Source organism: Myotis yumanensis, unplaced genomic scaffold (genome assembly GCF_028538775.1).
Source record: "Myotis yumanensis isolate MYYU_CA2020_CCGP unplaced genomic scaffold, mMyoYum1.0.hap1 SCAF_17, whole genome shotgun sequence".
Classification (NCBI taxonomy): Eukaryota; Metazoa; Chordata; class Mammalia; order Chiroptera; family Vespertilionidae; genus Myotis; species Myotis yumanensis.
Window position 1 is genome coordinate 12,174,345 of NW_027223768.1, and position 71,619 is coordinate 12,245,963.

The following is a 71,619-nucleotide window of genomic DNA, read 5'->3' on the forward strand; positions in this document are numbered from 1 at the left end:
TAAGAAAGTTGAGAACATAGACAAGATGGCCCAACCAGAATGTGAATTACTGAATCCTAATAGCTGTTTCTCTCCCACTCATCTCTTGATAGAATATGCACTTCTTGAAGGAGGAATCTCTATCTTATTCATCTTGGTATCTCCAGACTCCTGACTTAATATGAATCTGTTGATTGATGGATAGATAGATGAGTGGAAGGATGCTAGAAATTGGGCTTAGTTCACACATCTTAAACCACTGGACAATGCGTTATTATTGTTCAATTCAAAGACCAAAGACCACTACAACTCTTGTTACTTCTTGCTTCTTACAAAGATAAGTGGGACAAGGACGGGGATAGGTAAATTCTGCAGTTGACAATGAGGCCAGGTAATAGAATTTTCAACCATATAATTTTAGAGCCCAGTCACCAAGCAAAAAAATAAAACATCCAACCCCTGACATTCTTCCTTCTTTGATATGAAAGGTCCTAGAATTAGAAAATTGTCATTGGTTAAAAATGGAATTAGTACTGAGATTGTCTAAAGGTGGGGGTAGATATAGCGCATTCCTTTGTTCTCCAGGGAGGTTTAAAACTCTTAGAAAAGACATTCTTTATTTGGAGATGTCTTAAAACTAAATTGTCTCTTTGGATAAAACTTTAGTGTGGCCTTCGAATCTCTGAGCCTACTATATGTTTTATCACTGTCCCTGCTTTATCACAAGTTTTCATAATCCCCTATATGGACTGGTGGAATAGAGTCCTCACAGTTTTCTCTGCCCTTTGTCTTTCCTTCTTCCATGTAACTTTTAAAATAGCCTCAAGACTGATCTTAAAAAAATGACCCCAATCTTCAACACCCCACACAACATCAAAAAAATATATATCAAATAAAGCCATATATGGTGGTTTTCATTCTCTATGTATATCTTGATGTTCACTATGGCAGACCTTTGCAAATGTTATTTCCTCTTTCTGGAACGTCCTTTCATCTTTCCTTTATATAGAACTATTGCTCATCATTTGAAACAATTCCAATGTCATTTCTTTTGTAAAGTTCCTTGACTCCCCAAAGCCATGACTCAATACTCTATGTTCTGGCAGCACTTTAGACACACCCATCATCAGAGCTATCATGTGTTCTCTGATTATTTACATTCTTGTCTTCCACACAACCTATGAGTCCCTCCAGGAAAAGAAGTCTGTCTGTATCCCAGAAACAGGCACTGTATCCAGTGCATAGTTTTCATTTCACCTTGTTGATTAAGTAATTTAATTCCATGCATGCAAACATACACACACTCATGCATATTCATGCATACATATAAGTCTAACATATGTATATATTTACACTGCATTTTATAAATTGATTGGTTTCATTATCTACTGAAATATAATAAATAGATATATGATAATATAAAGGCCAGATTAAAAGTCACAATAAGTAGCAAAAGACATAGAGGATTATAGATAAATAGATAGATAGATAGATAGATAGATAGATAAAAAATATGTGTTATGGTTGTCTCCAGAGAGAGGTCATTACTTTTAGGGAGAAATATAAAGGCTATTTAGATAGAGGGGGCTGTTAGAAATAGGAGTGTAGGGTGAAATATAAATGGCTAGAAATATAATGATATAAACCTAGGAATATGTGATAATGTGGTGATTTACAAACGTGATATAAGATATCAAGAGAGCTAAATATATAGTTATCTACAAAATTATAAAATACATATAATTATAATAAAATATAGAGCAAAAGATAAATATTAAGTTATAGATTTTTTTAAATACATAATGTAAATGGTACAAATTGGGGGTGGGATGGGTGGTGTGAAAGACACATAAAGGTGCAGGGGTAGCAACGCATGTGGACACATGAAAAAAAAAAAGGTGGAGGCAATTTGAAAGCACACATAAATCTAGAGATGACTCATTGAGCCCTGATATCTCATTGTCTCTTGGCTAAGAATTTGACAGGTTAACTTTCTTAGTCTTTACAATAGTCCTGTGGGGGTACAAATTATTATCATTATGTTATAACTGAAAAAAACAAAAGTTCAAAAAGGAAGTAAGTTTGTTGTAGGTCACAAGCTTAGAAATGGCAGAACCAGCATTCACAGCCAGGGTATCTAGAAGAAGAGGCCTTGGGGAGTAAATATAAAATGAGATAGTTCCTTGAGTCACGGATACACAGAGGTGCACTCTACGCTTCATCATACTCTGAGATCTTTTTCAGGCATTATGAGCCTTTGGGGCCCTGGCTTGCTGAGTCTTAAAAGAATGTACTGGTGTCTTAGTGATGCCTTGATCCCGAGAGCTAGGACATGAACATTTACCCTCTGTTTGCAAAGATGCATGTTTTCAATAGATGCAATACGACTCTTCTTCCTTTGGATCTTTTCACAATCTGCTTTTCAGTTTAGTCCCCCTCATATCACTATAATAGCTGGAGGTACTAAAACTTGTCCCTGAAATGGAGGTGATATTTGTTATCTGAGGTTTTTTTAATCTTTCCATATAAATTCTTTTATATATATTTTATATATATTTTTTACTGATTTTAGAGAGAGAGGGGAGAAGGGAGAGGAATAGAGAGATAGAAACATTGATAAGAGGGAAACATCATCAATCGGCTGCCTCCTGCATGCCCCCAACAGACGATCAAGCCAGCAACCTGGGCATGTGCCCTGACCGGGAATTGAACCAGTGGCCTCTTGGTTCCTGGCTCAATGCTCAACCACTGAGCTACACCAGCTGGGCAAAATTCTTAGTATCTTATGACCTCCACCCTCAAACTTTGAAGTAGTCAGGGTTTTTTTCTTGGCACAGAGTACCATTTTGTGTTTTTCCCTAAGCCCAATTTCAATAGACCTGATGTGTATTTAAACCACAGAGTACCTATGTGTCAACTAGGGTAAAGGTAATGGCATGAAATAGTATCACAGATTGTCACCATGTGGCTGTTTAAAAATGAAGAAACAAGAACACCTAAAGGCTGTGTCAGGGAGAACAAAGAAATGTTCATACTAAACATATCACACAATGGCACAAAATAGAGCTATGTATCTATTTAATTGTTTTAGACATTTTGCAAATTTGATAATGTTGCCTCAGTTAAATAGAACTATATGTATGTTTCATTGCTAGGATAAAAACTAGGCTAGGCAAGTGGTACTCAGTTGTACAGAGAATTTGGGGTTTCTGAAAGGCTTCCTGACTATCTCGCAACACTCGTAACATCAAGCAATAATATTTTAAGTCAGCACTAAATCAGCTACTTTTTAAATCATAGTAAACTCTCAGTCATCACAGTGGCAAACGGAAAGTCCTGCTTAATCAGATCCTCAGCCTCATCGAATGTGACCAATATAGCATCACTGGGTTATCAATATCCATAATCGAGAGCACAGTAAAGGGGACTCATTGGCAAAGATACATCAAACACTAATCTTCTTTGGTTGCTGAGAGGCCTTCAGCTACATCTTAGCTCCTCACAATTGCTCCCCAAGTAGAATGGTGTTTCATTTCACTGCCTTTTCTCAGAATTCTTTCCTCTGCTCAGAACACTCTCTCCTGTCCCTCTCTCCCCACCCACCTCTATTCCCATGGATGCCAAACATCTACTAATATTTCCCATATTAATAGTGAGCTAACTCTGACATTTAGCTCAAACACCATTGTCTCCATCAGTCTTACCTGGCTCTAATCGCACCACTGTCCCAGGTAAAATGAGTCATTTTGGGTCCCCAAAAGTCTTCTTTTATAGGACCTACAAATGCTGCACTTCTTTGCTGATGTGTCTGGTTTCTTCACTAAATGACGAGCATCTTGGTGGCAGAAGACTGTGCCTAGCAAAAAGCCAGAGTCCTAGAAAGTGCATGTTAAATGTTTATTGAATGCATTATGTAAATCAAAATAGCAATAAGCCCTAAGGGCCAATTTAAAAACTTGGTTGTCTGATAAGATACAAGGAAAGACTTCAGTGGACATAAGTTGCCCCCCCCAAAAAAGATAAGATTCATTTGTTAAATTCAAAGTAAAGATATAGGTTAAACTTTTATGTTTGAATTATTTGTTTGTTATGGATTTCAAAGATATATGATGTTACAGTTTAGAGATTTTAATATATCTCATTAAATGTATATTTTTCCTAAATTTAATCTTGAGGTTTACTTATTAATTTACTTATTACAAATCTCTTTTATTAACATAAAGAAGATTAAGAGTTGTGTGGCCTCCATTAAAATCATTTAAATTCTCTGGGTCTTAGTTGGAAATTCTGAACTTATAGTATTTCTGTTTCTAATGTTAGATTCAAGTTATAGAAATAGAGATAGAATTAGAAAAAGAGAGAGACAAAGAGATAAAAATATAGACTGAGGCAGAACAATGAAATAAATAGATAAATAAAGCTATGACAATAGACAGTGTCAGCATTAGATATGTATATAGAAAAATGAGAGGAGAAATTTGTACAATAAGATTATATACATTGGTCATAAAATATGGGTGAAATTAAGATAAGAATATATGATTCTTCATACCACACACAAAAATTAATTCAAAATGGATCAAGACATTGAAACTATAAAATATTAGGGGAAAACATAGGAGTAAATTTTTATGGTGTTGGTTTAAGCCATGGCTTCTTAGATACAACACCAAAAGCACATGCAACAAAAGAAAAAAGATAAATTGGACTTCAGAAAAATTAAAAACTTTTGAGTTGCAAATGATACCACTTAGAAAGTGAAAAGATGACCTACAGAATGGGAGAAAGTATTTGCAAATCATATATCTGAAAAGGGATTTGTATCTATAATATATAAAGAACAAAGATATCACAATTTTAAAATGGATCATGGATTTGGATAGGCATTTTTTTAAAGAAGATATTTATATGGCCAATAAGCACATGAAAAGATGATCAACATCATTCGTCACTAAGAAAAGGCAAGCTGCCAGAACCGGTTTGGCTCAGTGGATAGAGCGTCGGCCTGCGGACTCGGGGGTCCCGGGTTCGATTCCGGTCAAGGGCATGTACCTTGGTTGTGGGCACATACCCAGTGGGGGGGCGTGCAGGAAGCAGCTGATCGGTGTTTCTCTCTCATCGATGTTTCTAGCTTTCTATCCCTCTCCTTTCCTCTCTGTAGAAAATCAATAAAACATATTTTTTTTTAAAAAAAGGCAAGTAAAAACCACAATTATATATCACTTCATGCCTACTAGCATGCCTATAGTAAACAAAGACAGGTAGTAACAAGTATTGGGGAGGATATGGAGAAATAGGAACCCTCAATACATTGCTGGTGGGAATGAACATGGCACAGCCACTGTAGAAAACAGTTTGGCAGTTCTTCAAAAGTTAAACTACATGACCCACCAATTCCCCTCCTAGCAAAATGAAAATCCTACCAAGAAAAATGAAAATATCCACTCAAAAATGTGTACATGACCCAGTAACGTGTATGGAGCTAGCAGGTAATAAAGATAAACTTGCACTCTAGAAACACTTGACTCCACAACCTGTGCTCTTTCCACTCTACCACACTGAGGGAAACTTGCTATGTAAACTTCACCCAATGCACTTTATATTATAAAGGGATTGGTAATCAGATTGTTGGAATTGGGAGGAGGACGCCCATCAGTTGCCTTTTGTAGGGAATTTTGATTAATTATGATTGAGTTCAAATAATGGGAAAACAGCCAGCCAATGCCCAGCACATCATAGATACTCACTGTTTTTCCCCCCTGCATCTATGATAAACATCAACAAATATTTCATAGCTGTGTCATGAACATCTATTAAACATCCAATGGCCCAGAAACAGCCCACGTATGTGAAACTGTGTGATAATTTTAAGGTCATGAGCATTGGAAATATGTAGATCCTTTCTCTGATCTCTATTGAAAAAGTAGCTCAGATCTTTAAAGGTGCAGCACTTTCTGAGGCCACATTCGTTAATGGTGTGATGTGAAGGATGCCACTGTTGGAAATAGATATCCTCTTTGGGAAACTATCGCATTGTCCATGTTTAATGCAGCATTTCTATAAGGGCACAACACACTGTTACACAGTGATACGCATGGAGTTCCTTAGAGTGTGATGTTTCAAACAATTCATTGTTTCCTGATGCATTTAAACATGGGAACCTTTCTTTATACTGAATTTTATGGGAATGGAATTTAGGAGACTGATCTAACCTTTCAGTTTCAATAATGGTGGACCCTATTATTCTAATAACCTGTCCTAATAAAAATGATGAATAAAATCTACTTATTTATATTGATACATATGCATATGCATATGCATTCCTTACTCTCACATGTGTAGATATGTATACACCTACACACAAAATAGGAATATAAATTACCAGGCAAAAACTAAAGGAAAATGAAACAAAATAAAAACGTAGAAAGGTGATAGCAGAGTAAGGAAGCTGCTTTTGCCCTGAGGGTAAAATCAAACTAATTGACTTTTTCTGTTTTACTTTGTTTGGTGAAGGAGGCAAGCATCAGAGCCCAGGCTCCCCACAAGGTAGGAGCTCTAATAGGGGACCCTCCAGAATTAGCAGGGCTCACTCAGGGTAGGGGTGAACCAGAGGAAACCAGCTGTGCAGACTCACTGCTGTGCTCGAGGCCCCTCCACCTGAACCTTGTAAAGGTGGTCCTAGAACAGGGACTCCTTCAGTTCCCTGGCAAAAGCCATCACAGATCATCTCTAGAGAGAGGCACTTGCATCCTAGGCTTTCAATTATTCCTAAAAGTACATGTTCAGGCCACTGACCCTTCACTGTCCCCTCCTTGGCTGAAGTATTGCTCATCTGCGGCCTACACTTCATAATAGGCTTTTCATAAGTTGCCTTGACCCTAGCTTCTCCATCCAAGATAAGTTGAAAGATTATGCTCCCAAAATGCCTTAGTTGCTGTATTTATCATTTTCATTTTGTTGTTTGATGGATGATGGACTGCCTTTACCAAAAGACCCTGAACCCCTCAAAGGCAGAGACCATACCTTCTTCATCCTGTGTTCTCAGCACTGAGGACAGAGCATGCATCCAACTGTGTGCATTCAATGAATGAACAAGCCCTTCCTGAAAGTGTGGAAACTGAAGGGGAGAGTTCCAGTGAGTGAATAAAGGCAGGTAACGCCTGAGATGTAAGGCCGTCACCTCTACCTTGGCTTTCCAGGGCCACCTTGGTTTATCCCCAGGCCATAGGTCCCCAAACGTGGGGACAAGGGACAGAGGATGAGGAAATAGAACGTGGAAGATGGAGAGACCCAAGTGCGCAACAGCTGTCATGAAAACGAGAATGAGATCTATGCACAAAACACCTGCTTTGAGTCCTGTCCCACCTCATACTAGACATCTGGTTCAAGTCAACTAAGCTCTGCACCTCAGGCTCCTCAGCTGTTACATCGAAGCAGTAATGATATCAATCCTGTTGCATACGGTTGTTTTTCAAAATGAGATGGTAGACTTGAAATTGCTTTGTAATTCAAAAAGAGCATGTAAACTAGCTTTTGCATTGAAGTTGTTGGGTATTATTACTAGTGGTATTTAAAAGGAGACCCAGAGAGAAAAGGAAGCACAGAAGTGAGGTTGAAGTGAAGAGAATTGAAGACAAAAATCACTCTAACAGAAGCAGATTCTCAACTATCATAAAGGTACTGAAGCCCTTCATATGTGGGAACTCGAGTTCTAGACTAGAAGGCGGAACCACATATAGGTTAAAATAAAGGCTTCAAAGTAAGGCCTGGCCTAGTAGGTTAAGATGAACAGGTGCCCCAGCAGATCGTCCATGTGACTTAACACGAGACCTTGCCATGAGGATCTCTGAGAATATTAATCACCATCAATCTTTCTCATCCCTTTGGTGCTGTACACATTATTCCACCCCCTCTCTTTTCCCCTGTGGCCCAGCCCCCTCCAACACCCACCTGCCTCACAGAGTCGCCTTACTAATCGGGTTGTCAGCAACCATCAGCTGGGTGGAGATGCTTACACCAATGGCAAAGAATGACATCTGATTGTGACATTTTCCCCAGCCAACTTCTATCTGGGGACCTGGCCTATATTCCCTTCTTGAAGCTCTGAGCCCAGGAGAGTAGCTGTTATCTTCTCTGGGTGCCCAACTCCCACTGCCCACTGAAAGGATGGAACTAGTTATCCATCAAACTATACCCCATTTCTACTTTCTTGAAAAGATATTTCTCTGAACTTTGAGGTAGATTCAAAGAATTGGAAGTACAAACTGTCAGAGATAGTAAAGGTCCTTAGGGATGGTCTCATCCAACTTCTTCATTTTATGGAGGAGGAAACAGAGGTCCCAAGAGGTGAAATGGCTTATTCAATGTTACAGAAAGAATTGTGGCAGAGCCGGGATAAGAACAGAGGTGGGAGAAGCTGATGGGACAACAGGCATTTGTAATGTCGAGTTACACATTTTCATCATTTTATCCACGAAGAAACCCTTCTCTTGTTGCATTTTATTTTAGAACTCTAAAATTCCAAATAATGAAAATCCCTTAATATTTTTCATTTAATATGATTGTCACTCTCTTACTACCTAAGTTGCCTTTCAGATTCACTGACAAAACCCCTTCAACCAAGAAGAAGAAAGAGGCTTCAGGTCTTGTGGACCTAATACACGCTAGATGCCATGTTAGGCAGGTATATGAGACAGGATCCCTCAGAGTGGAGAGATCGTATAACTTGTCTGATATCAGAGGGTCAGGAAATGGACCTGTCAGACTCAAAAGCTCCTGTTGCTCCCCCCATACCTGCCAGGCAATTTACATCAGTTATTTCAGTGCTCAGAAGAGAGAAGCATCACATGCACAGTGACTAGTGCAGCGCCCAGAACATAGTAGGCCCTCAATCAATAAAGGGCGGTGCCCTCTGCCCTTCCCCTATAGGAGTCAAGAATAGATTTGAGTCATTTTTCTTCTGGATATTTAATAATATCCATATATAACATTCATATATAACATATGCATAATATATTGAGATACAAAAATTTAGATGTATATAGCTACTTTTGTATTGATTGTTTATGGGAAGTATTATGAAGTCTATCTCTATGTACTAATATTGACCTACCATTGTCAATAATTTTTGCATAGGCATTTTCTGGAAGAGAAAACATCATTGAAAAATATCGCACACTGGGAAGTGGCATTTGAATTCTATTCAGCAGGTTTTTCTATTTGGTGAAAATTGTGCAGAAGCAGACTCAGCCTAGATCCCAGCAGAGAGCACCTCAGCCTGTCCAAGGAAACTCTTCCCAGCCTCCCAGGGGTTTGGCTCCACGTTCTGGGCTTGCCATTCTCTTTAAATAGCTCATAGAATGTCCTAGATAAATATTGTAGAGGGACCAGGAGTCAGGAAATCTGGAATTTTTTTACATAAGAAAGGACATATTATGATTTTTTTAAGTTATAAAAGAAACAGGCTAGGGTAGAACTTTTAATTAGCCTAAAACCTGCTGAAATAGAATACTCAGAAGGTCACTTTTATAACCATCAGTTTTAGACATAAGCGTGTCAGCATTGTGCAGCTGTGTGAAGGTGGCTGTCCTGGGAGACAAAAGCCACCTAACGCTGACGCTTGAAGGCACCTTACTCACAGTAAGGCCCAAACTGTGAGAACTAGATCCAGAGACAAGTTACACACAACAACATAACAGAGCTAGGAGAGAACCAGGTAAACGAATGCTACTGGGCAGTTGTTTTAGATTTTTCTTTCTATGTGACTGGGCTGCAAGTTCATGGGATTGGATTGGCGGGCGCGAGGGGACGGGAGGGGGTGGCGGAGGGGGGAGCACGGGGGCCAGGGCAGGCAGAGTCCGATTTGTGGAGCCACAGGTGATTTAGAGTTCAAAAGCAGCATAGCAGTCAAGATGACTTTCTGCTATGTCCCAGGGTGACTGAACAGAGCTTGCTTAGAGGGAAACATGAGATTGCCTGCTCTTATTTATCTGTTTGTTTATCAATCTGCCAAAAATGTTGTCTCCTGTGCTCATGCCCCAAGCCTTATGGGGTTGCTTTGAATAGCAGTTGTTGATCTAGCTATATTTTTAATGTGTGTGTTTACAGTTTCCGGCTATAAAAATCCACCCCAAAGCCTCTGGAGCAGGGGTGGGGAACGTCCGGCCCGTGGGCTGTTTAAGGCCCTCGAAATCATTTGGTCTGGCCCTGCCAAGGCATGAGGAGTGAGTTCATTAAATGTTTGCTCAAATATAGCAGGCTAATTTTTAAGTTGATAATTTTGTATGGCCTGTGAACGATGCTATAAATATCCCAATGGCCCTTGGCAGGAAAAAATGTTCCCCACCCCTGCTCTAGAGTTAGCAAGCAAGAGAGAAAGAAGATCATGCTACTGAGGAAGGGTGACTGGCCTTGGGACCCAGATGCTTGTCCCACGAGGCTCACCTTCCTCTTGGAGGCTTCTCACCACCAAGGCTGCCTCACCAGGGCTGACATGGGGAATGCCTACGTATTTCAGGGAGTCCTACCTAGCCTCTTCCCTCAGGCCTTTACCCTTTGGCCTCAGGAGGGCAAACCTATCAGATGAGAAAATGTAACCCATACAGCCACCACGGGTTCAAGCCACTCGCAGAGTAGCAGGGGTATCGTCCAGTGATCCTCCTGAACAGATCTGATTTTGCATTTCCTTCAACATCCAGGAAGATGAATTTTGAGTTTACTTACATTCAGAGAACATGCTAGCATGAGGACCTCATCATGGCCAAACTCTCTCCTCAGACTAATTAGAGGGCAGGCAACCTTCAACCTTTAACTCTTCCACCTTCAAATTTCCACCCTCAGATCCTGCTGACTTGCAGAGGGAAGTTCATCTGAGCATTCTAGAAAGCATAGGGGTCCCACATGGGATTGCACCAGCTTGATCTGCTTGGTCATATCCCCGTGAACCTGTCCACTAGTTGAAAAGCAGGAGGAAGAAAGGAAGGAGGAAGAGTTTCTAGTGGAAAAACATGAACCAAATAAACAAACAGGAAGTCACCGAATTGCATCCAAAGTTTTATTCTTGCCAAAGTTTTGGGGTTGCGCTAACTCTGGCAGGCTGCCTTGATAAAGAAGCCAAGTGTGGAGGTGAAGCAATGAAGCTCTACATCACTGGGAAGACAGAGAGCAGGCAGGGCTGGTGAAGGTTCCGAAGGTAAAGCAGGCATTGAGTTTGGGAGCAGAGCTGTGTTTCTGTATTTAACAGCAGCAGTCATCCTCGTGATGACAGCACGCAGGACCTTCTGACCTCATGGGAATAATTCCCAAACAGCAGATCCCAGAGCAGCACCCAGAGCAGCAGCACCCAGAGCTGCAGCACCCAGAATCCTCACAACAGCCAGAATCCTCACAGCAGCCAGATGATCCTGAGTTGCAGTTTTGAGGCCGTTGGACCCACCGTCTGAGGGGGCTCACCCCGAAGGTCCGGGGAGCCAGGCAGCAGTAGCTGGTGGAACAGGGAGCAGAGCATGGATCAGGGACACAGCACGAGGTGCCCGAGCCACTTGCAGAAGACTGAATGTAGTAGCGCTGGGAAGAAGGGTATTGGACATAGTATGTCTGGGTCTGGTAGGGAGTCGGGTATTTCACGTAGGTCGTCTGGCACGGAGCTGGGCACTTCACGTACGTCTGGCAGGGAGCTGGGCATTTTACATAGGTTGTCTGGCATGGAGCTGGACACTGCACATACGTCTGGCAGGGAGCTGCACATTTCACATAGGTTGTCTGGCATGGAGCTGGGCATTTCACGCAGGTTTTAGTTGTGCATGGAGCTGGGCATTTCACGCAGGTTTTTGTTGTGCATGGAGCTGGGCATTTCACAGTGGTAACTTGGGAACTTTGTGCAGCCCCCAGTCCCGAACCTTTCACACAAGATGGAGGGAACTGCACCTGCTTCTGCTGGTCACACATTTTTCTGTGCTTTGCAAAACCTGAAAAGAAAGGTTTAGTCAGAACTAGGAAGATGTCCAGGGGCACCTGCAGTATCTCCTTTGGATAGAGTGGTCTGTGAGGAGTAGCCTTTCAAGAAGGTCATGGGCACCCAGAAGCTGTCAACCTGGCGTTCAGGTGGACATGCTACCTTAGGCTCAGCTCTTGTTCTTTCCTCTGTCCGTGTGACTTTGGATAAGGCACCACTCATCGCTGGGCCTCAGTTTCCACAATGGAAAATGAAGGGCTTGCAAGAGTGATGTCTGCATTTCTGCCCAACTCTCTAAGCCTCCTCTCCCCTTACTCACTGTAGTGTCTGCATTATGAATGCTTCTCGGGAAATTGTTGTTTCCGCTGAGTTTACCTTGCCATCAATTCATTCAAGAGTGGCTTTCCAATGTCACCCCAATAAAATTTAATTAAAAAAAAAAAGAGTGGCTTTCCTTCCTCCTGCCCAGCCAGGCAGACACAGGGAAGGCAATTTCATGTCAATAGACCCCAAGCCAACATGAGTCTCAAGCTGAGCCTGACAGAGTCTAACAAGGCCAAATTTGAGTAAGTTTCCACCATTTTCTCTTTGGATCAGCTAGACTGTCACTTTACCTCATTAATGAATCCAAGAGAGGACGGCACAACTACATTCAGCAAGAGAAGGTGACCCAGTTCACTGAAAAGCCCTTTTTCCATAGGCCTAATGGCTCAGTTCACCCCTCTACCTCTCCTCCAACCCTCCAGCCTCCTTTTCTACCAGCTACTGCCCTCAGCTTTCTTCAGCAGTGGCCCTCCATGCCTCGTCCTGACCACCCTCCTCCAGAGTTTTCCACGCCAACTCCATCACGGCTCTCTTTCATTCTGTTGTTATCCCAGGTACAGAGACTTACCCTCTGCTGACAGGAACACGACTGGAAGAAGCCAGTGATCTGAGAAGCTGGCAGATGGAGAGACCTTTTATAGGGTAGTCGTGAGGCAATTTAATGGTATCTGAATGAAGCACCAGCAATCATGAGGACAAGGGCCAGCATTGCATTGGTAAGATTCCTCCCACTATGTCTAGCTCTTCAGTCATAGGCAGAGCATGTCTCTGCTTGACATTGAATTTACCTAAACATGAGATAAATGATTCTTGTTGCCTTCTTCGTTAGACAAGTCAGTCTTCTTTTTCTACAAGTTAGGAGAGATGCCAATGAGATCTGTCCCCATGAAGTTGTTCTAGGTCACTGGAGTCTTCAAGGACTTGTTAAGATGTGATCAGTGGCTCAATTTTTCACACTAGCTGTGCCAAGAGCTACTGTGCATTTGCCCAGACTAAATGAAGTGTTCTTTCTGAGGACTTTGATGGTAGTTCCTGCTGGTCTGGGTTACTGCACATAAAGAGTTTGGCTCAGTGGTCTCTGCCTCAATATGGCAGCAAGGCCTTCAAGAAATGCTTTGTTCCATGGACTGACAGGTTATTCTATGTTTATTTGGGAAACAAGGTGAATTCTTGATGATCCCAAACTCCAGGATCTATATCGAGGCTGTCTTTCACCACCTTCTCATGCCCTGTGATCTGCCTCATTCTCATCTCTCTGAACCTCATTACCATGCCTAGATCCCCAAGAGCCCAGCACAGGGGGAATTCCAGCCAAAGGAACACCATACGATAACAATAATAGTAGAATATAACATTTAGTTGAATTCTCTTTATGTGCCAAACAGTCCATGAGACACATATACTTACAGATGGCTGTGTTGCTGAGGCCCTGAAAGACTAAGGAAGTTACCCATTGTCACAAGCAAATAAGTAGAGAAGCTAGCATTTAAATGTAGGCAGCAGTTTGCCTTCATAAGCCATGATTTTTAGCACTACAATACATTACCTTTTATTTCTGGATATAGCTTTGTCCCTGAATCTCTGCCTCCTTTTCTTTCCCCAGTGCAGTGTATGTAGGAAGAGAGGTAGAAATACTATATATTTAGAACTTACTATGTACTAAATACCGTCCTACTGCTTTATCTGTGTTACTTCATTTGATCTTCATAATAACCCTGTGGTGTAGGCTATGTTAATCCTAGTTTTACAGAAAAGGAATCTAAGACCCAAAGGCTTAACTATTCCACCAAGGACATCCCATTGGTAGGGAAGGGGGTATCATTGAACCCAAGCTTGTTTACTTTCAGAGCCCTCACTCTTCCCACCAAGCCATGTTGAATTGCCCAGTGTGGAAGGTTAGCTTGCTCCTGAGCCTAGCACTGGTTCCAAATACTCATGGCCTCAGATCAGCCTGCCCAAGCCCCACCATGATCCCTGTGGCCTTTCAGGTGAAAGATGCTTCTGCATTTCTCCATAATGGATCCCCAAACTCTCCAAGACCCATAAGCCTTAAGGCTCTAAAATTTCCTAAATAAAAAGGAAAAAAACACAACAACACAAACCCCTACTACTTCTTAGGCACTTCTCACTCCAACCCAGGTCTTTCAAGGTCTGTCCCTGAATAGTTTGGAAGAGGCAAGAATAGGAGATTCTGCCCCAGACTTGGGAAGTTTCCTGTTTCCTCCTGCCATTTGTGCTTCTGGTAGGCTTGTAACACTCCATAGCTTCCTCTGAGAAGCCCACCAATCCCTCTCCCCAAGGGGATGGTGTAGTGGGGAGGAGTGTGGTTTCAGGCCATTCCACTACCTGCTCATCTAAGTGGCCCACATCAGTTAATACCTAGGCCTGGTGTTTTATGCAGGAAATGGAAAAGGGGTGATCTTTTATTGTGGCTGGACACTTCACATGGGATAGCTTATCAAATTTAGTCCCCTTAAGAGTGTCTCAAATAAATAAGTAAACAAACAAATGTGCGCAAGCTCACATAACTAGAAGTGGTGGATTCAGAATTTGAACCCAGGTATAAGAGACTTAAAATTTACTGTCTTTTCCACCATAACATGCTGCTTCTAGTGTTAAAATCTACAATGTTTTAGGAACTATACCTTTCAGCACCTAACAGACACAGTTAAGAAGCCCACTACCTTACACGTAGGATGGGCAGCCCCACTTTACAGGGAAGCAAATGGCCTAGAAGGCCAGTATTTTAGGGCATGTCAACAAAACCAGAGAGAGCGTTCAAGGCACAAATGGAACTAAGCCCTTGTCCTGATTCTGCCACTGCCTCACAAAGTGATTCCACTGTGGCCTGCAGTCTCTCCCACTCACTTATTAAATTTATTGGGATAACTCTGGTTAATAATATTATATAATTTTAAATGTACAAGATTATAATTCGACATCTGTGTACTCTAATGTGTGTTCCCCATCCAAATTTTAGTCTTCTTTCATCACCATATATTTGACCCCTTTTACCCACTTTGCCCACCCCCTGTCCCTCTTCCTCTCTGGTAGCCACCATCCTGCTGTCTGGACTATGAGTTTGTTTTATTAGTACCTTTGTTACTTTTTTTTCATATTCCCCATATGAGTGAAATAATATGGTTTTTGTCTTTTTCCATCACTTATTCCACTTAGCATAATACTCTAGAGATCCATAATGTTGTCACAAATGGCAGTATTTTATCTTTTTTATAACTGAGTAGTGGCCCATTATATTTACATATATATCATACCCATCCACTCTAAAATAAAGAGTTAGATGAGGCCCCTTCTGGGATAATCTATGATTGTGGAAGCCTAATCTACAAAGGAAGTGTACATTTCCACATTCTAGTCATCCATGGAGTTATTCCCACTAGACTATAATTCCATGCATTGGCAACTATGGACATGTTCACTGTGTATCACCTGGCTCTAGCACAGGACCTGGGAGCCATTCACTAGACAACAGAGAAATGAAATAGATGCATGAATGGGGATGCTTTACACTGATGGTAGAACCTAGACCACCTTCCTTACCCAATGTGGTGAGAGCCCATTCTGCTGTTAGCCAATCTGTGTGTCCTGCGTCATCTGTGAGCTCTGATTGGATCACTTCCTGCTCTGCGTGGTCAGGCTCTCACTAATGGGTTTGACATCTTCAAGCAGCACTAACATCACTAGTGAGAGATGCCGCTTCCATGTGCCACCAAAACAGGTGGGTGGGTTGTGTCCCACCCATTTTACAGACTGAGAAGACAAGGCATGGTGAAGCCAGATGACGGGTACAAGTGCCAGGGTGAATCACAGGGCTATCTTCAAACATATCTTTGGACACAAGCTCATAAAATCAGAGACTTGTGGACTCATGCAATAGTAGTTTAGTAAACTCACGGGTTAAGAGAATTAGGAATTCACAGAATCAGAATCCTGGCATCTCTGAGGTACAGGGGACTAACACACGTAATTGGTCTGGCCCCTGCCAGGAGAGACAGGTCATCTGACCTAATGGGCTGTTCTTCTTAAGATTTTCTGGTCTTTAAAAATTCTCTATAGTCCCTCTGGTTAGCTCATTTCAGGACTTACTACCATCTTCATAGTCAGGAACTGTATACTAGAGTATCTCTAAGGTTCCTTAGAGACTCAGCATCCACAAATCCTGACATTAATTACATGTTTGAAGCTGTGCTCCTCAGTGCACAAACCAAACCAAGATTTTAACTCAATGGTACCACCAGCCCCAATCAGGAGATCAGAGCGGGAGTTGCCCAAGTTTGCCTGTTGCTCCCTGAGGGCAGGGCCTGGGGCTCCTCTCATCCTGGGAGCTTCCTTTGACCAGGGTCTAGAGATGTTCTGAGGGCAAAATCTGGGTCGTGTGTGTGTGTGTGTGTGTGTGTGTGTGTGTGTGTGAAAAAGAAGTGGAAGGAATTAAGAAGCCACACACCTAGATGAGAGAGAGAGAGAGAGAGAGAGAGAGAGGACACATGAACATTGTATCCAGTAAGAAATGTCACTTCTGTGTCTGAGACTAGAAGATAGTGCAGAGGCCCCTCCCTCAGAGCCCATGTCCATGTGTGTCTCTCTTCTGGGCTCAGCTCTGACACTTGCCCCAGAACCCCTGCACCATTATTTCAGAGACAATCAAGGATTTCTCCTAGATTATCAAGATATCATATTGGACAGCTGGCAAGGACCTTTACAGGCACTGGGCTCAGCCCTTATATTGTAACAGGCCCACAGGAGGGAAGAAACTTGCTCAAGGCCACACAACCAGGTAGGAGCAGACACCAGACAGGAATCTCTGAATCTCATCCAGGTCACAGACCATTACAACATGTGGTCACTGGACAGGCTTGCTGGGAGCGCCCTTATCTGGCCGCCTCCTTGCCTCCCTCCGCTCTCCCAAACCCGCCATGTTTATTTTGTTCACACCTATAGCCTTAGATCTTAAAACTGCTCTTGGAACAGAAAAAATAACCAATAAATATCTTTTGGATGAAAAGTCCAAGCAAATATTAATGTGAAATAAAGCATGTGCCTAACATGTGAGCCAGTACTAAGTGACTGTCAGTTAGTTGTGCTGGTATTTCTACCTTTTATTCACCATCAACCATATGCAATAATCCTAGTTGCATTCAGTCCTGAGCAAAAGGACTGAAGACAGGTGGGCAGGGTAAGAAATAAGGCTTTTCTTTTAATTCAGAAGAATTGCAGCCTAGAAAGGCTGTGACTCTGTCACACGAGCCCCTGGTCAGGCCGGCCACCACTTTCCACCCATTTTGAAAAGCACTGGACCATCATCATTTCTCTCTCTCTCCCTCCTTCTTTCTCCCTCAATATTTCTGTCTCTTGTGCTTGCATACACGTGCACATGCACACACACTCAGGCACAGATGCACTCTGGTAACCATTTTAAAAAGTGAGTTTTCTTAACATACAAGATAATGAGTTGTATAGAAGGAATTCTTCTCACAATTAAAACCCAAATCACTAAGGCAAAAAACCTCCACAAAATCAAAAACAATTTTTTCTGTCCCAGACCACAGATACCTAGGATGAGAAAATGTAGTATTGGACGTTCCCACCTATGGAAAGTTCCCTCTGGGAGCCAACTCTTTTTATATATTTCATAAGATTTATATTTTTTAACTTTATTTTATTTGATTTTAATATTTTTATTGATTTCAGAGAGGAAGGGAGAGGAGAGAGATATAAAAACATCAGTGATGAAAGAGAATCATTGATCAGCTGCCTCCTGCATTCCCCACACTGGGGATCAAGCCCATAACGCAGTGACCTCCTGGTTCATAGGTCAATACTCAACCACTGAGCCATGACAACTGGGCCATAAGATATGTTTTTTATTCATTTTCTCACAAGGCATCTAAAAACATGCCTTGTGAGAAAATGAATAAAAAATATACCTTAAAACATAGATGTTTAATAATGACAAAGTTGATGCTGGTGTTGATGATGAATTTGATAACAAGGACATGGAAGATGACTCACTTCCAAGCTTGCATTTCTGCCCTTGAAGGACCAGGAACTAACTGTCTTCGTGACAACTTCTGCTACCAACTCAGACTGTCTGCATTGGGTAGAGGTGGGAAAAGAGTTTCCTGGTAAGTATCTCTCTAGGAATGTCCTCCTGTCACCCCATCTCTCCCCACTAATACAATGCTGCAATCACGTCACTCAAAACTCAGATGAGAGTCTATGGAAATAGGGATGAGATCATGGGCTACAGGAACAGTTATCATAACAACTGTTATCATAACAACCTCAACCACATCTGGGCCTTTAATCTGTGACCAACACTGCCCCGGTCCTATGAAAAATAGACAAACTTTTGATTCTGCCCTCACTGAGCTCACAATTTAATTGGAGAAAGATGCAGAGACACCTAGATGGTAATGCTGACCCTCAACACAAGAGAAACCAGTAGACAGGACATGACTGAAGGCAAATTCAGGAATCAACACACACCATGTTTCTCAGTAGGCAGTTTTTTTTAAATGCTGCCAGGACACCACAGTAGAACAATTGATTTGAAATTTCTGGGTATTCCCACAGCAGTATTTTTTAAGATAACTAGTCTATTGTATGTATAATTGGAGATAAAAGCCAATGATCATTCTAGACATAGAGGAAGAGATCCATGTTAGGTGAAAAAATCTGTTAAAACTTCATGGAAGAGGCAAGGCAGACTCTGGGTACTTACAGTTGAACAAAAATGACTTCAATGGTTGTCAAATTGTGGTCCTGTAGAGGATTGGCATCATAGGTGCATAAAGAAATGTGTGTGTTTTTAAAGAAAATGAACAGATAGTCCTTTTTTTGCAATTCACAAAAAATATTAATGCTCAAAATGCTCTCAATTGTATGTTAAATATATTTTATTTAGCATACAATTCACAAATGCCTGCATAAATAAGTATCATAAACAAAATAACTACTAAAATGGAAAAAATAATAGGAAAATTCAAGAGTGTGATAGCTTGCACACATGATTGTCCCAGAGTTTGCATAATATTTAACCAGTTAAATACTCCTAGTGTAGATTTAATTTGCAAATAACACAAAGATAGACTTAGAGAGTAAAAAATATAACAATTTATTTGAACATAGTTAGAATTAGAAGATTCTCTGAATTGATCACAGGCTATACATAAGCAGACTCTGGTTTGAATTTATGAGTAGAAATGGTCCTTTACATAAGCACTACTAAATATGAAATATTTATAAATCACCTGAATAAAAATTATTCATAAAACTACAAAATGAGTAGTATTACAAAATACTGCAAAAGAGTTGAATTATGATAACTCATTCCATTCTCTTAGAATGGAAGAATAATTTATATAATAAATAAAACACCAAACAAAATTTGTAGAGCTTGCTGGGGACATGAATCACTAAACTACTCAAGTTAATAACTTTTAAAATCTTATGTAATCAATAAGAAAATACTGAGAGCTTAGAGATTAATGGCAATAGCTTTTTTAATTACAAAGTAGATAATTCAAAGAAACAATAAATATTTGGAAAAATAAATAGAGAATAACAATTTTAAACAATAAAGTATAATTTCATATCCATCATTGACTCTTTTAAAAGAGCTACTATCCAATTCTGTATTAGATGCATTAAAACTAGCTTCATATATTTCTGTTGCAACAGTTTTATAATCAATTTTAAATCTGGAGATTGAGTTTTAGATAATGTTCTAAAATAAAAACAAAATTCAGAAATTTAAGATATTAATTTTTGTATTATTTATCATCATAAACACACAAACTCTAGAAACAAATATAGAATAATAAAATGTTGATTAAACAAGTATGTTGTAAGTCTACAGTTATCCTCATTGGGAAGCAGTCATGATCTCCAGGAGGTAATTTCTAGGAGACCCGTGGAGCTTCCGTTCTGCCCTATGTGTCTGAATCTACCCACCCATCACCTGGACCCCCTGCCTTGACTGATGGGTCCTTAATCACACTTCCCTGGAGCAGCTCTGAATCGAAGACAGAGCTAATTTTGCATTTGCTCCACACCACAATGGAAGAAGTCCAGTAAATTAAAAGTCTTGTTGTAAGTAGATTCCAAGGACTCCAGCTCTGAGAAGGAACTTAAATACAATGAAATGAAACACAATCCAATCATAAAATTTGAGCGTTATTGTTGAGTACGGTTTATAAGATCAAGAGCAAATCTGAGTCTACATAAAGCATGTTGAACCCAGGAGGTACCAGATAAATGGAAGGGGAGAGAAAGAACCATCAGGCTTGGCCAGGCCCACGATTATTTGATATTTGGGTCCTCCTTTATTGCTCCTTAGTGGTCCTCAGGCCCAGCTCAGCAGCAGCTCCCAGAATGCTGGCAACAGCCAGATCCCTTCCCCACCCTCCCATGACCCCCAAGGGCTCATAGTCACGGCAGCCTGAGCTCTGAGGCTCTAAGATTCTGCTTTTCCCTGAGAGACTGCCAGGGACGTATGTCCCTGTACCTGGTAGCAGTGCCTGGTAGCAGTGACCAGTGGAGAAAGGGGGAGAAGGAAACAGTAATGCTGAGCTCTCCATTTTCATAGTTTGCTTCCTCCCACACTGGGCTCTTGGCCCAAAGTTAAGAAAATAGGGAACATGAATACCGAGGCAACTAGCAGTTGCTCTCGCAGTAGGAAAGAATGGGTGGGCCACTGGCTACCTAGAAGCAGCAAAAGCTGGGTGTCCTGCATCATATCTGATATCTGACAGAAACACACCTGTGATCTTTATCACAAAGACTGAGGAAACTCACACCTACAATGCCACCTCCATGGACCAACATGAAAGGGCGCCAATGTGAGGTGAGGATGGAAAATTCAATTTGGCAATTACCTGGGAGTTTCCAAAGGTGTAGCTCTGAAGGGGTGTGCCCTGCATTTACCGGGCGGGAGCCACTCACTGACTTGGCCTTACCTATCATTGACTTGGCTTTACCTATAATTGAGGAAAACTATGAAAATGTTGAAAAGTCCCATTTGAAGGGGCTCACCCAGCTACGGATACCTTCTGCTATACCTCTTTGCTTCTTCTTAAGTGCCAGGCATCATGGTTGGAGCCCAGCACCCTGGGGCCCGGGCAATTTTGTGAATAGGAACCAGAACTAAGGACAGAGGAGGAGCAAAGGAAAAGGAGCCCAGGTCCTTGTTGGCATCATGCAGCTACCAAGGAGCCACGAGAAATAAAATTAATCCTCTAGTTTATGTAAGCACTGTTATTTCAGGCTTCTGTGATTAAAGCCAAACTGAATTTCTAACATAGACAAATACAAAACCAAGCTATGATACAGATACAGACAGGCTGGAATTATACTATAAGCAGAAGAAGCAGATCAAGGAGCCTCTCATCACAAAAGGACTTCAAGAGGCCCCGGTAACACGAGGAGTTGGGGAGTGTGTGTGGGAGGGGCTGGTGGCTCTCACTGGGAGTGGACCTTGGTATCGTGAACGCTGAGAGAAAAACAAACAACAAAACTAAAAACCTACTAAGAAGGGTGGTTACCTGGGCTCAAATAAAAAATAAAAATAAAAAATCAAAGCCTAGCAGCCATTTCTTCACAGGGCCTCTCACACAAAATGCGCTTAGCAGAGAAGCCTGTGCATTCAACTGCCAGCCTACAGTCTCCGCTATCTGAGCCAGCCCTTATAAAGATTTCCTGGAATCCTCTTTCAACCAATAGAACTAAGGCTTTTCCCATCCAATCAGAACTGTGCAGCTCTGACCAATCAGAGAGGCTCTATTTTGACCAATCAGGACAGTGCTTCTTGGACCAATCCAACTGCCAGGATTTGGAGCCCTTATTTACATGATGACAGACCAATCAGAGACCAGGGGCAGAGACTGCTGTCTATATGAGCCAGCTCCCCCTCTGGTTCTAAGAGCATTTTTCCTTTCTGTGGCAGACTGGAGACCATGTCTCTCCGGGTGATTTACCCACCGCGCACCTTCACCCCCCCCCCCCAACCCCCCCTCCACCTCACAGTGCACTGTTTTCATAGCAGTGCTGTAGCACATTTACACAGACATGTAGCATTTGCATCACAGTTTAGTTGTTTGCATAAAGTTTCCTTTTCCACACCTGAAGGTGGGGGTTCCTGTTGGTGTTCAATGACCATCAGTTTACAGAATCCAAGACATTTTAGACTTTATTGATCTCAAACTAATTTAAATTCCTTTTGAAGGGCTTATATACATAATTCTTATTGTAACTATTTAATAGTGTCTCTTCCACTGGTTTAAAAGCTTTATATACAATACACAATGCCTACCTCACTTGAGGTCTCTAGTGACTCTTTACTAGATAATCAAAGAATGAAAGAGCGATTACAGGAAGAACTTTGTAGAAAGCAAGTGATGCAAATTAGATGTTAACTTATAATAAATTTATAAATGCTGAAGAGGATAATGGTGATGTTGGAGACATCAGTGACTAAATTTCTGAGTCAACCTCTGCCTGCTCTTGCTTCTATAGTGACACCTGGTGGTGGTAAAGGGCATGTTCGCTGAAGGTCAGATCCTTGACATTTAGACCTCCTCTTTCCCTTACCGCATCTTTGTTGAATAAGATGTCAGTGTTTACATGTTTCCTGATAATGTTAGATATTTAGACTAATTTTTCCTTAACTATAAATGCTGCTGTAGACCTGATTTAATAATCTTCCTTGTGTGCATATACAAGTGTTTTATGAGTTAAGATAAACATTTTAATTGTTGAGACAAAGAGTATGTCATTTTTGTTGTAATAGTTATGGAAAGTGTAACTCCAGGGACTACAATTGTCTTCATATCCTGATTTCAATTCTGTGGATATACACTCAGAAGTGGGGTTGCTGGATCATATAGTAGTTCTTATCCCCATCAAAACCTTAACAGCATTTTTTATAGAAATAGAAAAAAAATTCTAAAATTTATATGAAACCACAAAAGACTGTAGATAGTCAAAGCAATCTTGAGAAAAAAAATAAAGCCAGTCATCACATATCCTGATTTCAAAAAAATATTACAAAGCTACTGTAATTAAAACAGTATTATACTGGCATAAAGGTAGATCTATAGACCAATGGAACAGAATAGAGTCTAATAATAAAACCAGGTATATATGTATATATAGTCAACTGATCTTTGACAAGGGTGCCAAGCATACACAATGGGGAACGGTCCCTTCAATAAACAGTGTTGAGAAAACTGGATGTTCAGATGAAAAAAAAAAAAAAGAAATTGAGCTTAACTCAAAATGGATTAAAGACTTAAACCTAAGACCTGAAAGTAAATCTCCAGAGAAACATGCAGGGAAAAAGCTTCCAGACATCAGTCTTCGCTATGATTTCTTGGCCATGATTTCACAGGCAACAAAAGCAAATATAGACAAGTGGGACGAAATTAGATTTAAAATCTTCTGCATCATGAGCAATCAACAGAGTGAAAAGGCAACCTACGGAGTGAGAGAAAATATTTTCAAACCATGTATCTGAGAAGAGCTTAGAGAAATGTACAGGGTTCCAATCTGTAATCCCCTGAGGCATTTCCTATGTTCCCTTTCTTCTCGCTTTTCTCAGAGCCTCCCTTTGCAGAACACCCCATCTGTTCTCTCAAGGAAAACGCTTAGTTCAGTTTCCTCAGAGCTGACTAACTTTGCAGGCTGCCTCTCTCTCTAAAGTCAGTCATTTGTAGGTTGACTTGATCTTCCTCCCTTAGACCTTTCTTGCTGCCTCCAGGCCCTCCGTCCTCTTTGGTCTCATTCTTCTCAATTTCTGATCATCTCTACCACCTGAATATACTAGACAGGGGATCCGATGTTAGGTAATTGCTCCCCACACTGTGACGCAAGAAAAGTCAGCCCTTTGCTGACAGTGTTCTCAGCAAACACTCTCCACTCCGCTCCTTCCCACCCTCAGTCACCCAGGGCCTCTCCTGTGAGAAAAATCCCACCCACTCATGGTTCAGTCCCACATCAGGAACATCTCCTGGGGCTGGGATGCTGGACCTTCAGGAGCTGCAGGAGGCAGGCCCCCTAGCAGCCTTGGGAGAAGCAGTCAAACAACAAGTGAGAGTCAGGTGGAGAGAACAGGCTTTATTTTTCTACCTGGTTAGACACAGGTGATAACACTGAGAGGAGGGGCTGCCCAGAAGCGTGGAAAATATATGCCTCGCATCTTCTGGGGAGTGCTCACCCCTCCCCCAAGAACATTTCAGCAACCAGCCTGGGAATATTAGAATGGGGTGTCTGGGAGAGGCAGGGTCCAGCGGGGGCTTCTTTGCTGGCTTCTTGTCTCCTCTCAAGTTGCTTGTTTCAGCATCAGATCCAGGTCAGCAGCAGCCCCCAGAGCTGTGGCCACAGCCCAAGCCCCCAGGATGCTGCCCACTGCCAGTGTCACAGGACTCGGAGCTCTGGCGCCTGCAGCGGTGGGACCTGCGGTGATGCCTGTGGTGGCTCAGGCAGCAGCCACCCTCGGAGGAGCTGGGGCCACAGCCGCCTCCAGAGCTCAGAGCACAGCCAGAGGGGCCTGAGGGCAAACACTGTGCTGGGCTCTTTGGGGGGCACTTTGGGGAGGGACACTTGGGGGTGCACTTGGGAGGGGGCTGGCACTGCTGCTGGTTCTGCTGGCAGGACATCTTGACAGGAATTTGACCTTGAACAAATAAAAGACACTTTGAGCTCAGAAGCTTCAGAAGTTTCAAAGTCTCCTCCTCACAGCTTGTCAAACACTCATCCTCCATGATGACCAAGCTGCCTGCTAAGCCAAGCTCTGAGGAAAAGAAATGGGAACACGGAGGGGCCACATGCATTTGGATAAAGCACCTTCAAGGATGCCAGATGAACCATGTGCACCCCTGACAGCATACTCAGCAGGAATGGGAAGGAGTCCTCAGGACCTTGGCTTTTGGGGCTCACAGTCCCCTGACAGGTGCCTGAGTGGCTCCTTCCTCACCATCCCCATCCCCCACTGCTGCCCACTGTGGGCCTCTTCCCCCTGGTTCCATTCAGATCTGAGCCCCCCTTCCTACCCTCCCAGCTGAGGTCTGTCCCCTGCCAGACACTCACCGGGTGCACAGGAGGCAGGAGAAGCTGTTCCTGGGGAGGCTGTGGATGGGGAGCCCAGGGCAGGAGCCCTTTTATCCTGTGCTGGGTTTGTGACAAAGGGCCTGAGCATGTGCTGCTTTCACAAGCAGGGGGAGGGGACAGTCGGGTGCACCTCCAGGACTAGGCTTCCAGCCTTTTCCCTGAGCACTTGCATAACGTCCAACTAATGAGGTTCAACCAGGAAGCAGGATGACTGTCCACATAACCCCCCAGGGCTTCCTAGGAGCCTGACACTCCCTTTCCTTCCTTGTTTCCTGCCTTCTCCCAGCTGCCATGCCTCGGTTTAGCCCGTCTCAGGTACTGTTCTGGGAGCAAGGATGACTATGAAAACATTCTGTCCTTGCATTCTACCAAGAGACCCACACGGGCAATTAATAAATTACAGAACAATTCCAAGTGATACATGTAATTTAATGTGCACAGTGTCTCCAGGATGTTCTAGTGACCATGACCTTCAGATATAAGTGACTACTTCCCCAGGAGCTCCTGGCAATGAGATGTGGGCAAGGGACAGGACTGGTGCAGGGCCCTGTCTTGTGGAGTGAGCCCTCGGATGACCTCCTGGCACCCGGGGAGCAGCATGGAGTTTCAGGCATGAAGGGAGCAGACCCGACTAGGTGCTGATGGACAAATAAGGACATTGGCCAGAGTTAAAAATGTGTATTTCTTTCTTACTGAATTTACCTAAACTCAAAACTATTTGCACATTGGAATCTATTATACTATCTAGCTATAGTAAAAAAATATAATTAGGGCTATGAACTTTAATAAACCATATGTAATTTACATAATTTTTGCTGTTGTAATAATATCATATCATGGATTTATATTTTCTTATAAAGAAAAATGTTCATGGCCTTTTGTTAACTGGTAAAAAGCAGGTGATAAAGCAGCACACATAGTTAATTAAATGATTTTGAATGGATTCTTTTTTATAGGATATGTGTTTTGCTCTTTAATGACCATTCAAACCTATAGGACTAGCTTCCTACCTTTAGACAATTTTGTTTTTCTCATTTCACTCTAAAACTCAACCACACTGAAGCATAGTGATCCCATGAGTTATTTTAAGACCCTGCTGAGGGCCCTGGCTGGTGTGGCTCAGCTAGTTGGGCATCGTCTAGTCTAGTGCATCGAAATGTTGCCAGTCCAATTCCCAGTCAGGACACATGCCTGGGTTGTGGGCTCCATCCCTGGTAGGGAGCATACAGGAGGCAGCTGATCGATGTTTCATTCTCACATTGATATTTCAATAGTCCTCTCTCTCTCTTTCTCTTTCTCTCTCCCCTCTCCCTTCTTCTCACTCTAAAAATCAATAAAAACATATATAAAAAAGAAGGAAATGGTGCTGAAACAATTGGACATCCTTATGTGTAAAAATGATTTGTACCTGATGCTACATATAAATATTAACTCAATATACAGGGTGTCCCAAAAAATGTATACACTCAAAGTCTGTAGCTTCTGTTACATTTTGAAAATGAAATGTATTTTAATAAAAACTGCTTTTATAATTATTCAAAGTGTGTATACATTTTTTGGGATACCCTGTATATGGTTCAATATGTAAAACATAAACCTTCTAGAGTAAAACAAGAAAAAAATCTTTGTGACTTTGGGGTATGCCAAAAATTTTAGGTATGACCAAAAAGGGGGCATTTCAAAAAAGACCTTGATAAATAGGACTTCATCAAAATTTAAAATTTCTACTTTTTAAAGGACACTTAAGAAAATGCCAAGAAAAGTCACAGACTTGGAGAAAATATTTTAAAAATACTTATCTGGTGAATTACTTATGTCCATAATATATAAAAATTGTAAAAATCAATAAGAAGGATATGGACAAACATTAAAAATGGACAAAATAAGTGAACAGACATTTCAACAAAGGTATATGGGTGGCAAACAAGCCCATGAAAAGACACCATCATTAGTCATTAGGAAAATACAAATTGAGAGCAAAATGAGATACCACTTTACACACACTAGAATGGCTAAAATAAATAATAACAATAGTAATAACTGACAATACCAAGTACAAGCAAGGTTGTGGAGCAACTAGGTCTTCAGTGAGAGCTGGCAGGAAAGCAAAATTGTACAACCACTTTGGAAAACAGTCTGTCAGTTTCTTTAAAAATGAAACATACACTATTTCCCCCAGAAACCCTACCCTTAGGTTTTTACTAGGAGAAATAAAATTTATGTTCACAGAAACACCCGTCAGTCAGTGTCTATAGTGGCTTTACTCATAATTGCCCTGAACTGGAAATAGCTCATGTCTTTCAACAGGTGAATGGATTAAAAAATGTGATACATCTATACAATGGAATGGTTCTTAGCAATAAAGAAGGAATGAACTACTAATATAAGAAACAACAAAATAAATGTCAAGTGTATCATTCTATGTGGGAAAAAAAGCCAGACTTTAAATGCTACGTAGTATATGATTCCAATGATATGACATTCTGGAAAAGATAAAATTATAAGGACTGAAAATAGATCAGTAGTTTCCAAGGTCTGGTATGGGGGAGGGCTGAGGAGGAAAGCCATGGAGTGATATCTCCATAGGGTCGTGAGGAAATCTATTCCAGGGATGGAATTGTTCTTTATCTTAATTGTAGTGGTGTACACACATTGGTGTATGTTAGTCAAGGCTCGTAGCCTTGCATACTTTAAATGGGTGATTTTTTTCTGTTTGTAAAATATACCTCAAGAAATCTGACTTAAAAATAGAATAAAATAATACAATTTAGGAATACAAATATTAAATGTGATAAAAATATACAAGAAGGAAGCAAAGAATGATAAATACAAATTTAAGGTGGTGGTTACAGCAGCAGGAGCTGGTAGGGGATAAGGTACATAGTAAGTTATATGTACCTTACTATTAGAGTTCTTGTTTCACTTGTGTGGTGGATTTTTGTATTTGTTATTTAAATAATAAATAGATAGATAGGTAGATGATAGATAGATAGATAGATAGATAGATAGATAGAAGATAGATAAGCAGTTGGATAAATTAATTAAGAGGACCTTGCATGGACCAATGATGAGCATATATTATAAACTTTGGATTTGTTTATCCAAATCGATGCACTTAATAGCCAAAAACAAGACAATGACAAACTCCAGGAATAAATATCTTCCTAGCACACTGCTTTCAGGCTTGCTCATCTCATCTTCCCCTTTTCGCAGCATCAGTCATAAGTCACTAAGGAGGAGGGCAGGTCCTCGTTTATTTGTTGCTCATTTATTACTAATATGCCTTGCTCAGAAGGCTCAGCCTGAAGCTGGACCTCAGATAAAGCAATTCCTGTCCCAGAGCTAACATACATGTTATGAGGTCATACCATCCTCATTTTAGACCAACCGGGTAGACTTCTTCTCCGCATGTTATTCCAGATTCCTCAAGGATGTCAGGGCTCCTGAAACACCCTCAAAGTGCCCCACTTTTGGAGTCGCCTCAGGCTCTGGGCCATAGGTTCAAGTATCTTCTGTCACCTCAGGCTCACCTGCCATCTCAGGCTCACCGTGGACTCTCTTCTGAGAAGGACAGGGAGGGTGTAAGGTGAGGGAGGCTTCGTGAGGGAGGTGTGAGATTAAGGTGATCCAAATCAAGCAGAAGAATGAGAGCATCAGGAGATGGAGACCAGGACTGAGACGGGGACTTGGGCTGGGTATAAGACCCTTCTGCTGGCAGGTTCTGAAACAGTTTGGGCCACACTGACAGGGGGCGCGTCACACACAAAGTGCAGCCCCAAAATCGCACATCAAAATCGCACATCACTGGGATTAAAAACGGCCTCTGTACTTTTTTCTGGGAAACCACATGACATGAAAAAATAATTATTTTCTTCTACAGCTCGTCTTGAACCCATAGACAACATCAGCTCGTGTTGCACCTACATTGTTGCCTTAGGGCTCAGTCATCCCAAAGGCAAATGCTCATTTACTAGTAATGTTTAACCTCTCTGCTAGTGTGATGTAGGCTAAAGGAAGGCTTAAAGCCAGTTCTTGTCCAGGGCAGAAAATTTCCTAAGAGGACCTCATATCCCCATATGGCAGAGGAGTTAGAATGGAGAAGGGACTTACAACTCTAGCCATGACAATATTCACAATTGATATTCTTAAGAAGGAGAAAGAAGACTATAAGGAGGAGGAGGAAGATGGAGGGAAAAATATCCTCTTTTCCATTGTGGCTTTATGTCTTCCTGACTGTGGCATATGTCCTATTGATTCTGACACTAGAAATTCTTCTGCCTAGAAAAATTAAAGAAAAATTGCTCACATGCTAAAAATGAGCCATTTCGTAAACATGGTTGAAAACTGTGAAGCTGACAATGCTAGAGGTGGTTGGTGAGCCTCATTTGCCCTCATAATGGCTAAGACCTCATAATAGCTAAGCTTTATGTAAACCAAATACACAACAATGACCTTGCCCAGCTGTCACCCTAGCAGGGGTGGGCAAACTTTTTGACTGGAGGGCCACAATGGGTTCTTAAACTGGACCAGAGGGCCGGAACAAAAGCATGGATGGAGTGTTTGTGTGAACTAATATAAATTCAAAGTAAACATCATTACATAAAAGGGTACGGTCTTTTTTGTTTGTTTGTTTTATTCATTTCAAAGGGGCCGAATCCGGCCCGCGGGCCATAGTTTGCCCACGGCTGCCCTAGAGAGCATCTGAAGGCTCCATCTCCCTTCAGGGCCTGCAGAGCAATGGGGCAATGACCTCCAAAAGCTGGACTCTTGGGCTTGAGGTCTTTGTAAATACCCCTATGATCGTATCTATTTCACCAGATCCATTATAGTTCTTTGTCTAAGTGATGGTCCATTTAGGCTGTGAGATACTCAAGGGAAGACACATGTCGTAAGTATCTCTACATTATTACTGCTAAATGAAGTAAAAAAGCCTGTGTCCATGCATGGAAGTGAATGACTGAATGAATGAATGTACAGCCGCAGGTCCAAGGCAGACTTGAATGGGAAGAATTTGGCAGTCACAAGGACATCCTGGTTCCATCTTATTAAAACGTTAGGCTCCTGCCCAGGAAGACACTGAGGGAGGCAACTAGGAAGTGTGTGGCGCTGTCCCCTCCCCCTGCTTGTGAAAGCAGCACATGCTCAGGCCCTTTGTCACAAACCCAGCACAGGATAAAAGGGCTCCTGCCCGGGGCTCCCCATCCACTGCCTCCCCGGGAACAGCTTCTCCTGCCTCCTCTGCACCCGGTGAGTGTCTGGCAGGGGACAGACCTCAGCTGGGAGGGTAGGAAGAGGGGCTCAGATCTGAATGGAACTGGGGGGGAAGAAGCCCACAGTGGGCAGCAGTGGAGGGGGGTCGGGGATGATGGTGAGGAAGGAGCCACTCAGGCACCTGTCAGGGGACTGTGAGCCCCAACAGCCAAGGTCTTGAGGACTCCTTCCCAATCCTGCTGAGTATGCTGTCAGGGGTGCACATGGTCCATCTGGCATCCTTGAAGGTGTTTTATCCAAATGCATGTGGCCCCTCTGTGTTCCCATTTCTTTCCCTTCTGAGGCTTAGCAGGCAGCTTGGTCATCATGGAGGATGAGTGTTTGACAAGCTGTGGGGAGGAGACTTTGAAACTTCTGAAGCTTCTGAGCTCAAAATGTCTTTTATTTGTTCAAGGTCAAATTCCTGTCAAGATGTCCTGCCAGCAGAACCAGCAGCAGTGCCAGCCCCCTCCCAAGTGCACCCCCAAGTGCCCCTCCCCGAAGTGCCCCCCAAAGAGCCCAGCACAGTGTTTGCCCCCAGCCCCCTCTGGCTGTGCTCTGAGCTCTGGGGGCGGCTGTGGCCCCAGCTCCTCCGAGGGTGGCTGCTGCCTGAGCCACCACAGGCATCACCGCAGGTCCCACCGCTGCAGGCGCCAGAGCTCCGAGTCCTGTGACACTGGCAGTGGGCAGCATCCAGGGGGCTCGGGCTGTGGCCACAGCTCTGGGGGCTGCTGCTGACCTGGATCTGATGCTGAGACAAGCGACTTGAGAGAAGACAAGAAGCCAGAGGAAAAGCCCCAGTCAGACCCAGCCTCTCCCAGACGCCCCCTGCTCGCCTGCCCAGCCTGAGCTGGGATGTTCCCAGGGAGTTTCCACTTCCAGCCGATCTTCCAGTCTGATGTCCGGGATCTCACAATCCTCCCACCCTCTGCACGTGACAATGATTGGCAGCGCCTGGGCCTGTGAAAAAAAATAAAGCTTCTCTTCCTCATTACCATGGGTGGCTCGAATGTCATTTCACTCTGTCCCTCCTCTCAGTTCCTCGGTCAACACAACACAACTCGGAGCAGAATCTTAGTTTTGGACCCTGGAAAAATAGATCAGTTTCCCCTCCACCCATAGAAGGTCTGTGAAGAGATTTTAGGTTGGAATGGAGATAGAAAGAAGGGTGAGGGTCATATTGCTTTGAGTCCTTGCAACTCTCAGTGAAAGGATTGATTTTTCCTATGAAACCTGAGTGGGTGTTGATATAATCTGGGAATTGGCACTGTATGATATGGGACTTTTATATATTTTGATAAGCTGTTTCTGGGTCCTACTTAAGTAACAGGGGATCAGGAGGCAAGGAAACAGAAAATCGGCGAAGGAAGGAGACATATGCCTCAGGAAGGAGAGTTAACTCAATGGGCTCCATGAAAATTCAGGAGATGGAAGGTAAGAAGTATTTACATTAATGAGGTCTAGGGGGAGCAATGTGGCTGTGAGTCTAATCAATGAGATAATGGATGTATGTGAGATGAAAATTTAGAAGAATGAAAAAGAGAACATGAGAATGTCAATGTAATCTAAGGAGTAAATATTCATTAACTGTTGAACTCTACACAACCATGAAGCTCAATACAGTCCCATGTTTTGGCTTAAATTATAAAACTCAGATGCTGCTGAGGTTGAAATAATGTTCCTACATATGAACCAAGAGTAGCATCTTACCTGGACTGCCAGAAAGCCAGAGAAATGTTATAGAGCTCAAACCACAATCAAATGGCAAATATTAAGAGAAATTGATGTTAAGAACTGAGTAGTAGAGCAAGCAGGGGTGTGGGGGGAGGGGCCGGACAATCTCATAAGTTCATCAAATTAAAGAAAGATTTTATCAAGCCTGAAAATTATTAAAACTTGGGGATTAAAAAGACCCTGAAGAAGTTTAATACCGGACACACCAACCAGGTCTAACAAACTGGGACATGAATCCTTGAAGTAGAAGCCACAGCTCTAGCCATGAGTTTAAATTCAGCTAGAAATCACCAAAGATGCTCAGCCAGGGGCAGGAAACATGTGAGTCTTGCAAGGGGGAGGGTGAGCCTGGCACCCAGGAAGGGCTATGCCTCTACAGATAGGATCTGCAAAACCTTGAACACCAGGCTTTTAGCACAGTCAACACACAAACCCAACAGCTCTGTGCCGACCTGAAAGTCCACCATGGCCTGGAAAAACTGGAGAATTAGAAGACACCATCTGCCAGGGGCTTTAGAAGAAGACTTAGAAGCTCAGAAGTACCTCAAAGTGCCACTCTAAAGAACTGACAGAATTACCGCTCATGGTTGAGTCAAATCTGAGTGAGTGAAAAGGGAGCAGGGTCAACTTATAAAGGTCCTGGCTGAGACACCAAAGAGATATTGGGAAGCTAAAAGTAATAAAGAGCATCATAAAAAGTGAGACAAGAAAAAGAGGTCCCAGCAATGAAAAAAAAATAGATTCCAAAGACTGCATCAGGGTGACACCATGTCCTAGCCTTGGACCCATTTATCCACTCAATAAAAAAATTTATCAATAAAAAAATACATTTTTATTGAGCACCTATGATGGACACAATTCTAGGCACTAGATACAGCAGAGAATCAGAGAGACAACGTTTCTTCTCTAGGAAGCTTACATTCAAATGCATCTGTGGGCGACGGTTCCCAGTTTACTTGCAATGCAGAGTGAAACAGGGTGGCTCTCTATGCAGCCGGCCTCTCATCCTCTGGGCCTGAGTGACGCTGGTGTTAGTTTAATACACCCGGAGAAGACCCCCAGCTTGGGTAAAATATTAACACAGAGATAGTGGCTTTGGTGGTGACAAAAAAGAACATGAGCATTTGCTAGCTTCCACATCAAAAGCCAAGGAAGGAGAGGGATAAGTTGTTCACGCTAATGAGACAATGTTAGTGCATGAGCAGGCCTTTGTCCTCAGGCCCTCCCAGTCTCCCCACCTCCCTCATGCCACAGCCACAGTGAAAAGACATCTTCCCAGGGGTGCTCCTTTCTTCCCATGAATATTACTTATTTGATCACCTAAAAAGGGATAGTTACCCCTATAGGTCTTCCTATAACAGGATAATCAGACACATAATTTTCATCAATGTTTATAAAAAACTATAATGCTTTGTCAATATTGTAATGAATATTTGTGATTTGAAAGATTCGTCTCATTCTTTTTTTTGTTTTAATCCTTACCCGAGGATATTTTTCCTTTGATTTTAGAGAGAGTGGCAGAGAGAGAGAAAGACAGAGAGAAATATCGATGTGAGAGAAACACATCAATTGGTTGCCTCCAGCTCGTGCCCTGACCAGGGCCCAGGCTGGAGAGGGACGAGCTTGCAACCAAGGTACATGCCGTTGACTGGAATTGAAACTGAACCCTTCTTCAGGCCGACGCTCTATCCACTGAGCCAAACCGGCTAGGGTGATTTGTCTCATTCTTAAAGGTGATGTTTCAGAGAACAATGCATCTCTAATGTTAAAATAAAATGCAATGGAAAAATACCACACAGCTTACATAATGGTAATTTCCAAAATTCTTGGTCAATCACTCCTACTTTGGTGTACATAAGCTTCACCATTTCACCCTCATCATCACCACACCCATTAAATATGATTCATAGCTCAGCCAATCTCCCTAAGCTGCCCTAGCCAACTGGAATCACTCCCTCCCCAAACTACTCTTGGAGCTCTTAGAATAAATATCACAGTCACTATGGTACTGACACAATGGTCCTCAGATGTGTCTTAGTTAGCAAACCGTGTCACTGCAGCTAGATTTCTTGTCTCTGTCTGTGATTTTATTCCTCACATCTTTCGTCTATGGTGCCTCCATCACTTTATAGCTTTTTCTTTCTCCAGATAACAGCTGTTTAGTGGAGAAGCAAGAATTCAAACTCAGGAATCTCTGACTCTAAATGAATGCTTATCAAGCCCATTATTCATCCCCTTTCATGTTGTCTGAGATCTCTCCAATGTCCCCTCAGTCACACCCTTAGCAACGTGTTATCCCTCCTGGGAGGACCCCCAAGTTCTATGAGTTCCCCTTGGCATTGCCATCTGGGCTGGCTGCCCACGGGCAGACCAAGGATCGCCACCTCTGTTCCCACCACTTGTCCAAGCACTGTTCTTACAGGCCCATGACTTCATCTCAACGAAAACCCTTAGATGATAGCAGGTGACAACCTCTGGATGCATCCTCCCCCTCCGAGTTACTGCAGGCAAAAAGGGACTGATACCCAAAGGTTCTGACCTGGGGCCTGTGGACGCCACACACAAGTTGCAGCACTGACCACATCAGATCATGCTTATTGTATTACTTGTGCGTTTGCCCCACTATACTGTGATTTACTCAAGAACAGGGACCAAATCTTACTCATTTCCCAATTTCTTGTGTATAGCAGAATGCATGGTGTGCCGCCATAGCAGTGCAACACATCCTGCTTGATTACTGAGTGGATGGATGGATGGATGAAAAAAATTAAAATGGCAGGCCTACAGGAAGGCTAAGACAGGGTATTGAAGAGTCCTGTGACTTTTCTCATAGGAAAACGCTTCGTACCTGCCTTGAAAGATATGGAGGATTTAGAATGGAATAACAAGAAGCTGGATCAGCTCAACATATGTTAAGGAAGGAAGGAAAGGATGGGGGGTGGGAGGAAAGGAGGAAGAAAGGGAGGGAGGAAGGAAGGAGTTGAGGCAGAAAGATTTAGGGTTATTCTGTGGATGACAGGTGAGTAGCACACAAGTTGCTCACACCCTCCAACTGTCTCTCCTCTACTTCATGGGACTTGATCTTCTAAGAAGTTCCTATAGAAGGTTCTAGGTTATTTCAAGGATCTCCTTCTCTCTAATCTTCAAAGCCCCTCCTCCTCTCTCTGTAACTGCTTAGCTCCTCCTTCCTGGATGCTGTAAGGTCAGGGTGTATGCCTTTGTGAGTTAATGACTCTTCCTTTCAACACCGCCCACCTGCCTTCTATCCTTGGCACATGAAACCCCCGCATTCGATGATGCTCAGTGATGTCACCCATTCCTCAGCACTTCCAGGCCCTGAGCTGACCTACAGGGGATGCTGGAGCCTGGGACACTGTGGAGAAGAGAGAAGATGGATTCCTGATCACCCACAGGTGACTCATAGGAACTGAGGGTCTGGAGGTGAGGTGAGGTTTACGGACAAAAAGTTTTTCGGGGTTGAAATCTTGTGAAATATTTCACAGTCTGTTTGACCACAAAACACTGATTTCTTGGTGTTGTGGATAATTACAACAAGAAGGAAGGTTCTAAAGGCAATTAGGGGAACATGGCTGGAGCCTTGGAATTGCGTTACTGATTGGCTGGTAGTAGAAAGGGAGAAAGACCCCGGAGAAATCCTTGGAACAGAGATCTCCAGAGGGCTTCTAACTGCTTAATCAAACACCTGAACTCAGAGTTACAAAACGAAAGTTTCATTTTCATTCAGGCATTGCCTTCTGGGCTGTGTTGAATCTCAGACAGATCCCATATCTACATCCCAGACAAAAACCTCAGTGCAGTTCAGTATAATTCAGCATAAAATTTTAATCGCAAGGATTTTTGTAATATGCTAATTGTGATTCTTATCACTCCAACGGTAGTTCCCTTCTCTATACTTACCCTTCGATCGAACACTGACTTGGCTCCACACCTGTCCTGCCCAGGTGTCCCACGTTCCTTCCTGAGTGCCAGCAAGTTTCTCTCTTGAGCCCACCTCCCCTGGCCTAACCCCTCCATCCATTTTCCACACACAGCTCACCCTGAATGTCCAGTGTTCTCAGCATAGTCACCACCCCCAAGAACAAGAGATTATTATATTAGGTGCCCAATTTTACCAGAGAACATGCAGGAGAAAAAGAGGGCACTCAAAAAACTATGGACTTTGTAATCACTTATTTTATAGCACTTATCACGGGGGGTAGATTCTTTATTCACTTGTCTGTCTGTCCAGCTAGACAATTCATTTATTTTAGGTCAAGTGTGTCATATTCCAGACTACATTCCACTGCAAAGTATGAACATGGGACATGGCCTCTCTCAAGTACACGTGTAGGCCTGTGTGGGAAGTATTTGAGCAAGTACCAGGGTTTTCTAGTTCCCTTTTGTCAAACATATTGTCTTATGCTCAGAACTGAGCTGGGAGCGTTAGGTGCTATCACCCTCCTCCAGCAACATACCCATGCTGAGCATCACAAACCCAGGAGTCCCTGCCCTGGACTTCTCAGTCCATAGCCTACTCAGAATCACCTTTTACTGGCTTCTACGAACTCAGCTGAATGTCCATCAAGTGCAGGACCTGAGCTAGGAGGGCCTGTAAGAGAAGCCCAGGCCTCCATCAGAGGAGAGGGAAGCAGAGGGTCCACAATGGAGGCAACAAGAGGAGCATGGGGTTAATAAGCATCTTTATTGGACTTTTGAGGGGTTCTGTGACCGAGAAGGCCTTGGGTCCTCAATATGTCCTCATCCTCTTCCTAAACATGTTCTGAGAGATGTATTCATCTCTTGAGACATCCTTGAGGAAGTTTTTGTCAAAAGAGTTTATTCTCTTCCATGATTACACAGAGACAAGATGCCATAGAAATCCAATTAGAAAAGAGTCAGTCTTCTCTTCTATCAAAAGGCCCAAATAGGAAAGAGCATCTGTCCAGGTTCAGTTCAATTTTCATTTCCTCTTAAATTTCTTAGTTCAGAAGTACAGCCTGGGTTCATGAAAAGCATCAGAGAAGAGACTTTGGCCGGAGGCTTCTGCAATACCTCGTTTTAGTCTCTCTTGAGTCATTGGGATGCTCTGCAAGTTGACAAAATGTGTGGTGATGATGATGATGATGTTTCCGTATCTGAGACAATAAGAGTACCCACATCCCAGCGCTGTTGGGGGGATTAACTCAAGAACCAATTCCTGGCTCATAAATGTGCTAAGGAAATATTTGATCTTAAGATTATCTTTATTTTTAAAAACAGGACCATTTCCCAGTTCCATGTTTCTATTCTTTCCAATTTTCTCACATCAGATATTTGAGAGCCCAACGTCTCCCCTGCATCTACAACCTCTTCAGTTTTATCTCTCGTCATTCTTCCCCAGATCCTCATTGAAGAAATTGAGTTAATAATCCTCCCATGGCCTCTCTTTCCTCGCCTGGTCTCTCAACCTCTTTTCTGGCCAGACTTCCCATTCTTTGCCTCCCCAACCCCTGGATTCTGATGGCGGGAGTCACCTCCAGCAGAGTCTAGGCTTGAGTCCGATCCTTTCCCACATCATATTGTGGGGATCTTTCCCTTTCATTGGTGTGGGGCTGAAACCAGCACCCTTCCTCCTCCTGCCCCAACACAAAGTGTTCCCACAGGCCCTTTTGCAGGAAATGGAACTGCTGTGTTTTCTGGCCTACAGTCAGGATCTGCCTCTTCCACAGGTAGTGGTGGCCTGAGAAACAGAGGGGAGGAGACACTCCCAGAGCAACCTGGGTTGGAACAAAGTCAAAGAGCCTCGTGGTGCTGAGGAAACAAAGACTTTATTTTTTCACAGGGTCACAGGCAGGTGATGGGGTAGATGGTGCAGGTTCTGGCAGAGCTGGAGGTGGGCACACTGTGGGGCCCTGGAGTGTGGAGAGAAGGAGCCACTGAGGCTCTCAGCTGCTCTCCAGAGACACCTCAGCGCCGGCCAAGGGCACAGATGCAGGTGCTGAGAGGGCACACACTAGGCAGAGGCCGGTCCCTGGAACTTTGTTTCCTCTCAAGTTGCTTGTCTCAGCATCAGATCCAGGTCAGCAGCAGCCCCCAGAGCTGTGGCCACAGCCCGAGCCCCCAGGATGCTGCCCACTGCCAGTGTCACAGGACTCGGAGCTCTGGCGCCTGCAGCGGTGGGACCTGCGGTGATGCCTGTGGTGGCTCAGACAGCAGCCACCCTCGGAGGAGCTGGGACCACAGCCGCCCCCAGAGCTCAGAGCACAGCCAGAGGGGGCTGGGGGCAAACACTGTGCTGGGCTCTTTGGGGGGCACTTCGGGGAGGGGCACTTGGGGGTGCACTTGGGAGGGGGCTGGCACTGCTGCTGGTTCTGCTGGCAGGACATCTCGGCAGGAGGTGAGTGAGCCTGGATTGGTTAAAGGAAAAGGTCAGCGCAAAAGCTCCAGGCCAGTGTCTCCTCCAGGAACAGTCTGATAAAGGCCCTGCTCCTCACACCAGCTGCCTCCTCAGCTATGATGCTCAGGAGGAAAACAGAAACTGCTCTCAACTTAAAATGAGCTGAAAAGACAGTTCCCTCACGTGGCCCTCTTTCCAAAAGGACTCCGCATCTGCCTGTCCTCCTGGAAACATGGAAGCAAACGCACCCCTGTAGCAGCGCCTGGAGAAGGTCTCTGGCAAGTGTGCCCCTTTCAGGGTGAGGAGTGGAGGGGATGCTGGCAGCCAGGGCCCTGCCAGGTCACAGACCTGGATGCATCCCACAGAGGTTCCTTGCTCACTGTCACTCTCCTATGCCCTGCTGCCCTCCAAGGTCCTCCTCGTGCTGCTTCCACACCGGACCCTTCTGAAGCCCTCTTCCCCACTGAAATCTGGGCCCGTCTTCCCAGCACTCCCAGCTGAGGTCTGTCCCCTTCTAGACACTCACCCGGCACAGAGGAGGCAGGAGAAGTGTGTTCCTGAGGAGGCTGTGGATGGGGAGCCCAGGGCAGGAGCCCTTTTATCCTGTGCTGGGTTGTGACACAGGGACTGGGCATGCTGCTGCTTTCACAAGCAGGGGAGGTGACAGTGCCACACACTCCCCTCCCAGGTCTGCAGCTTCTTCCTGTACACATGCCAAGATGCCTGGCCAGAGGGAACCAGGAAACCTTGACGACTGCTCCCCAGGTATGCTGGGGTCCTGCCATGTCTCCTTTCACTCATTCAGCTCAGACGCTTTAACTTTGGTTCTGCCCCTTGCATTTGTGCCTGGCAGTGAGGATGTAAAGATAGATGCATATGACACATTTCCTGATCTTGAGCATTTCACGTTTCACTGGACGACAGACATCAGAGAAGTAAACATTTATGTTTGTTACCATGTGATCGTCCTTTGAAACCTCTGTCTTTCAAGCATTAGTTCCCATTTACACTGCATAGTGCCAAGGGTCATGATTTGTTCAGATATAATCAGCTCCTCATCTCTAGGGATGTTGGTGATCTGAGACCAATGGACCACGGGAAAGAGACAAGTTGGGAAATGGATGGAGAATGGGATCCAGGCCTTGTCTTGGTGGGTGGAGCCCCCAAGAGAACTGAAACTAAAGTAGAATTATACTAGTATAAATGAGCTGACAAAATGCCAGAATTATCTACAATAGTGGAGATCATGAGACTCATATATAGTATAAAAATCCAGTTTTTTCATATTTAGTTTCCTGTGGGATATATAATATTGATTATAAAACTTTCCTATGAGTGTGAAATATTTAAGAGAGTTATTTGGAGTCAGGAAAATGATTTCAGTGTGTGGCTAATGGTGAGGCTGATGATGATGGTGATGTTATGCACATCATATCCAATAGAACAGATCTGATAATTTCTAAGGTTTGCGTAGGATGATTTTTGAATAAAATCTGAACCCTATTTTCTCATTGGATTGTATGATAGTACTAGGGATAAATTTCTCATTGACCTCATTTCTACTATTACAGTGACTGCATTTTGCTATTTTTTTCAAAAAGATTACATTCAGAACTTTAACAAACATTAATCATTTATATTAAAACTAAATGGTGCCCTAGCCAGTTTGGCTCAGTGGATAGAGCATTGGCCCAGGTTGCAGGCTTGATCCCCAGTGGGGGGCATGCAGGTGACAGCCAATCAATGATTCTCTCTCATCATTGATGTTTCTATCTCTCTCTCCCTCTCCCCTCCTCTCTGAATTTAATAAAAATATATTTTTTTAAATTAAATAGTAATTTTAATGAAATATTTCTATTCTGTACTTTATAGTTTATTGTTGATAGACACAGGTGTGCACTTTACAACCTACCCACTTTAAAGCACAGGAATTCCATGATTTATTTTGAAGTGCCTGTTGGAGACTGAATTGCACTGGGTCACACAAAATTGGGGCTTGGGATGTGGAAAGGGGGAAGAGTTAGAGTTAGCATTGACTCTCCTCTCTGATATTTTTCTGTCTCCAGAAGGAGTCTCTTGCTGAGGGGATATCTGTAGGCTTAACCCTGAACTATGGTAGAGTGCTCATTTCCTTCAGAATGTTGAGGACCTCACCAATTGATATTGTTTAGAAGGAACTATTCAGGAAAGGTGAAATTGGTGCTTTCTCATATCAAACTGGGTGATGGAGCTGAAGAGGAACATAGAGTGTTGAGAGGCGCATGGCTCCATGAGCTCCTCTACTTGCCCTGCCTGGGTTTTCTGTGCTTGGACAGGTTACAGGATCCACATCTCTGTTCAACCCATGGACCATCCCAAGTGATAGCTGGTGACAACATCCGGTGCATTATTCACTGAGTCACTGAAGAGCAACAGGGGACTGACACCCCAAAACTCTGACTTCAAACATGTGGACTATCCACACACACACATGTATTACAGCATCCTCAGCTGGCTCATGCTTATTTCATCACTTGCCTGTCAGTCCCACTACCCTGTCAGCCTAAGAATGGAGGAGCATCTTCTTCACTCTTGACTCACCTTTGGCCCAGCACAACATGTAATATCTCAATATAAATGGTTTGAAAGAATAAGTGAATGAAAATCAAGAAGGGCTCCTACAGGGGACCTGAGGTACAGATATTTGGACAATCTTGGGGGTTCTTAAATTCCTTCTTTCCTCAAAACTCTTGGCACCTTCTATGGAGATGCAAAGGGCCTGGGGCTGGAGAGTGCAACAAGCTGCCCTCTAAATAAGACTCACCCTTACCCTCTTCCAATCCCACCACCCATTTCCTGCCTGTGAACAAAATAAGAAAAGAGGTCCAAGGTTTTGTCAGTTCTCACTGGAATCAGAATTCCTCAACTCATCACTTTCTATTTCCTTACTCCTCTTTGCTCAGGAATTTTCGCTATGCTGTGGGTTCAGAGCCTCGAGCTCTGAAATAAATAGGGAGTCATCTTTTTAACTTGATACAATCACATGCAATTATTTGCTTTTTTACTTCTTCTAGAGTCACTAAACTTCCTCCAAGATGTCCTGGAAGCAAAACTAAGGGTAGTATCAAGCCCCTTCCAAGTGGCCCCTTAAGTGCCACTCACATATCCTGCTCAGGGCCCACCTACAGTCTCTTCCCGCCGAGCCTCAGCTCTGGGAGCTGCCTCGCTTCAGCTATGAGAGGTTAACTGGGATCCACATAAGATCCGTAGTCAGGTGACACTTTCTGACTACCTCTTCCCATTTTCCTTAAGAATGGCTCAGCTTCTTGCCATGGAATGCCATTGTTATGGGGGAGGGAGGAGACAGAACTGACAAGGAACTGGGAGTTCTAAGCAAAGGAAGAAGGACCTTGTGTTTCTTGACTCATCCTTGCCTTCTGATATGGAATGTCCAAAATGTACTCCAAGGAGCTGGACCTGAGATCCTGCACTGCCCACTCCTACACCAACTGCGATGACTAAGTCATGAAATTCTCCCAAGATTCATCCAGCCAAACCAGTCTCTGTATTTCCTTGATGTCTCAGGACCACAGGGAGCCAATGCTCCTTGGGATGGGACTCCTAAGATTGGTGACTCTTGGGGAGTTGCCCTCCTGCTCTGGGAGAAGTGACCAGGCCATGATCTTATTGTGATTCTCTGTCATCACAGGATGTTCTGTGTGTGGGGCCTGCTGAGCACCTGATCTCATGAGGAAAAGGAGGAGTGAGAGGCAGGAGCACCTCATCAAGGTGGAGGTGAGATGAATGAGCCTCATCTAATTAATGAGTCCTGTGTGGAACCTTCCAAGGCAGGCATCAGGGATGGGGCTTGGGCAAAGCCTGAGAGACATCCACTGAAGTTTCATGAAGGACAGGGAAAACTGGCCATTGACAGTCGTAGACAAGAATATTTTGATCCTTTGAAACTATCCCAAAGTGTGTATGTTACTTTTTCAGCTACAGTTCCCTCTTCTCTCTTCTACTATCTCACCCCACACCACTATCTTCCACCCCTACTCCCACCATCACCAATGGCTCAGGGTTGGAACCCATGGTGGAAAAATGGCTTCCATCCTTGCTGCTATTGTAAGGATAAGACTACCTCCTGATAATCACAAGATATGGGAAAATATTCATTTTTGCAGCAAAGTCTAAACTCTAACTTTTTATTCACATGCCCCATGGCACTTGAATTCTATATGGGGGCCATTTGTCACGGGTGTAACAAATTCTTCTATATTTTTTTGATCTGCTAGACTGTACCTTCCCTGAAAAGAGACACCATACCTCTCCTTTTAAATGCTCTATTCCCATTGCCTGGCCCATAATCATTGCTGAGAAAGGGGGAAATAGTCCCAGATTGCGGGCAACAAAGCTAGGCTGGCTCTAGGAGCTAGGCCACGTCTTCTCTGATTGAATAAAAGCAAGTTCCCAAAACTCCAACATCAGACAAGCTAACTTTGTGACCATGAGGGAGCAAGACAAAAATAAGACCATTCTGAGCACCAACAAAACAAGAGCATTATCCAAATCACACAAAAAAAACGATCAAACATCCCGTTTTATCAGTGGACATGAGGCACTGTTACTTCTTTTTCAATTGCAGCTTTAGTCTTGCCCCATTAATCCTGCTTTCTAGCTAAAAATTATTGATACCTAATCATATACATGCCCCCCTGCTTTCTGAAAGCACCAAATACAGAGCAAAACTTCACTTCCTTGAGCCTTCCCCAAAATTACCTAGCCCAAGCCATTTAATTGTAATATATATGACTAATGTTTGCAGCAGTTCTGAATGTAATATTCAGAGGAAAAAATAGCAGTCATTGTAATAGTAGAGATGAGGTCAATGAGAAATTCACCTCTAGTACTATCATACAATCCAATGGAAAAATAAGATTCAAATTTTATTCAAAAATCATCCTACACAAACCTTAGAAATTATCAGGTCTGTTCTATGGGATATGATGCGCATAACATCACCACCATCATCAACCTCACCATAAGCCACACACTGAAATCATCTTCCTGACTTCCAATAATAATCTTCAATATTTTACATTTGAAAGGACAAAGCAGAAACGAACTCTCCTCCATCTTATCTTGTAGGGCTGGGCCCTCAGCCTAAACCCCCTCCCCTTTCTGAGAGTGACCACAGGAATGCCGGTAATATCCTAACTCCCCCAGCCACCACCAGAGTGGACCAATGAAGCTCCAGGAATGCAGCTAAGGTCCTAATAAGGCTATAGTGGGGGACGGCTCAAACCTCAGAATGTGTTGGTCACTTCCTGACCTTTGTGCTGTAAGACCCTGCTGAAAAACCCTGACCAGAGTGACCAATCTCTGTAACTCACGTCACTTACCTAAGCCCACCCAAATGACTAGCCCTATAAATTCTTTGTTCTCTTGGGACTCCGGGCTCTCTCACGCACCCAGTAATGGAGGCAGAGGGGGACCAAGCTAGTTTGAATAAAAGACTCTCTGCTTTTGCATCGGATTTGGTGCTCCCTGGTGGTTCTGTGGGGGGGTCTTGAAATCTGGGCATAACACATTCACAGATCATTTTTATAATCAATACCATATATCTCACAGAAAACTAAATATGAAAAAAATTGGATTTTTTATACTAAATATGAGTCTCATGATCTCAACTATTGTAGACAATTGTGGTATTTTGTCAGCAAATTTATATAATTCTACTTTAGCTTCAGTTCGCTTCGGTACCCCCACCTGCCCAGACAGGGCCTGGGTCCCACCCTCCATTGATTTCTCAGCCCATCTCATTCCTGTGGTCCAGGGATCTCAGATCACCAACAGGAGCTGATTATACCTGAGCAAATCATGACCCTTGGCACTATGCAGAGCAATGGGAACTAATGCCTGAAAGATAGAGATATCAAAGGATGATCACATGGCAACAAAGAAATGTTTACTTCTCTGATGTCTGTCCAGTTAAACGTGAAATGCGCAAGATCAGGAAATGTGTCATATGCATCTATCTTTACATCCTCACTGCCAGGCACAAATGCAAGGGGCAGAACCAAAGTTAAAGCGTCTGAGCTGAATGAGTGAAAGGAGACATGGCAGGACCCCAGCATACCCGGGGAGCAGTCGTCAAGGTTTCCTGGTTCCCTCTGGCCAGGCATCTTGGCATGTGTGCAGGAAGAAGCTGCAGACCTGGGAGGGGAGTGTGTGGCACTGTCACCTCCCCCTGCTTGTGAAAGCAGCAGCATGCCCAGTCCCTGTGTCACAACCCAGCACAGGATAAAAGGGCTCCTGCCCTGGGCTCCCCATCCACAGCCTCCTCAGGAACACACTTCTCCTGCCTCCTCTGCACCGGGTGAGTGTCTAGAAGGGGACAGACCTCAGCTGGGAGTGCTGGGAAGACGGGCCCAGATTTCAGTGGGGAAGAGGGATTCAGAAGGGTCCGGTGTGGAAGCAGCACGAAGAGGACCTTGGAGGGCAGCAGGGCATAGGAGAGGGACAGTGAGCAAGGAACCTCTGTGGGATGCATCCAGGTCTGTGACCTGGCAGGGCCCTGGCTGCCAGCATCCCCTCCACTCCTTACCCTGAAAGGGGCACACTTGCCAGAGACCTTCTCCAGGCGCTGCTACAGGGGTGCGTTTGCTTCCATGTTTCCAGGAGGACAGGCAGATGCGGAGTCCTTTTGGAAAGAGGGCCAAGTGAGGGAACTGTCTTTCAGCTCATTTTAAGTTGAGAGCAGTTTCTGTTTTCCTCCTGAGCGTCATAGCTGAGGAGGCAGCTGGTGTGAGGAGCAGGGGCTTTATCAGACTGTTCCTGGAGGAGACACTGGCCTGGAGCTTTTGTGCTGACCTTTTCCTTTAACCAATCCAGGCTCACTCACCTCCTGCCGAGATGTCCTGCCAGCAGAACCAGCAGCAGTGCCAGCCCCCTCCCAAGTGCACCCCCAAGTGCCCCTCCCCGAAGTGCCCCCCAAAGAGCCCAGCACAGTGTTTGCCCCCAGCCCCCTCTGGCTGTGCTCTGAGCTCTGGGGGCGGCTGTGGTCCCAGCTCCTCCGAGGGTGGCTGCTGCCTGAGCCACCACAGGCATCACCACAGGTCCCACCGCTGCAGGCGCCAGAGCTCCGAGTCCTGTGACACTGGCAGTGGGCAGCATCCTGGGGGCTCGGGCTGTGGCCACAGCTCTGGGGGCTGCTGCTGACCTGGATCTGATGCTGAGACAAGCAACTTGAGAGGAAACAAAGTTCCAGGGACCGGCCTCTGCCTAGTGTGTGCCCTCTCAGCACCTGCATCTGTGCCCTTGGCCGGCGCTGAGATGTCTCTGGAGAGCAGCTGAGAGCCTCAGTGGCTCCTTCTCTCCACACTCCAGGGCCCCACAGTGTGCCCACCTCCAGCTCTGCCAGAACCTGCACCATCTACCCCATCACCTGCCTGTGACCCTGTGAAAAAATAAAGTCTTTGTTTCCTCAGCACCACGAGGCTCTTTGACTTTGTTCCAACCCAGGTTGCTCTGGGAGTGTCTCCCCTCTGTTTCTCAGGCCACCACTACCTGTGGAAGAGGCAGATCCTGACTCTAGGCCAGAAAACACAGCAGTTCCATTTCCTGCAAAAGGGCCTGTGGGAACACTTTGTGTTGGGGCAGGAGGAGGATGGTTGCTGGTTTCAGCCCCACACCAGTGAAAGGGAAAGATCCCCACAACATGATGTGGGAAAGGGTCGGACTCAAGCCTAGACTCTGCTGGAGGTGACTTCCGCCATCAGAATCCAGGGGTTGGGGAGGCAAAGAATGGGAAGCCTGGCCAGAAAAGAGGCTGAGAGACCAGGCGAGGAAAGAGAGGCCATGGGAGGATTATTAACTCAATTTCTTCAATGAGGATCTGGGGGAACAATGACGAGAGATAAAACTGAAGAGGTTGTAGATGCAGGGGAGATATTGGGCTCTAAAATATCTGATGTGAGGATTAATTGGAAAGAAGAGAAACATGGAACTGGGAAATGGTGCTGGTTTTAAGAATAAAAATAATTATAAGATTAAATATTTCCTTAGCACTTACATGAGCCAGGCAGGATCCCAGCTGTTTGGCATACGGTTCTTCAGTTAATCCTCCCAACAGCCCTCATTATCTCACATTGCAGACACGGAAACATCATCATCACACATTTTCTCAACTTGCTACAAATCAATGCAACAAACACACTACCCTGGTTTTCTTCAAAGTAATAGAATTCTCTCTAAATTACCTTCTTCCAGCCCAGCTCACTGTGTTTAATGTTGCTTTTTAAGTTTCTATTAGTAAGATTCCAAACCACATAGGTCATAATTGCAATAGGACCCCATCTGGGGAAGAGAGGTTGTCCCTGATTTTAGACAAAGTGATACCATCAACTGACCACATCCTCCTGGACCTAGCCCAGACGTCTACGCCTCCATGAAATCTCTTCTTCCCTGGCCCTCCACACACTCCCCGATCCCCGTGTCCTGACAGAAGCAGGGTCCCACTATCACACCTGTGAGTGTTTGCTTATCTACCTGTCTCCTTCCCTGGAAAGTGAGCCCTGAGGCGTCCAATTCCCCTCCCCCACACTCCCATTTCTGTAATGCCTGTCCCTGCCCTGCCCACCCCTGATATTAACTTGCATTTAGGATGCTGTGCTGCCAGCTCTAACAGGACCAGAGCAACCTCGACAGGCTTGGTGGCCAGCAGCAGGCTGGCTGGAGCCCTGCGTGCTGATGGCTAGGCATCTGTGCTTCCAGACCTCAGAAACCTCTGTGCTGGGATATGCCTCCACAGCCACCCAAAGGGACCCACATAGGCCCCAAAGCACAAGGACTGTTCAGAGGCCCTGAGGCCAGGGAAAGGCAGACCTGGGTCAAAGACAGTAATCAAGAAGGCGGATGAGCACAGAGATAAGACATCTACCACAACCGCAGCTCTGCCCACATCAGCTGGTTTTAAGGTCTCTGGCAGCTGTCTATGGGAGTGACCAGAGACACCTAGTGGCCAACTGTGGCCCGTGTTCCTCGGCCTTGCCCCAGAGACAGCTAGCTTCCAAATCAGTGGGGAGCTGCCCCAACTGATAAAGCAATTAGCAGCTCCAGGAGGCAAAAAGTACCCAAAGTTTGAAAAGTTTATTTTTTAAAATCAACAAACAATAACCCTGGCTGAGTGGCTCCATCTGTTGGAATATCATCAGGTACACCAAAAGGTTGTGGGTTCGATTCCCTGTCAGAGCTTCTCTCACTGTTCTCTGATATTGTTGTTAAAAAGTCACTGGTGTTGTTGTTTTTAAAATAATAACAAATGTTAGCCCTGGCTGGTGTGGCTCAGTGGGTTGGAGCCACACCGGCCACGGGAAGGTCTTGGTTGGATTCCCGGTCAGGGCAGTCCCTGGGTTGCAAGTTCCCAGGTTCCATCACAGCCCTGGTCAGGTGCATGTGGGAGGGAACCAATCAATGTTTCTCTCGCACATCGATGTTTCTCTCTCTCTCCCTCCCTCCCCAGGCCACTTCTCTAGAGAGTGAGGAGGGTGGGGCTCGGGGGTTAGGAAGAAACCCTTTGGTGATAACGCCTTATGATTTTACTCTCTTATACTTGTGCACTTGCCCAGTTAGGAAATTCGTAGTCTCTATTTTCTTCCTAGTTGTCAATACAACTTAAAATTAAATTAAATTAGAAAGAAAAACGCTAAACCTACAGTCGTTTTAAACTCATGGAACACTTTATGAGATTTTATTGTTAAAGGTTCCCAAACTACAATTGATACTTAACAGGCTCTGCTATGTGGTTTTCTGAACTGTCACCAATAATTTCAAAACTGCTTTCCTCTTGTAAATGGTCCCACATTTGCCTGAAGGGTGATGCCATGAATACCACGTGAACCTCAGTTCCACATCACTAGGCAGTTGTTAGCAGAAAATGATAGCTCTAGACCAGGGGTGGGCAACCCCTGGCACGCGTGCCAAACATGGCACGCCAGTAACTTTTGCTGGCACGCGAAACCCTCTCTTATAATCTTCCATTTACAATTTTTTTCTTAATATCGACTTTTTTATTTTTCAGATAAATTCAGTGTAGGTGCATCTTAGATAAATAATTTTACATAACAAGTTATCTTAAAGACCATAGACATGGATTGATGAGAGAGGGGAAGAGCAATTTCTATGCCTCTGCCTTAACTCTCCCTGCCTTCCTAGATCCGACCAGTGTTTTGGTTTCATCCACATACGCTTGTGAATCTTTGTTCTCAGTGATGACTTTTGTTAAGTCTCGTAATAGGAGTAGCCTGACGGACGAAAGTAGTAGCTCGTGCATATCTCTGAAGGTCACGAAATATAAACCTGATGTAAAATCTCTGTCATCAGTGATGCAGCAGCAAAAGTCCCACTGATAATATCAAACGGAGTCATAAAGTTTTCTGTCGGACTATCAGTGTACATGTATACATTTAAAAATAAATGTATTTTTCATCATCATATACTGTGTTTTTGTCGCTCGAATGAATTTTATTATTTCTTCAAGGTTCTTCACATACGTACACCTTAAGAGATATCAAGTAGGTGTAACATGTTCTCAAAAAATTAGGGTTGGCACGCAGAAGAATTTTGAGTCAGAGATTTTGCTGGTTTTGGCACACACTCACAAAAAGGTTGCCCACCCCTGCTTTAGGCGGTAATTTGTTTCCCTAACAACACACACACACACACACACACTCACACATACCAGTATTTACCTATGTGCTTTTCTAGCTCCAGACACTAAGCGTCACTTAGAGTCCAGAAATAATTGGCATACTTATTTCACATAATTCTAGAGTAGATGGAGTAATCCACTGAAGCAAGCAGTCTGTTTAGGTCGATGTCTAGCAAAGGGTGACCAGATGGCTGTATCTCCTTGATGTAATTCTTTAGGCTGTCTGTAGGGGGTGGTGTGGGATAAGGGAAGGAACCCGGGATGGGGATCCAGTGCTCTAAGCTTAAACAGAGCAATGCAGCTTCCTCTCTTATGGAGACAATAACAATAATAATCCTCGTCTGCCTACACAGCGGTGCTGAAAATCAGATTAAGAGTTAAAGAAACTGGCCCTGACAGGTTTGGCTCAGTGGATAGAGCGTCGGCCTGCGGACTGAAGGGTCCCAGGTTCGATTCCGGTCAAGGGCATGTACCTTGGTTACGGGCACATCCCCAGTGGGGAGTGTGCAGGAGGCAGCTGATCGATGTTTCTAACCCTCTATCCCTCTCCCTTCCTCTCTGTAAAAAAGCAATAAAATATATATTTTTTTTAAAAAGTTAAAGAAACTCTGGGCTAAACTCCAAATTGATAAAAAATGACTATATATGAAAGAGATGGGACAGGAAAAAATGCTGGACTTTGTTTTAGAGTTTTGACTTCAGAATAATGTAAATTTTTAACATGTGAATAAAAACAAAAGTATTAAAATTAAAAATTTCTAAACAGTGAAAACAAACAAATGTATGTAACTGTATATGAAGTAGGTAATATAACTACAATGAGAAAAGAGTTATTTCAAGTCGTTGTAAAGCAGTATTCTGACTACATCTCTATTCCAAGGACAAAAAAAGTTTCAAAGAAACCTTACATAGCATTGGATGTTCTTATCAGTAGTAGTAATATTGGCATTGGCATTTGGAAAATCTTATTGCTATATTGCAAGATAAAACAAAAAAAAAGGCCAAAATTTTCCATGTAAGAGGGAAAAGTCCAGAAATAATATAAAGGAAGGATATATCCCAAAATGTTAACTTAAATGGAAATATCATTTTTCATTCATGATATTTTTCTTTAAAAATGGATTTCCTGGTGTTGTCTATGAAGATACCTTGCAACAATAAAAGCCTAGTAGTATTTTTCATCCATGCTGCCCATATTATGGTTTCTAAATACCATGTCCCACTAAAAGAAAGCAGGAGTCCTTGGAGAAATGCTTGAGGCTAGATCTGAGGCAGGCGATGCACAGGATGACCCTTATTTTACCAGAAAGCAAAGAAGCTATGGCAGAGGCTGTGTCAAAAAAGACACAGGAAGCTTAAAAAAAAGGAAAATTTGAAAATCAAAAGCAATAATCGCTGCAGTTTAGCAAGGCACATCAAAAAATAGAAAAATCCATGAGTTCATAATGATACTTCCTTTTTTAAAAAAATGGTTATCCCTGTGGTCAGGTAGCTCAGTTGGTCGGAGCGTCATCCTGTACACCAAAAGGTTGTGGGTTTAATCCCCGGATAGAGCACATATGGGAGGCAACTAATTGATATTTCTGTCTCACATCGATGTTTCTCTCTCTCTCTCTCTCTCTCTCTCTCACACACACACACACACACACACACACACACACACACTTGAATTTAATTCAAGCTTCCAGATCTGATGACCAGTTTATAAGAAATACTGGGGAATATAAGGATATCACAAGAAAGTTAAATGACACCAGGAAGAAGCAATCCAATGAGATCAAAATATGAGAAATTCTTCAAGCTGAATAATCTGTTTCTTTAAAAAGTAAATGATGTTTCCAGATCTTGGCTATTGTAAATAATGTTGCTATGAACATAGGAGTGCATATATTCTTTCGAATTGGTGTTTTGGGATTCTTAGGACATATTCCCAGAAGTGGGATCTCTGGATCAAGCTGCAGTTCCATTTTTAATTTTTTGAGGAAACTCCATACTGTTTTCCACAGTGGCTGCACCAGTCTGCATTCCCACCAGCAGTGCATGAGGGTTCCTTTTTGCACATCCTCACCAGCACTTGTTGTTTGTTGATTTATTGATGGCAATCATTCTGGCAGGTGTGAGGTGATACCTCATTGTGGTTTTAATTTGCATCTCTCTGATGATTAGTGAAGCTGAGCATTTTTTCATACGTCTGTTGGCCATTTGTATATCCTCTTTGGAGAAGCATCTATTCAGGTCCTTTGCCTATTTTTTAATTGGATTGTTTGTCTTCCTGGTGTTGAGTTGAGTGTCTCATTGGCAAATATGTTCTCCCATACAGTGGGTTTTCTTTTTATTTTGTTGATGGTTTCTTTTGTTGTGCAGAAGCTTTATAGAAACAGAGGCATGGATTCATGAAACAGACTGACAGCTGTCAGAGAGGTGGGGGAGAAGGTGGGACTGGGTGAGAGAAGGTGAAGGCATTAGCCAAAGAACATATGCAAAACCCATAGGCACATACAACAGTGTGGTGAGGGCCAGAGGGAAGGGTGGGCGTGGCCTGGGTGGAGGTGGGCAAAGGTGGGGAGGGTGGGGACATCTATAATAGTATAAAACCATAAAAAATAAAGTTAAAAAAAAAGTAAATGATGTGAAAGAGGAGGGTGACTGCTACGGATTAGAAGAAATTTAAGAGACATAGCAATCAAATGTGTGGTCCTTGTTTGCATCCTGATTCAAAAGACCAACTTTAAAGCCACATTTTTTAGACATTTGTGGAAATGTGACCATGAGTGAGGTGCTATATGGTTTAAAAACATATTGCTAATTGTTAGGAATAGTAATGACATTGAAGTCATGTAAGAAAGAGAAATGCTCATGTATTCAAGATACATACTCCAGCATGTATGGGGGGTGGGGGAATGTGAAGTGTGGGCTTTGCTTTAAAAATGGTCCAGAAAAAAAAAATGTTAGTGTGTATGTATGTTGACTTGGGGTGCAGTGCAGGGAGGGGCGGGCAGGGAATGAATATCAACAAAATGTTTTGTTTTGTTTTATCTGAATGTTGGGTAATTGAGACTGACTACCTATTCTATCTCTGTTTGTGCAGATTAGAAATTAGGGCCAAAGAGTAGAAGAACCCTCTACACCCTGGTGGGAGGAGGACTTCCTACAAAATGTAGCAATTCCACTCCTATAGGTTCATCTAAGGTTCATCCTGTGGCTATGCGGCACGTACGTCTCCCCTGCCTAAATTACAGACTCGACCCTATCACTTTCCATCTCATTACCTTGCTTTGTTGTCTTCACAATGATTAACACTATTTGTGAATATCTTATTTGTGGTCTGTTTGTTTATTTTCGATCTCCCTGTCCCCCTTCAGAGGTTAACGTGAGGGCAGGAACTTCATCCCCCATTCTAAACCCTCAGCACCTAGTATAGTGCTAGGCACAGTTAAGGTGCCTGGTAAATATTTGTTGAATGAATAAATGAAGTGCATTATAGCATATTTCATTATAGTAACAAATCAAAGCAAGACAATGCCCAGCATAAAGAGTTGGTTAAATAAGCAGTGAAATACCCATAAAATGGAAAACTACTCTGGCATGAAAAATATGCTGTGAATGAGTGTTTATTGTCATGAAAACAGGCTATAATATACCATTGGGTGAAGAGTTCAAATAAAAAATAGCATTTGTAATCTGAATTTGTTAAAAGAAAAGAAAGTTTGCATAGAGAAAGATCTGGAGAAATACACCACCAGGTGGAAAAATGAGTGTGGTTGATGGTAGAATTGAGTTGCTTCATCTTCATTTATTTATATTTATATATTTCTACAGTGAACACAATTATTCAGTAATTTTTAAAAGTTACATAAACATTAAAAACTTAATACAAAGATTTTCTAACAAGTTAAAATTTCCAAAATGAAATAAACTATCCTGCGAAGCAGGTTATTAGAAAAGGGACTTTGCTCATACATTAAATGAGCAATCCTACTACACGCTCCCTAATAATCCTTTCAAAAGTTAGAGATATTGTGAATTTTGGACTATGTACCCTAATACATATATTTAACTAAACAGGTAGTACATGCATCATTTCTACTTTATTATTAATTGTGAATTCAATGAGGAATGGATATAATGTCAGAAATGAGTCCATGCATTTTTTATACGTTTCTGAACTGGGTGGAGTGTAGGATTAATTTGCTGCTTTGGACTAAGAATGCGCCACACCTTAATGTAATTTCTGATTGAGTACAAGTACAAAGCAAGGATTAAATTATAGCGTTTATGCTGTCAACAATCAATCAACAATTGTTTTTGAATAATTCCTATATTCAAGTCATAGTGCTGAGTGGACAGGGAAACACCAAGACATATAGAGCACAACCACTGTCCTCAAGAGTCTTAGAGTCTAGCAGTTGTATAAGAAATCTGCCTGGCTTAAGAATGGAATGAGACTCAACAGTTGGTCCCTGGGTTTGGCTTCCCTTTGAGGTTCTTTTGAATCAAGTACCACTGCTCCTTCCACAATAGTTGCCAGGGCAGACTTGGCCCCAAGAAGAGCAAAAATTATTTCCCTAGATTTCCCTCAGCACCGCTGAGACAGACAGGAAATTTCAAAGAACCAACTACTGGTTCTGGCCATATTGTTTATTAGATAACTTAAAAATCTTTATGCTCTGACTATCTCAAGTGTTAGATAAAATACAACAAATATTCTTTTGATTCATACTTATGCTTGCAAGCAAGTAAGAAAAATTCCCAAGTTCCATAATTGAAGGAAGACTTGAGAACCAAAACCAGGACAGGAAGCCCATGAGTGGATATGGCAGCTGCCTGATGGCAGGGACAGTCCTTTTCTGGGGTTTGAGATTGGAGGTCGAATGTCCTGAAGAGAAAGAGACAGCACTAGATACAATAAAGGAGACATCCTTAGTGAAAAAGGTGGACCAGAAAAGTTACCATACGACACAAGGAAGCTTGTCTGGCTGAGTGTGGGCTCATGGGGAGTGGGGAGAAAATAAACTTTAAAATTAATAACCAAAGGTCTGTGCCTCACATTGGTTTGCTGTTCATCCAGAATATTCCACACATGTGGTCTGCAAGTCCCAAGCTTGAGTAATTAAAACAAAAATGGTTTCCAGGCAGGTGACCTGGGGTATTTGACAAAAACAAACTCAGAATTAATCTAGAGCAGCGGTTCTCAACCTGTGGGTCGTGACCCCTTTAGGGGTCGAATGACCCTTTCACAGGAGTCACCTAAGACCATCGGAAAACACATATATAATTACATATTGTTTTTGTGATTAATCACTATGCTTTAATTATGTTCAATTTGTAACAATGAAAATACATCCTGCATATCAGATATTTACATTACGATTCATAACAGTAGCAAAATTACAGTTATGAAGTAGCAACGAAAATAATTTTATGGTTGGGGGTCACCACAACATGAGGAACTGTATTAAAGGCATTAGGAAGGTTGAGAACCACTGATCTAGAGGGACTTGTCTTCAGCGTAAGCTACATAGGATACCCACAATAAAGTTCCACTGAAGATGAATTCATGTTGTATTGTTTTCTTGCATGTTTTGTAATTTTGAATTATGAGTTCATCTTCAGTGAAAGTCAATATATTCTATAAAAGGTAGGATTAGACTACCAAGAATTTTCAGATTAAAGAACCAGCTGGCCCTCAATAAAAGTATGAGGAATGAGTAAACGAAGGTGATTTCTCTAAAAATAGCAAGTCAGACAGCTACGGGTTGAACCTAAGTTATGTACAGATTTAGAAGTGTAGCTAGGAAAGAGAATAGCAGAGAAGAAAATATAAAAGAAAAAGTCCGAAGAATCAGACAGAACACACCAAGGGGAGTGCAGTATCACAAAGAGAGGGGCAGAAGCTAACCAACAGTGGGCAACGCTGCACCGACAGCTAGGATCCTGGGAATGAAGAAAGACCATTGGATGCAATACCTGAGAGATGACTTGGCGACTGGAGTATGATCATCAGGCAGGCCCTGGCTGATTTGGCTTAGTGGATAGAGCCTCGGCCTTTGGACTGAAGGGTCCTAGGTTGATTCTGGTCAAGGGCACATACCTGGGTTGTGGGCTGGATCCTAGTGGGGGGCGTGCAGGAGGCAGCTGATCAATGATCCTCTCTCATCATTGATGTTTCTCTCTCTCCTTCTCCCTTTCACTCTGAAATCAATATATAAATATATATTGGAAAAAAAGATCATCAGGCATATGAGACAATTCCAGAGGGATTAGGAAGATTTAAGTAAAAGATAAAACAATGAATGGCACTCTTTGAAGTTTAGGGAAGAGACTAAGAGAGAAGATAGGTGAGCATGGTAACTGGAGATGAAGTTACCGCCCCCATTTTTAAGCTAAGGTAACTTTAGTCTGATTGAAAACATGGGAGAGAGACCTAACGAGCGCCAAAATGTCATGGCTCACCATGCCTCTGGGATAAAGTTCCAGGAGCTGTGGGTAGGTGCACAAGGTCCTGCCTTATCTATTCCCTGACCAGCTGTACAATCTCACCTGCCTTAGCTTCCTTGTGCACCAGACACGCAAAATTGTTTGCTACAAAATACGTACTCATCTCTCTGACCTTTGCACTTAAGGCTGTTTGCTTTAACTGAAATATTTTTTTCTGTCTTCCCAGCCTGGCCAACTCCCAGGTCTTCTTAAGGACTAAGTTCAAACAACACCTTTTGCCTCAGCTGGTTGAGTGGCCCCCTCTCTGTGGAGCTGGCTTCAGGTGTGTGCTGACTTCAAGCATTTATCAAATTACACTGTATTATGACATTGTAATCATTCTCCCTCGAGACTACTGGAGAAGAGTTACTTGCTCGTTTCATACAGAGCTGATCAATAAGTTTTTAGTTCATGAGAGATTGCAGTTATAAATGAACAGAAAATCACCAAGGGGAGGGGGGGTGGAGAAAGGAGGTTAGTTTCTAACTTTCAGGTACGTGTAATCACACTTGATATACAGAGAGAATGGCTTTGAACACAGAAGTTTCCAAGCATGCCAAGCGGATGCAGCTACATTATTGGCAATTGAATGAGTATCTCCTTAAGAATGAGATAGAGCATTAAATGAGATACGTTAGGAGCCATAGCTCTTGCCCTGATGCAATGTCTGTAAGAGACGAGGGGACACTTGCTTTTCTAGATTGGACACATTCTGAGGCCAGCTGGCATATTTCAGATTTAGCAGAGCCAGCTCACTCTGAGCTGCTGCAGAGTCATCCAAAGAAAAGAGGATGTTGTCCTTACTAACCATGAATGCCAGTGTTCCTGTCCAACCTGTTCCACCCGGTTAAAATGAAACTGCTATCCCGCCAGATGCAATCTCCTACTATAACTGTTTGATGGTTTAAAGAAACCAAGATGGATCATGGAAGGGGAAGGAAGAACCTGTGTGACTAATTTGATTTGCGTGACATCGTTTAGCTTCTGCAGTTCTGCACGATCCTGGTTCTCTTCCGCCTGAATTTCTAGAACCTGAGACCCCAAAATAGCCTTATCTAGTCCAAATCATTGGGTAGTTTCTCCAACTTCATCATTTTTGCCCTCTTCACTTGGAACTCCACTTCTTCCTAACTGCCCAATGTCTTCTTCAATTTAATCTTGACTTTCTGTTATGCCCATTCACTCATTCGTTCATCCATTCATTCATATATTTATTAAGTGCCTTTGATGTCCCAGTCTCTATTTTTCACCATGAGATTACTGCAGTGAGCAAAGGCAGGCCAAGTCTCTCAATCACTTTCACAGACTAGGTGGGACCATATCCATTCCCAAGGATTTGACGCGAACGTCTACATGACTTATTGCTATGTGTTTATCTAAATTTTCAAGGGTCTGTCTGGAGTTCCAGCCCCATGTCCTGTCTCATGGTCATGTCTTGCCAGTACCTCAAATTCCATGTGTCTTGAGCTGAACTTGCCCTCTTCCTCTCCACACCAGTTTTTTTTCTCCTGACATCTCTGTTTCGTCAATGGTATCTTCATTTCCCTGTCTCCAGGCACAAAATCTCAGAAACACCCAACTGCTTCCTTTTCCTCAGTCCCAATACATCACCCAGTTCTGTCTATTCTTCTTCCTTCTGAATAAATGCTTTTCATATATGTCATTTCCTTTCCTTACTCACTGCCTTGTACTGAGTTCAGATTCCCATTTCAAGCCTCGACCATTGTGCCTCCTCATTGTGTATTCTCTCCATTCACTTCTTCCTCTAGAGCATCCTAATCATCGCTGCCTAATTAAACTTAGGGTCATCTAAGAGAGAACTGTAGGTGTTATACAGACCAACTTCTATCTTTCTAAAGTACTTCTTTCAAAACTTCTTTTAAAGTACTTATTTTCCTACCATCACACTCCACAAACATAATACAATTTCAGCTCCTTGGTTTGGCTCTCAAAACCATCTATAATCTGCCCTCCTCTCTCCCTCTCTGAGAATGGCCTTTCTACACCACTACCTCCCCCTTGGGTATCCTTCCTCATCCCTCTGTCTAAGCTTGAAACTTCTCCCCTTCTTCCCAGAAATGCATATTATAGCCCAGTGTTCAGGACAGTGGTTTTAGAATCAGACACACCCAGTTCAAAACCCTGTTCTGCCAATCACAAGTTGTGAAAACTTGGCACCTAACAGCTCTACATCTCAGGTTTCTTATCTTTTAAAAGTGTGGGGAAAAGGCTACCTTGCGGGAGAGTTGTGAACATTGAGTGAAATTATGCCCAGTTTATAATGCACGATCGATCTCACTACCAAATCTGTGCGCCAAGCAGCTGGAATTCCAAGCAATTTCCCTAAGAAACAAAGTCCCTAATGGGCCCAAAGTAGCTTCTCTCAATCATCTGTAGCCTCAGGCTTCCAGCCAGGCAGGAACCTCATTACCACGTGCTTTTCTGCTCTGCAGGATGGTTCCCACCTTTTCTGCTCAAATGTTTCCTCGGAGACTCCTTCCCCGGTCTTCGTTTAAAATCCCCATACACCTTCACTTAACCTCTATACCCCTGTCTTCCTTATTGTCGCCACCGCACTTTTCACCATGTGAGATCATCTTTCTTGCTCACTTCCCTGTCTGCCTGCAGCCCCAAGACCTCCAGGGTCTGGGTGTCATTTCTCATTTTGTCTCAGCACCAGGAGCAGCATCTGATGGAGTCGAATCAAGCGTCACCGCATGAAGCTCTGCCTCTCTGAAGTGTCTCCACTCTTCAGACCCAGCTCAGATCCCTCCTCCCATGAAGTCTTGTGAACAACTCAGCCCAAAGTAACTTGTCCTCATTTGAAGTCCTGTAACAGATCATCTAAATTCAGTTGAGTCCCTATAGCCATCGTCTATGCCATGTTCTGGTATTTCTTGTGTTTGTATGTATTTGTAGGTGTTGTATGTATCTGTATGTGACATTATTTCTTATATGTGATATCATTCATACCTTGTATGATCATTTGCCATGTTTTTCAAATCAGACTATAAATTCCTAGAGGTCAAGAACTACTTTTGTGCATCCCCTCGAATTGTTTAGCACAATACTTTACATGTGATGTGCTAACAAATATTCATTTATGTATTGACCTCTAATGTGTACCTGGCACCATTTTAGGGGCTAGGGATGTAATGACGAGCACAGCATTATCCCTAAGTAATTAATCCGGTGACATTATTCAATTATCACGGTGTCTAGATTACAAAGAGGAGGTTCTTGGCTCTCTTGGGAGATATTAGAAAGCCTTGTCCAATCAGAGACTGTCACTTGTTGCCTGGACAACCTCGGGTGGGTCACTTAAACTCTCAAAGCCTCTCTCAATCTGTTATATGAAATGATAATACTTGTCTTGCAGAATTGTAATAGAGATCTGTGAAAACACCGTATAAGCTGCTAAGTTCTATATAAATATCAGTTGTTACTATTACCACTATAATAACATAATTTAAGCTGAAACTGGAGCCATCATGAACAAAATACATTCGAGATTACTGTCACTATCTTATTAAGAATAACATATTAACCAACAAGAATAGACACCTGATAAACTTGATTCTGCCTGCCACTGTGTACTGGGTGACCACCTCTGAGTAGGACTTCACATTGCCAAATTCCCCTAAGCTCCAGCGCTCTGAGGGGTGACTGCTCCCACCTCAGAGGGAACCCTGTGCCATGCCTACAGTGCACCTGCTGCTGGAAATGAGGAAAATTGTAGTACCACGAGCAGAGAGCTCTAGCCCATCCCAAGTAGCTTTCTAGGTGTCTACAATCAAACTCTTGTTGGAATGCCGAAATCTCTCTCATCAAAGCCTCCCTGTGGTGGCCTGCTGGGGTACGAGAGCCTGGTGGTACCACCATCCAGGGTCAGCCACTTGATCAATATCAACAGTGCCTCTCGTACAAGGGTGTGTACTTCCATTCAGATTCATGTGTCTCTCGTCTTTCTTTCCCAAAACTCAGGCCTCAGCTTCCTGCTTAAGGGTCATCCCCAACCCTCAGTTGGCTTTCCAGTCAGTCGTGAGTCAGGCGGGGCCTCCTTCCCGCCTCACGCCACCACGTCCCAGGGCCTGTTGTTTCAACACGTGTCACTTGTGGGAGAGGCAGGCCCACGGGTGACATCATCTGTTTACAAACAGCTTCCACACATCACCTCCCACTGGGAATCAGAGAACCTCAGAGATGGCAGGAAGGGCCCCTCCCACCCAGAGCAGGACTTCCCTTCGGAGCCTCCCTGACCGGGGTCATTTGGCCTCAACGTTAAACATCCCGGGTGAATCCATGGAGCGTGGCTGACCTCACCTCTGTGCACATACCTTTGGTTGGGTGGATGCCATGACAGAGCTTGGCAGTCACTGGGTCACTGACGTAACAGTAGCCAAAGAAGCCAAGCTCCAATTTCCTAAGAGCCTGGGTGTGCCCGCAGAGGCCTGCGTGGCCCTGCCCCGGGGTAGTGGTGATTCCTGAGCAGTAGACTATGACACTCTGAGTCTGTGATCATGGACTTTGGAATCAGTCAGACCCCCATTCAAATCTCATCTCCCTCACTCGCCATCTGGGGGCCTTGCACATACACGAGCGGTGCGACTTGGGCCAACTCTCTGAACCCCAGTTTCCTCCCATGTGAAAAATAAGGGAATTCGTGTCTCTATTTAAGATTATTGTGAGGATTAAATGAGACAATATATGTAACGTGCTGAGCCTTGTGCCTGGAACAAGTTGAGTTGTGCAGTAAGCTATTGTTACTATTATTGTCACAGTTATTATTGTCTCTTCTCTCTTGAACCAGCAGACATGGATGCAGAGGATCTCATCCTCCGTTTCCTCTCTCCTGATTCATGACCCCAGGCCTCGGTTGCTGACCCACTCAGGATGACCCCCACACCACCACCAGCATCACAACCACCCCCTCTAGAGAATGACACCCCCGTGTTCCTGAGTGTGGCACGTCAGACCCCACAGAGTCTGGGAAGCCCATGGCTCCTGATCAGGCCTCCACTGCAGGGGTGAGACCTGGAGAGGGAGCCTCCAGTCCTGGAAGGCTCAGCTTGGGAGTTTCCTTACCCAGTTAGCACAGCAGGGGGTCCGTGATCCTTCCGGGCTGAAACAACAAAAGTCTCAGCTAACTGGTTCCACAGCCAAGAGCTGCAGATCCAAACCTTTGCCACGCAGCTGCCTGGCCCAGGGGACAGGTGCGTGGGCAAGCGTCTGGGAGGGGATTACAGAGGACCACGCAGAGCAGTTAGGGACATAAGCCTGGAAGCAGGCAGCCAGGATTCTCCATCACGCACCACCTGGGCGACTCGGAGCAAGTTACATGAACTCAGTTTCTCTCCTATAAAATGGAACTACAAGCACCTACCTCCCCCAGTTACTGTGAGAATTAAATGAGATGATGCAGGTCACATTGAGTTCTTAGGACGCTGCCTGGCTCCCTGTGCAACTTCTGCTCTCATTGTGGAGTACCAGAGATCCGCTCTTGTTCGGGCAGGAATTTCAATTTCCTGCCTTTTGCAAATATGCCAAGCTAGGGCTGAGACGGAGTGGACGGTAGAACAGAACACAGTGAAGACCCAAATGAAAGAACAAATAGGAATGTGTGGGTTCTCAGGAGGTAGCTTTATTATGACATGTCTTTAAGACAATCAAATCAGTAGGCATTTATTGAGCACCTACTGTGTGCTAGCCTAGGCAGACAGCAGAGTGCAGTGTCCATGCAGACAGTAGAGTCCACCATGGCTCTCAGGTTCCCAGGCAGGAAAATCACGCGGTCGGGAAGTTTTGTGGGGCTGAGAACCGGGTGGGTTTCTGGACATCCAAGTGCAGTTAGCTTGATGGGGGCCTGGGACGAAGGGGTGCCCCAGACCGGAATTCCAGGATAGTGATAGGAGGCGGGGTGGCAGCACGGGCGGCGGGCCGCTCTCTGATTGGCGGGTGGCTCAGGAGAGGCGCTTCCGGGCCTCCGTGCGCTCAGCAGCCACCGCAGCAGCCCGGGCTCTGGGTGTTGGGGGAGCACTGAGACCTCTGGCTGCCGCCCCCGCAGCACCCGCACCGGCTCCTGCCCTGTCGGCGGCGCCTCCTGGGGAAGCAGCAGCAGCCGGTGGACACCGAGCCGCAGCAGCCCGAGTCCCCGCAGCAACCGGAGCCGGAGCCGGAGCCGCAGCAGCCGGAGCCGCAGCAGCCGGAGTCGCCGCAGCCCCCGCAGCAGGAGGAGGAGGCCCGGGAGGGCACCGGGGCGGGACACGGGGCGGGGCCCTGGGAAGACCCTTTGGAGAAGCCTTTGGCGCTCTGCTGGGAGGACATCGCGAAGCTGTCACCGTGAACCTGCAAGAAACGCAGCGTGTCACACGCGAGCAGACTTTTTCTTTCCAACGGTGGAACTTGGGGCTTTTGAGATTTGGATTTGGGATAGAGCCAACCTGGCTTGGTACAAGGAAGAAATGAGGGGGAGCAAAGACTCAAACCCCATTGCAGGCTTTTCCCATGAGTTAAACGTGCATAGAGCGAGAACCAATCTGTGCAAACCGTGGATGGCTTTCCATTTCTCAGGACTAGATAAGGCGCCCCCAAGGTTCCCCGAAGTGGAAAAAGAAAAGGCTATCGAGGCAATTTATCTGTAAGACCCAACCCAAAATCTTCTCCTGGCTCTTCTCCCCTTCCCCCATCTCACTGTGGCCGGAGACCTTCAAGTGATGTGCCTGTGGTTATTGGCCTTGTATCAACACCCCGTCAGTTAGAAAATACTCACATCACACCTGCATCCCTAACACGGGGCTACAGAATCCACACAGGCCAGAGGCATGTCCTGGTCACGCTTTCCTGCCTGCGCCTCTCCTTCCCCAAAAACCACGGGAAGAGGAGAGTGATGCTGAATTTGGAAATGCATCCCAGTCCAGGGGGCCAAAGACCTGGGCTCTGGTCACATCTCCGCTAAAGACTGGCCGTGGAACCTTGCAAATGCCACACGCACACCCCCAGTCTGGACTCCAGGTCTTCATTGGTACTGCGAGAGGCTGGCTCACTTGAAGCTTAAGGCACTTTTCAGGCCTCTCCTTGTGCATCCACCTGCTGGCTGTGTTCTGCCTCCCACTTTTTCCAACCTCCTCCCCAGGCCGCGTTTGAAGACTTACCAGACCCTCACTCCACTGGAAGACACTCAGTTCTCCAACAGGCTGTGGACTGAGCAGTGTCCAGCCAGAGAACCTTATATAAGATTGAATAGCACTGGCTCCTGGGAGGGGCCCATTTCCCAATAGACATGCTCAGCTGACACTCACATCCCAGAGACATTTGTCACTCAGGTAACACTGTAGGTGGTGCACGTGGCTGTTCAAGTCACCACCTAGAAGTGCCAGGATGCCGTGGCATGTTTATTTTCCCAACAGGACACTGTTCATAGCTGGGAGGGCTGTGTGGGTGAAGGCAAAGCAGGGGGCTCAGGTGAGGAGAGGGCTGGAGCCCTTTCTTGGGACCTATTCTCTTTGTCCTTTTTCTACAATGCGAACACACACATGCTCGTCCCCTGCTCACACATCATCCCTCTGGAGTCATCTACTTGGCAGTGCATTCACTTGTTATTGGTTTGCATCGCTCTGGTTCTTGGTCCTTGGCTCCTCGAGTCAGGCTACAAGCTATGCAAAAGGCCTGCTGGGCTTTTCCGATGCTTCCACTTGCTCCTAGATTGGATGGAGTGAAGACAATGGTGGGGATGTACCTATGGGAAACCCAGTGGCGATTTCTCCCTGTTACTAGGACAGGAAGAAAAACTCTGTTAGGGAACCATGAAGACCAGAAAAGCTGTGAATATAGCCGTGTTAGCATGTCCCCATCAGCCCTGGTGGGCCGAAGAGAAAAATATGTGCAGGATGCTGGTCCAGTTGCATGCCAAGTCAGCTTGCGGGACTCTCTGCTCCTTCCCCATCCCCAAACTCCCTTTGAAGATAAGTTCTCCCTGGGGCCACTGCCCAATGGAACGGGGAAGAAAGGAAAAAGAGAAGGAGGGAAGGAGCAACGGAAGGGAGGAAGGAAGGGGAAAAGCCAGGAAGGAAGCCACCAGTCTTTCCCAAGGTCCAAATTATCCATGGTGTTTTAGAATAACTGATTTTGAAGAATTAGGAGACACTTTGGAGGTCAACTGGTTTCAAAACTGCTTCTTAATCAATGCAACTGCCCACTACCATGAATGTGAGATAAAAGGAATCTAAGACTCAGAATCCAAGAGTTGTTGGTGAGGCATAGGTTTGGGGGTGAGTGAACTGGGCGTGGCATGAGGGTAAGGTAAGTCACGAATGATACCAGTTTCATTTAACGTGGCTTTAGAGCCTGATTAACAGGATGCATGTAGCTAGGGTCACCTGCTGGTGAGTCCAGGTGAGACATTCCAAGAGGTGAGGTCAGTATTAGAAAAGAAGGAAGTAATGAAGTACCGAGATAGAGGCAGGATCTCTGCTGGGAGGAGATTTGGGCAAATGCATGCTCATTAATGGCCTTGCTATGACCTCATACTCTAACTTACTTTACCCATTACCGTTGACTTTTATCAAAGACAGGGCTAGTTGTTCATCTTGTATATCAAAGGCTGATTGGAAATTATCATTTCTATCGCAAACATTCTGTGTATATCCTGGAGGAATCAGCCTATTCCTGAAGGAAATAGGAAACCCAATGCAGTCACCAAAGCCTCCCTGCTCTCACCTCCCCAACCTCCCCCCCGCCACCCACACCCAAACCACGTGGAGGAGGGTGTCCTTCTTGGTTCTCTCCTCTGACCCAAACTTAGACTTTCAGGATCCAGGGAAAATGGGCCCAGACATTTCATCCCTGCCTCCTAAACGCACACCCCCAGAAACGAGTCCCCATCAGGTCTCCTCTCTAGTCAACGGGTGGAAGCACCGGGGATTTTAATGGAAAAGTAAAGATGTCCATTCATTGGAGCCCAGAATGAGCACTTTAGGTGATCTGATTCCCCAGGACTAGGAGGTACTTGAAGAACTTCCCAGAGCGCGTCCTCTCACCATGACCTTTCTGGATACCACCTTGCTCCTCTCTGAAAGCCTGCTCCCGGCTCTCCTCGTGCCAGGCTGGTGTCAGGATCATGAAGGGGAAACGTGTCTCCCAGAGGTCTAGGTAGCTTCAGTGCCAAAGTCTGCTTCTCGAACGGGTTTTTAAAGGGTTCACTTGCACTTAAAAGAAGGGAAGGGGAGATGGCTGGATGCAGGGGGTGGGGCTCAGGACAGGCGAATAAAACATAACCAGTGACATCGGGAATAAAGAGGCAGTGACATCAGGAATAAAGAGGTTTATTGGTACAAAAAAAAAAAAAAGCTTCATCTGAACTGCGTCCGAGAGGAGAATCAAACCAGTGAATATCCGAGGTTAGACCTCTAGACCTCAGAGTGGAATGAACATGGGCAGGAAGGAGAGGGAAACGCAAAGCATTTCAGAAGCCCTTGCATGGGGAACAGGGACAAGAGAAGGCTCAAGACTGGGCGGTCGTGGGCACTTTGGCTCCTCCAATGCTGCTCCTCAGTGCTGATCACGGCCCAGGTCAACAGCAGCCAGAGCCCCCAGAGCAGCAGCCGGAGCCCCCAGAGCAGCAGCCAGAGTCCCCAGAGCAGCAGCCGGAGCCCCCAGAGCAGCAGCCAGAGCCCCCAGAGCAGCAGCCGGAGCCCCCAGAACAGCAGCCGGAGCCCCCAGAACAGCAGCCGGAGCCTCCAGAATGGTGGCCACTGCCACTGTCACAGCAGTCAGAGTGTTGGTATCGGCGTCGAATAGTTCGGCGTCGGAAAGATCGGTGGGGCTTGCGGTGGCTCAGGCAGCAACTGCCACCCCCAAAGCCACAACAGCAGCCACCCCCAGAGCTACAGCAGCCCCCAGAGCTGGGGCCACAGCAGGAAGAGACTGGAGGTGGGCAGGGGGCTGGACACTTGGGGGGACACTTGGGTGGGCATTTGGGGGGACACTGGGGAAGGGGCTGGCACTGCTGCTGACTTTGTTGACAGGACATCTCAGCAGAAGCTAAAAGACAATACAGAAATGTTAAGCTCAAGCTAACTCCCTGACATTTAAAATTGAACTTGAATTCACACGATTTAATCTTTATAGTGATCAGATTTTTAAAACCCTATCTCCCAAAATCAATTACAAGAAGTATGTAAAAAATTTCAACCCAGGAACTCCATAATTTTAAAGGAATCCCTTGCAACTTCAAAAACAAACAAACAAACAAACACCCATCATCCTTTCCTTTCCCCTACCTCGCACCTTCCCCTTCCGGCAGAGCCCCCTTCTACTAGTAAGTCTCCCTTTCTCCTTGTGTTTCTTCAATACTGTCCTCTACTTGGGCTTCTCTCTGCCCTCAACACCAGCACCAGGAGTCTCTCCTGGTCCTCGAGCTGTGTTCTCCCTGCTACGGGGACTAGAGCAAGTCACTCAGGAGGCAAGTGGACTGAGGTGCTGTCAGAAGAATCTGCTTTTTATATCGAGTCAACTCTCTGCCCTGGTACCAGGAGGCTCAGACCATGTGCAGGATGCTGATAGCATCATTCACAGGGGACATGGGTGACTCCCCTCCTCTCACATCCTAAGGACCCAATTCTTCCCTCCATAAGCATGTCAAGTATTGACCCACAGGAACATCCCCTCCAGGATGGTGATGGAGCTCAGCAGATTGCACACAATGCCTGCCAATCACACAGGCAGCTCTGCTATGCTCCCTGTTTCCTGAGCTGGGTCAGTAGGGTTCTAGACCTCTGGGACCAAGAGAATGTCTCTCTTCTCCTTAGTACAGGACATGGAGGGAGAAATTCCCAAGAGGAAGTCAAATGGCCCTTTTTAGAATAAGCATAGAGATCCAAAATAAAGTGCCAGGCCCAAGCCAATGATCTAAGGTGGCTTTTTCATTCTTGGACGATGCCATAACCCGGGCTAAGAATGCTTGATATCTCAATGATGTTATTTTAGGCAGGCCTAATGCAGATGGTGGGGGTGGTTAGGCTTCTCTCCTCACCTGAACTTGACCCACGGAAAGAACTCACAGAGAGCACTGACTCAGCACTAACAAACCCTTTGAAAGGGCAGAGGAGGTCTAGGAATGGCTTCTCTTTCCACGGGTGGTCCTAACGAAGGCATCTTTGGCCAGCCCAAGGTGAGGGGACAGAGACCAGGTGTATGTGAGGGGTGGAGCAGGAGGACTAGACTCATACGGAAGTTGCCAGAAGTGCAACATCAGTTCTGGTCATCCCGAAGAAGAGAGCATCCAGCCTAGGAAGATGCTTTTTGTAAAAATGACCTTTTTGTTTAAATGCTCTTCAGATGGGGTATGGGCCTAGTTTTTGCAAGCCCAAGATGGGATGAATCCAAACAATATCCTGAGGGCAAGTTAGATCCCAGAAAAGTCATCAAAATACAGTCAGCTGTGAAGTTAGCCAAAATATGGCATGTTCGCTATGAAAACTGCAGTGGGAGGAAAGCAGACAGGAGAAACACGAGGCACCTCTGAGCTGAGCTAACGAGCTGTGATGAGAAGCATGTGGGTACGTTACAGCACAGCTTTTGGAGAAAGACTGTCTGGCATCCATTCCCAGCTTTGCAAAATCTAGCAAGTCACTCAATTATCGCTATGAAACGGGGCTAAGAATAATTCCTACCCAGTAAATACGAAAATATAGATACAGTTCTTAGAACAGTGCCTGGGACTCCTAGTTCAAAATGCTAGTTTAAAAAGAATCTAATCATTAACGATATACTTTTAGACCCATGAGAAAATATCTCTTACATTTCAGATTACTGATCTGCCAATTTTCGAAACCCAAACTACTTTTTGCAATACCAGAGCTTAGCCCTAATGTTTTCTTAAGTATCTTAAAAGTATTAAGATACTTAATATGCCCCTGGGGGTGAGATGATAAGAAAGTTTAATCATTCTGGAAAAAAAATACCAAAAATAGGAAGAATTTAAAATTCATTTATAAACCCACCCCCAAGTATTCTTAACATTTTGCTATGCTATTTTCCTTCCCAGTCTCTTTTTCTACTTTTGTTTTGTCTTTTTTTTACTGTATATGGTTTCTCTTCAGTAATTTGTGTTTTGATTTGACTTTACATAGTCTTTATCCACAATACTTACATAAGAGTTTATCTTAATATTTTGACGTAACCATTTTCCATGTTGTTATTCGTGTCATTGTAAGCATTATTTTTGTCATTATTTCACGGAGGGCACAGGATCCATTTATAAGTGATCAGGAGCATGAGTTCTAGAACCAGTCTCTGAGTTTGAATTCCAGTCTCCGCCTACCAGCCATGTGACCTTGGCCAGGTGGCATGAGCTTTCTGTCTCACTGTCCTCATCTGGGATATGGGGGAAGTAATAGTGTTCATCTTGTAGGATCATTTGCAGATTAAATGACCTAACATCCATAACACTCTTAGAATAGTGCCTGGCACGTGGTAAGCACTCCATGAATATCAAAAGTGAAACCTGTGCCACAGCACAGCAGGGCCAGTTTAAGTTTCAGCACCCAGGAGGTAGGTGGGCTTCTGCAAAGACCACCAGGTAGGGATGCAGGGAGGCTGCTCTGGCTGCTGAGAGCTTTGTGTATCAGAGCTTTCTCCCCACCTCCTTTTTGAGAAGCGCAAGAAAGGATACATAACTTACCAAGCTCTGAATTTCTGGAAAAAGAAGCTCGGTAGAAGTTAAAGGAATTACCCATTAAATACATGGGTATGATGAATTTTAAAAGGAATTGTATCCATCTCTTTTATTTATAACTAGAGGCCTGGTGCACGAAATTCACACACTGAGGGAGGGATCGGGCCTAAGCCGGCCGTCAGACATCCCTCTTGCAGTTCAGGGCTCTTGCAGTCTGGGACCCCTTGCTCCTTACTGCCCACCTGCTCGCTGCTCCTTAGTGCTGATGCAGAGGTGGGAGAGGCTCCCTCCACCGCCGCTGTGCTTGCCAACTGTGAGCCTGGCTTCTGGCTGAGCGGCGCTACCCCTGTGGGAGCTCACTGACCACCAGGGGGCAGCTCCTGCATTGAGCGTCTGCCCCCCGGTGGTCAGTGCACATCATAGCGACTGGTTGTTTGGTCAATTTGCATATTAGGGTTTTATTATATAGGATGATTTGGCCACCTAGCTAACACACAGTAAGGTCTTGAGGGTAGAAATCCTTAAGGGATCTAGTTTAATGCGTTGTAGATAACAGACACTCAATTTTCCCAGTCAAGGGCACAAACCTGGATTGCAGGTTCGATCCCCGCTCGGGGTGCGTGTGGGAGGTATCCAATTGATGTGTCTCTCTCACATGGATGTTTCTCTCTCTCCCCCTCACTCAATCCCTTCCACTCTCTCTAAAAATAAATGGGGGAAAAATATCCTCGAGTGAGGATTAACAACAACAAAATATTTGCTATTCAGTAAGGAAAGTGGGTGCCGCCAACAAATCTGAACCCAGATTTTCATTTAAAAATTCCAGACATTTCGTGGAATGATGGAATAGCTATGGAAGGGACCTTGGCCATCACTCAGAGAGCGTTTTCTCCACCCCGGTGAGACCTGGACATTGACATTCTCCACAAGTTCTCAGGTGGTTCTAATGTTGATCACCGATGATGTAGACCATGTCCCTTATTTTACAGATGAGGCAACTGAGGCTCAAAGATGGGAAGGGGCTTGTCCAGATCACACAGGGAGTTAGAGGCAGAGCTGGAATTCAAATCCTGCTATCATAGCTCCCTGCCTCTTGATTATTTTATTTTTTTGTGACTGTTTTCCAGCAAGCTTTATTTTATATCATTTTCTTGTTAAACATGGCTATTGAAGTTGGGGTGGAAATAGTAATAAACATGGCAAATCATTGTCTGAATCACATGCTTACAAAAGTTAGAAGTGATCCTGACTGCTACTGTCCTGCTCTAACTAACCAGGAATCGAGTATCTGTGTCTGAAAGGCAGTCTCTGGCATCACCAGGGTTGGGCCAGCTGGCGGGCCCCAAGAAACCTCCCCAGGTGGCACTCCTTGATGACAGTTCCTTGGCTCAGTTCAACTTTGTCCAGGCCTCTGAGTGTATCAATTCTGACTGTGCTGAGTCACCGCAGCTCACTCACAAGACCTGATGACATCAGTTCACAAAGAGAAACATGGCTATCAAATGTTGGCCTAATGGCTACATTTTCAAGTCATAATCTGGAGGTGCTGGGTGAGGCGGGATGCACAAGGACCTCGGGTTCTGGTGGTTAACCAACCTAGGTGCTCCCATCAGGTCATCTGAACACCCCTAGCCCTGGACAGATCTGGGTGATCGTAGAAACGACACCCCTCCCCCCGACTGCCCTTCCTCTGTGATCTTTTGTAGGTCACCCCTCCTGCCGCTAGACCCTGGCCTGGGAACCACCTCTGTAGGGGAAGTTTGCTGAGTGCTGCTCTTATCATTACATGCTGATTTTGGAATTTAACAGTGGAAAGATCACTTTATTATCTATTTGTCATATTTTCACTACTGTCTACTGCCCTAATAAACATGGTCATAGACAAAATAATGCCTCTCTCCCCAAAGATGGCCACGTCCCGTTCCCCAGAACCTATGAACATGTTACCTTACACAGCACAAAGGACTTTGCAAAAGTGATTAAATTCAGGATTTTGAGATGGGAAAATCACCTTGGATTACCCAGGTGGATCGAATGTAATCACAAGGGTGCTTATAAGAGGGAGGCAAGAGGGTCAATGTCAGAGAGAGGAGATGTGACCATGGAAACAGAAGTTGGAGTGGTGCACTTTGAAAATGGCCATGAGCTAAGGAGTTGGAGCAGCCTCTAGAAGCAGGAATCAGCAAGGAAACGGGTTCTCCTCTGCAGCCTCTGACGCTACCCTAGTAGGTCCCATGTTTGACTTCTGACCTACAGAACTGTAGGAGGGCACATTTGTGTTGTTTTAAGCTCTAAAGTTTATGGCAATTTGTTACAGCAGCAATGGGAAGCGAATACATATACTCCTAGATTTTAAAAATAACTTTGAGTTTCAGAATGTGGTTTAATTACTTACAATGAGATCAAATTTATTAAAATTCTTTTAATTGATGTTTGGAATTGAAGGCTCACATTTCTGGGTTTGACAGGATGTCTTTGGCCAAGGGGAAGCCCAGTGAAAATGTGAGAGAAAATTCTCAAAGATAAACAAAGATGTTGTCTGGGCTTATGCCCCAGCTCTGCCACTTGCTAGCTGTGTTGCCTCTCTGAACCTCATCCATAAAATGGGGATAATAACAGTGCCCATCTCATAGGGTTGTATAAGGATTCTTTGAGATAATGCCCATGAAGCCCTTAACCCTGGACTGACACATAGTTTGCACTCAGTAAATGTTGGCCCTTCTCATTCTTTTTTTTAAAATATATTTTTGTTGATTTCAGAGAGGAAGGGAGAGGAAGAGAGAGATAGAAACATCAATGATGAGAATCATTGGCTGCGTCCTGCACGCCCCCTACTGGGGACGGAGCTGCAACCCAGGCATGTGCCCTTGACTGGAATCGAACCCGGGACCCTTCAGTCCACAAACAGACGCTCTATCCACTGAGCCAAACCAGCCAGGGCGGCCCTTCTCATTCTTGTCTTCATCCATAATGATCAGTGATCAGTGGAACCCTGAGGTGCCAGATTGTTGCCGGGCATTGCTGAGTCCTTCTTCCGG

At 44.3% G+C, this 71,619-nt stretch overlaps 5 protein-coding genes across 5 annotated transcripts; 2 read left to right on the forward strand and 3 right to left on the reverse strand.

The window, feature by feature from the left end:
* Window positions 1-11,214: 11,214 nt before the first annotated feature.
* KPLCE (KPRP N-terminal and LCE C-terminal like protein) lies at window positions 11,215-11,925 on the reverse strand. Its single transcript, XM_070397446.1, has one exon. It carries the CDS (start codon window positions 11,923-11,925, stop codon window positions 11,215-11,217), a length of 711 nt encoding a protein of 236 aa, XP_070253547.1.
* A 12,699-nt stretch (window positions 11,926-24,624) lies between these two features.
* On the reverse strand, window positions 24,625-25,425 carry LOC138996238 (late cornified envelope protein 3D-like). Its single transcript, XM_070397248.1, has 2 exons — window positions 25,361-25,425; window positions 24,625-24,947 (listed from the first exon to the last, which is right to left on the reverse strand). Exon 2 carries the CDS (start codon window positions 24,928-24,930, stop codon window positions 24,625-24,627), a length of 306 nt encoding a protein of 101 aa, XP_070253349.1. The 5' UTR covers window positions 24,931-24,947; window positions 25,361-25,425.
* Window positions 25,426-30,603: 5,178 nt separating this feature from the next.
* LOC138996212 (late cornified envelope protein 3D-like) lies at window positions 30,604-31,369 on the forward strand. The gene is made up of 2 exons (XM_070397175.1): window positions 30,604-30,628; window positions 31,047-31,369. Exon 2 carries the CDS (start codon window positions 31,064-31,066, stop codon window positions 31,367-31,369), a length of 306 nt encoding a protein of 101 aa, XP_070253276.1. The 5' UTR covers window positions 30,604-30,628; window positions 31,047-31,063.
* Window positions 31,370-38,359: 6,990 nt separating this feature from the next.
* On the reverse strand, window positions 38,360-39,293 carry LOC138996122 (late cornified envelope protein 3D-like). Its single transcript, XM_070397082.1, has 2 exons — window positions 39,268-39,293; window positions 38,360-38,751 (listed from the first exon to the last, which is right to left on the reverse strand). The coding sequence occupies exon 2, from the start codon at window positions 38,728-38,730 to the stop codon at window positions 38,425-38,427; it is 306 nt and encodes a 101-aa protein (XP_070253183.1). The 5' UTR covers window positions 38,731-38,751; window positions 39,268-39,293; the 3' UTR covers window positions 38,360-38,424.
* A 6,326-nt stretch (window positions 39,294-45,619) lies between these two features.
* Window positions 45,620-46,006, forward strand: LOC138996222 (late cornified envelope protein 3D-like). The gene has a single exon (XM_070397195.1). The coding sequence runs from the start codon at window positions 45,636-45,638 to the stop codon at window positions 45,939-45,941; it is 306 nt and encodes a 101-aa protein (XP_070253296.1). The 5' UTR covers window positions 45,620-45,635; the 3' UTR covers window positions 45,942-46,006.
* Window positions 46,007-71,619: the final 25,613 nt, after the last annotated feature.

Coding starts and splice junctions, on each gene's coding strand:
- KPLCE (XM_070397446.1), bottom strand. CDS start 11,925: ATGTGTGACCAGCAGAAGCAGGTGCAGTTCCCTCCATCTTGTGTGAAA.
- LOC138996238 (XM_070397248.1), bottom strand. CDS start 24,930: ATGTCCTGCCAGCAGAACCAGCAGCAGTGCCAGCCCCCTCCCAAGTGC.
- LOC138996212 (XM_070397175.1), top strand. CDS start 31,064: ATGTCCTGCCAGCAGAACCAGCAGCAGTGCCAGCCCCCTCCCAAGTGC.
- LOC138996122 (XM_070397082.1), bottom strand. CDS start 38,730: ATGTCCTGCCAGCAGAACCAGCAGCAGTGCCAGCCCCCTCCCAAGTGC.
- LOC138996222 (XM_070397195.1), top strand. CDS start 45,636: ATGTCCTGCCAGCAGAACCAGCAGCAGTGCCAGCCCCCTCCCAAGTGC.